Genomic DNA, 72,089 nt, shown 5'->3' on the forward strand with positions numbered 1-72,089 from the left:
AGAGGAGAGGCCATTAGCTTTGGATATTCAGTCCTTGGCTAACAGACTTGTGCGGCTGGATATTTCAGAGCCCAGCCGAGTTCTTGCATGTGTTGTGGCCCAGTCTTTACTATTTGAGTAGATCAAGGCTCACCAGTATGATGATCCACACTTAATGGTTCTTCGAGAAACGGTACTACGGGATAGTGCCAAGGAAGTTGCTATTGGCGCGGATGGTGTTCTGTGACTCCAGGATCGTCTATGTATTCCTAATATGGATGGACTGAGGAAAAATATCCTAGAGGAAGCACACAGTTCTCGGTATTCTATTCATCCAGGTGCTACGAAGATGTATCGTGACCTGAGGCAGCATTATTGGTGGCGACAAATGAAAAAGGACATAGTTGAGTATGTAGCTAGGTGTCTAAATTGCCAGCAAGTTAAATATGAGCACCAGAAGCCAGGTGGCCTACTTCAGCAGATGATTATACTAGAGTAGAAATGGGAACGCATTACTATGGACTTTGTAGTTGGGTTACCGCGGACCTTGCGGAAGTTTGATGCAGTTTGGGTGATTGTTGACAGGTTGACCAAGTCGGCACACTTTATTCCGGTTGTGACTACATATACTTCAGAGAGGTTGGCCCGGATTTATATTCGGGAGATAGTTCGATTGCATGGTGTGCCAATTTCTATCATATCAGATAGAGGCCCTCAGTTTACTTCACATTTCTGGAGAGAAGTACAGAGTGAATTGGGGACCCATGTAGAGCTCAGTACAGCCTTTCATCCGCAGACCGACGGGCAGTCAGAGCGGACAATTCAGATTTTTGAGGATATGCTCAGGGCATGTGTGATTGACTTTGGAGGTCAGTGGGATCGTTTCCTGCCTTTGGCTGAGTTTGCTTATAACAACAGTTACCAATCCAGCATTGAGATAGCTCCGTTTGAGGCTTTATATGGTCGGTGATGTCATTCGCCCATTGGATGATTTGAGCCCGGTGAGGCTAAGTTATATGGTACAGATTTGGTGAAAGAAGCCTTGGAAAAGGTAAAGTTGATTCAGGAGCAACTTCGTACGGCACAATCCAGACAAAAGAGTTACGCAGATCAGAAAGCGCGTGATTTATCGTTTATAGTGGGTGAAAAAGTTCTCTTGAAAGTTTCGTCGATGAAGGGAATCATGAGATTTGGGAAAAACGGAAGTTGAGCCCAAGGTTTATAGACACATTTGAGGTGTTGAGACGAGTTGGGAAGGTTGCTTACGAGCTTGCTTTGCCTCCCAGTCTATCAGGGGTTCCTCCGATTTTCTATGTATCTATGCTTCAGAAGTATCATGCCGAACTATCACATGTGTTAGACTTCAACACAGTTCAACTAGATAATAGTTTGGGCTATGAAGAAGAACTAGTTGCCATTGTTGATAAACAGGTTCGCCAGTTAAGGTCCAAGAGGATTTCTGCAGTAAAAGTTCAGTGGAGGGGCCAACCAGTCGAGGAAGCAACTTGGGAGGCCGAGGAAAACATGCGGACCAGATATCCACACTTATTCAGCACTCCGGGTACAATTCTAAACCCGTTCGAGGACGAATGTTTGTTTAAGAGGTGGAGAATGTAATGACCCAACCGGTCATTTTGACTTTTAGAATCTCGTTCCCCTAAATAAAACTCCTTGTATTTGGTTTTATTAATTTATGACTTGCGGGGATGATGGGTTCGAGATTTGGAAGTGTTCGGGTTGATATCAGAACACTTGGTTCCTTAAGTTGGCCTTAAAATGCTAAGTTTGACTTCGGTCAATATTTTTAAAAAAGACCCCGAAAAAATAATTTTGATGATTCCAACAGCACCGTATGGTGATATTGGACTTAGGAGCGTGTTCGAAATTTTATTTGAAAGTCCGTAGTTAAATTAGGCTTGAAATGTAAAATAGGAATTTAAGTTTGGAAGTTTAACCGGGGAGTTGACTTTTCGATATCGGAGTCGGAATCCAGTTCTAAAAATTTTCATAGCTCTGTTATGTCATTTATGACTTGTGTGCAAAATTTGAGGTCAATCATACTTAATTTGATAGGTTTCGATATCGAATATAAAAGTTGGAAAATTTAAGTTTCATTAAGCTTGAATTGTAGCATGATTCGTGATTTTAGCGTCGTTTTATGTGATTTATGGTTTCAAATAAGTTCGTATGATGTTTTAGGACTTGCTGGTATATTTGGTTGAGGTCGTGAGGGCCTCGGGTGAGTTTCGGATGGTTAACAGATCAAAAGTTGGACTTAAAACAGCTGCTGCAATTTTTCTTTTCTGCTGGAAATTTTGGGCTGAAATCGAAGTCATGGTCGAGTCCAGGATCGAGACCCAAGATCGAGGCCATGATCGAGGGTCATGACCGAAGACCCATGATCGAGGGTCATGATCGAAGGTAGGGCTCGAGGGTCATGATCGAAGGTCCAGGCTTGAGGGCCGTGATCAAAGGCCCAGGCTCGAGGGCCATAATCGAAGCCACGATCGAGGCCGAGGATCGAGGCCATGACCGAGGCAGGACCGAGGGCTGCCTGGGCAGAACTATAAAGGAGGGGACTTCGTCCCATTCTCCATTTTTGATAAATTGGAGCTTGAGCAGAGGCGATTTTTGATAGATTTTCAAGGAAAGACATTGGGGTAAGTGATTCTAACTCGGATTAGGTTAATGTACACGAATATATCATTATTTATACCATTTAATTAGTCTTTTGAGTTTGAAATTTTGGAAAATTTTAGAAATCTCATAGAAACGAATGTTTGAGATTTCGGTATCGATTCGGAGTCGGATTTGAGTGAAACTGGTATGGTTGGACTCCTAATTGAATGGGTTGTCGGATTTCGTAACTTTTCTGGATTTCGAGACGTGGGCCCCACGGACGAATTTTTAATTATTTTTGGATTTTTATTGAAAATGTAGTATTTTCTTATGAAATTGATTCTATAATTTTTTGGTGAATGTATCGAATTATTTTTGGTTAGATTCGAGCCATTCAAAGTTGGATAATCGAGGAAAGGGTCTACTAGTAGATTAAATTAGAACAAGACGAGGTAAGTCTCTTGTCTAATCTTGTGAGGGGAAAATTACCCCATAAGTGATTAAATTAATAATTGTTGCTAATTGTGGCGGCTACGTACACACGAGGTGATGAGAGTTCGTACGTAGCTACTATCTATGCTAAGTCCAGGTAGTTTAGGACTCAAAGCATGAATTATGTGTGTAAATTATATTCTTTATTTAATTAAATTATTTGAAATATATTTTTGAATTGTTAGGAAAATATAGTAAAAGATGGGAATCTCATATACTTAATTTTCTGTTTAAATTAATTAATTGTTAAAAAAATTATTCATCCTCTCGAATTAATCTTATAATAAATACACTCTCATTCCGGAGGTACATAAGAAAAAGTCCTCCTTTCTTGTGGAGCGGGCCGAATGCCTCGGCAGTATAGATGCATCTATGGATCGCGCCGCACGTCCCTCGGCAGTGTACACGACACTCTGGAACGGGCCGTACGGCCTCGACAGAAATCGTGCCTAATAATAATAATAATTACACGATACCTTGATGTTTTAATGGCAGCTTGTGAATTTAATTAATAGATTGGAATTTTTTGCATTTGAAGGAATTTAATTATTTCTGTTGGTTAAATGAGAATTATCGTAAATTATATGAATCATGTTGATTTAAATATTCTATTTTATTTCAATTATTATTATTGACCCCTTAGTAAGTGTCAAAGTCTACCTCTCGTCTCTGCCTCTTCGAAATTAGGCTTGATACTTACTGGGTACACGTTGCTTACGTACTCATGCTACACTTGCTGCACTTTTTGTGCAGGATCTGAGACATGCACTTGTGGAGGACCTATTATCGCACACCTACGTTATCCGGAGGCATAGTGGTGAGCTGTCTTTCTGAGCCGTTCTGCAGCTACCAATGACTCTTCTTGTATTTGCACTCTGTCTATTTTATTTTAGACAGTATTTGGAGTTTTGTATAACTTACTATATGCTCATACACTTGTGACACCAGGTCTTGGCACAAACACTGGTAGAATTTGGATTTGTATTATTTTCCTTGGATTTAAATTAATCAGTACATTTTCTACTTTCATTAATATTGCTAGGAAAAAGAATAAAATTATCTAGAAAATTATTAACGAATGATTCATATATGTTTAATTTATTAGTTTGGCTTGCCTGGCTATAGTGTTGGGCGTCATCACGACCTTTAAGTGAAATTGGGTCGTGACATCATCCTATATTATCACTTTTGCTTTCCTTATAAATTTAGTACTATTTATCTGATTTGATATATTTGTGATGGTTGTTTCAGTTATTTGAAGAGGTATATCAAATCTAAAGTGAGTTGTACGACCTCATAATAAATCGTTGCTGGCACACTACTTGTTCTTATTGCTAACAATATCATGCCTCTTGATCTCATATTTGCAAGTAATGCATGGCATAGGAATATTATTTCGATTTCGCAGGAGGCATCTACAAAGGATAATCTCGCTATACCAGGATCGATTTTTTATAATATAGTCTTGAAAGCTCATTCTTGTTCAAAATTTAGTTTTGATTGTGCTTTCTCATACACTTGTATGGACTTCTTAATATTATATTTTTTTCAACTTAAAAAATAATTTTACTCATATGATAAATTTAAAAATTAATTTAATTAGATTCTCTTGCTAAATAATTAATTGAAAGATTTAATTATTTGGTTTTAACATAAAATATAATTTACTTTCTATTGATTTAGATTCTTAATATTAGTTCATCTCATGTTTGAATATTTAACCGTGATTATAATTTTATTCACCATAAATTTTATTTTCAAAGAGTAAAAAGATCGATGACATTCGACTTTTAGATATTTATGTTTGCAAAATCATTAATGGTGTTGGCCCTTACCAGTATTTTTCTTTCTTTTCTCACACATTTATATTCTTAAAACTTTTCTTAGTTGTTCTTTAATAATTGGGTATAATTTTCTATATTACACAAAAAATTAATTAAAAAATATTATTTGAATAGGAAAGCAATTCAAATATAATATAATAATATATTATCGTGGGAATTTTTTTCTCAATTTCAACACTTTATGCAGTCTGTTTTACATTACTTCTATTTTTTTGGTATTGAATATTATAAAGTGGTAATGTATTACCAATATGGAAGACTATTATAAATTTAATTTTATTAAACCTTCCTACATATTTTTAATAAAAATTCAATAGACAAGATTGTATTAATTTTAAAAATCTTAAACATTAAAAAAATTGACATAGAAGTTATTCTAGTCCAAAAAAATAAGTTATTACATCTATGTCCTTTTTCTATGAGTTCTTCTGTTTAATATTTTAGGGCTATTTTGGTCTATCAATATTATATTCGCGCTTTTATAATAATATGGGCTCTCCTGTTTCTAAATGGATTTGGACAATATAATATGTTTTTAAATTAAATTAGTAATATAAATTTTTTAAGAAGCATATCCTACAAGTAATAGGATTACAAGGCTAATATCTATGCCCGAAAAAAATATACTATTAGGATTAATCATGTAGGATTCATAACGTGTAGTATTATGTCCTAAAACTAATGGGATTACAAGTCTAATGTCTAGAATTCCGATTATGTCCTTTTATTGTGAGTTATTATGTTTAATATTAAAATGTTATTTTTGTAATCCAACATTTTACTCATACTTATATATATATATATATATATATATATATATATATATATATATATATATATATATATATATGAGAGAGAGAGAGAGAGAGAGAGAGAGATTGCGATTTATAAATGCATTTCACAATTGACACTAATACGGATTGGCGACTTATAAATCTATGGCGAAATACATAAAGCGCCCCTTTAAGTTGTCCCCAACAATCATTTGAACACCTCAACTAAGGCCTTTTTCATTTAAACGTTTCACATGACTAAAAGGTGAACTTAATAAATACCTGGCCTCACCAGCCCTCGTCGCGTGTGTTACACCTCTGGATTCGCGCGTGTGTAAGTAATCCCAACGGTAATGTAGCGGTTTTTTTGTGAAATTTAAAAAAAAACCCTTAATGAAGTCCCTAATTTAAATTCCCAAACCCAACCCTAAAAATTTATTTCACTTCTATCACCTCTCCAGCCGTGTATATCTTCTCCCTCCCTAGCAAAGCAGCAAAAATTCTTTTCTTCTCTCTCTATCTCTCTCTCTCTCTCTCTCTCTCTCTCTCTCTCTCTCTCTCTCTCTCTCTCTACTTCTTCTATTTCAATGGAACCTGTTGTTAATTGCAAATGTGGCCAAATTACTCCTTTAAAACTTTCGTGGTCACCATTTAATCCGGGTAGAAGATTCTATGGCTGTAGATTTGGGAAAGTTGTCGATGGTGGATGCGATTTTTTCCGTTGGTATGATGTTGAATTGTCTGAACACTATACCAAGGTCATGTATGGATTATTAAAGAGGGTAAAAAATCATGAAGAAGAAAAGTCGAAGTTGATGAAGAAACAGAGGATTTTGGTGTGGTTGCTTGTAATTGTAACTCTGACTTAGTTTTTGAGGGAATCTTCTATTATTTAGGTGTATGGTATATGTATATTGGTATGTAACCCCATTTATTTTACTGCAATGTTATTGATTTATGGCCAATGTTGCCTATTCAATGTAGTTGAAATTTACAATGTGTATGATAAAGTTTTCAATGATCAAATGTGTTTTAGTTTCTGCAAAAAAATTAGACTGCTGAAGCAAAGGTGGAATAATCCGATCTCATAATAGCAAAAAACTATACTGCCAATATCATAATAGCAAAGGTTGATTAATCTGAAAAACTGAACTAACAAAAGCAGGTTCATATACATCCCATACGAAAGTAAGGTTCATACATATGACCAAATGACCAACATAAGTAGGTTCAAAATACTTCACAAAATATGGTTCATACACATGACCCAAAATACAAGAAACTTCTTCAACATTTATATCCTCGTCTGAAAATGTAGCCATAGTTTGTTATGCATTTATAGCACTACCCTCAGCAGTATTTACTTTTATATCCTCAACCACACTTATACCAATACCCTCATCAATATTTACTCCAATACCCTCATCAACAGTTACATTAATACCCCCATCAGTATTTACTTGAGTACTCTCATGACCATTTATACCTATGCCCTCATCGACATTTACACCAATGCCCTCACAAACATGTACACTAATCCCTCGACCACCCCTAATTTCTGTATTAGTTGTAGCTTGGTCACTATCACCAACCTGTGAGGAAGGTAAATATCACACAGGTACATCCTACTCCACAACCTCTAAATTATCTATTACATGACTCACATAGACATCAAAGAGATTCCCATCCTTCAGGTCTTTAATTAAATTTAGTAGTTGATAGTCATTTTCAATTGGAAAGAACTTCTGAATTTTAGGACATTGAATAAAGAACCCACCAACTGAGTTGTAGCACATTTCAGGGGTTTCTTTTGTGTACGATAGAAGCTCGAGCAAATAGAAATGGTCTTTGTCCACCACATGCCCTATTTTTTCACCCTCCCCCACATACGTTCCATCAATAAAGTGACCCCCATGATGAAAAATAACACCAATATATTCGTCCATGTGACTCGGTACTGAAAATGACAAAAGAAAACCAGCCAATATTCCCTGACCTTTTTAATTTTCTAGAAGAAAAAAAACCCTAATCTAATAGCACCATAACAGACATATAGCAATAAAATACAAAAAATATATAATCTAAATATACCTTTATGCAATAATCGAAGCCACTTTACAGTTGACTCCCATTTTCACAAAAACTTCACTGTCAAAACCCTAGGACGACCTTCCTTCAAGTGATAAATCTTGAACCAATAATCAATTCGAACAAACCACAACTAATCCTACTTAGTAAGTGAAAGAAATATTGAATTTTGCAACAAAAATCCCAATTGAACCAAGCTTAATCGAAGACATGAAGATGGGTGAAATTCGGTGTGAGAGAGAGAGTTAGACGGAAGAAACGATGAAATTAACCTTTATGATTTATGTTTTTAATTAGATGCCTTTTTCTTATTGTTTATCCCCGTGTCAGCTTCTTATTCGTTCTTATAATAGATATTGGAGGTGTAACACACACGATGGGATTGGTGAGGTCGGATGTTTATTGAGTTTACTTTTTAGTCACGTGAAACGTTTAAATGAAAAAGGCCGTAGAGGAGGTGATCAAATGATCATTGGGACAACTTAAACGAGTTATTTATTTATTTCGCCTAAATCTATTCACCGTCCGAAACTTATAACATTCGTCCAGTTGACAACTTGAAGGAGCCCACTTTTGCTTTTTTTTCTGGTTGTTGATTACAGAAGTCGTAAAAGAAGGTTCATCTTCAGTTCTTGTTCAAATCACGATCATCCGTCGTCTTTCTTTCTCCATCGCTACAAGGTGTGGTTTCTATCGTTCTAGTTAAACCCTCCGGTGGACTTTCTCTTCTATAATGCTAACTCTTTATGATTATTGATTCGTGGCTCGTTTGTCGTTTTCTTAATTCCTGTACTTAGGGTTTATTGGAAAGACGATCTCCTTAACAAATTTACCGATTACTTCTCCTAATTATTGCTTGAATTATGGTTCGATTTATTTATTGATCGACGGAATTGTTCTCCTGTGCAATAAAAGGTTCAATTTTGGGATTTCAGGGTTTGCTATTGGACAATCTTTGAGGAGGAGCTAGATTAAGAGGCTTTTGTGAAGATGTGGGCAGCTTCTTGCCTTGCGTCATGCTGCGCGGCGTGCGCTTGTGACGCTTGCCGTACGGTAGTGTCAGGGATCAGCCGTCGTTCCGCCAGGATTGCCTATTGTGGTCTTTTTGCTTTGTCACTCATTGTCTCGTGGATTCTTAGAGAGGTTGCTGCTCCTTTACTGGAGAAAATACCATGTAAGGTTTTTTTCCCTACAATCATGATGCATGAGCTTTTAACTTGTCAGAGCTTTCTCCTGTTGTCCGGTATTATTAACTTCAATTCTAACGTTGGCACCCTGATGTACAGATGGCTAATTGCTATATCTATGGTCCGCCTCTTGTGTTATTGGCTTTAAGCATCTTCATCCAACTCAGTCTCTCTAAATTTTCGATACTATGCTATCACATTTATTTGGAAAAGCTTGGTGCTTTACCAAAATATAAGTCATTCTCAGCTAAAACTACGAAATACCAAATCAAATTTGTATCCTTGACAAGGATTTGTTAGTAATTTGATGCTTCTCATGGGCCAATTAAGGACTTATGTTTTAAACTGATATTTAAGGAATTTGTAACCCCTTCTACTGATCAAAATTTTATTAATCTCGAGAAAGATTACATCTTGAATTTGTAGAACACGTCTGCCCGTGATTTGATTCTCAGCCATGTCAATTCGACCTGGAAAACTTGCCTATGCAATAATGATGAGTGCAACGCGAATTGCCAATTGCATCTTTGGTTATTAGGAATGTTTTAAGATGGTGAAGGATGGAAGACCCACATAGTTATGTGCATCTGCGAGCTTAGGTAGCATTTGAAGCAGAAGAGCTGTTGTATTGAATAATTAATTTACTATCTCTCAGTGTTGTCTTCCTTGAGGTTTAACGAAAGCAAGGTGATATAAACTAGAGAACTTTTTGAGGAAAATTTTCCTCAAAAGGTTATAATGGTCAGGTAGTGCTCCATACTGCTAAAAAATTTAGAAGTGAAGAGTTAAGAACAAAAACGCAAACCAGTTGCTGTCCTTTGTTACTTGTGGTGAAACTCTTTTTGATAATAAATGAAGGTCAAATATACTTAATGGACGAAAATGGCCAGAAACACTTTTGGCTTGCTGGCTTTGCTTCTCTGAATTTCTGGTATCAAGCTTCCGAGTCTTTAATTATGTGATTAGCAATAGTGAAGCTTTGGCAAGCCGTCTTTGTGTGCAAATGTCTGATCATTGAGTCATAGGATGAAATACTTATGTGTGTGTGTGCGTGTGTCTTTCTCACTCTCTACTGTCCCTTTCAGCCCAGTTAATGCTTTGAGGTTATATTGTGAGCTTATCAGTAGCGCCTTAAATCTACAACCTTTATTTTGATATAGTTTGACTGACATTATCGTTTTTACTCCTAGGGCTTTTCTGATATTCCAAGACATCTTTAATGTTTATTACATTGCAGGGATTAATAGCTTTCATTCGACACCGAACAGAGAGTGGTTTGAGACAGATGCTGTGCTTCGGGTTAGTCTGGGGAACTTCCTATTTTTCACTATCTTAGCAATCTTAATGATTGGTGTGAAGAACCAGAAAGACCCGCGTGACAGTATGCACCATGGAGGTTGGATGATGAAAATCATTTGCTGGTGCCTCATGGTAATATTTATGTTTTTCCTTCCAAATGGAATCATCAGCTTCTATGGTAAGCAATATCATCCCTAAGGAATACACCTTAGTTTTTAATCTTATTGTTCAACCCCCCCACCCCACACACACACAAAAAAAAAGAGAGAGAGAGAGAGAGAGGTAGAGAGAGAAAGACACAAGTTTGCTTAAATAATAAAGTAAATCATTATTATATGGATTTTTCATATCTGTTTAACTTGGGATTCAGGGTAGCTCACTGGGTGGGCTATCCATACCTCCGCCTTGTTAGTGAGGGTTTGATTCCCGTATGTACTCTGCTCCCTCATTACCCACTCTCCTTCCCCTCTATGTATAATTATAAAAAGTTTAAAAATCCGTTTAACTACCTTATACCCTTTTCTGGAGCATAATGTGCTTGTAATATTATTTTGTTGTGCCCCCCCCCCCCCCCCCCACTCCTTTTTCTGCTCAGTGATGTCATTGCTACAGCACCTAGTTGTATCTTTTGTCAAGTTAAATTACCTCAATGAGTTTCATGTGGAGGCATAGGCCAATCTCTCCATCAGTGTAGTGATGAATGATGATTCCTCCAGGGAATCGGATTCCATTGGCGGCTTAACTTTTTCGGAAGTAGCAGCCTCCCTTGACTTAGTTGACTTTTGTCATAGCACGACTGGTGTGAATTCTGATATCACTTCTATTTTGCTTCGCATGAAAATTGCAAGAAGTGAACTCGAATTTGTCAAGACGTGCTAATTTATTTTGTGTAATCATTAGTCGTTTCCAGTGGTTCACCTGGGTTAGTAAATTGTGTCATTGAGGTATGGGTCTTGAGCATGCACATTTTAGTCTTTCGAGCTGTCTTGGGCAGTTCTAGGTAATGAACATTGTGTCTTTTAGTATAAGGAATTATGATTCAGGATTCTGCTCATTGGATTCTCCGAATAATTTAAGTATCACGTTAAGGCAAGAAAATACATTGCCGTAGGACCATACTAAAAGAAATACTTTTCAAAATACTGGAGATCCTAATGTTTCACTGCTGCTGTAGTGAGAAAGACAACTATAATATATTGTCTTTCTCTGTCAGAGTGATTAAGACTTCCACATTGTTGCGCCAATTTTATTCAAGGCGTTAAGGCGAGTATCTAGAGTATCATCTAAGACAAAATAATTAGAAGAATGAGGTATTCTCTTTTTTTCTTGGTTAGCTAATTTGCTGCACTACATATAGTGAGTGGTAAGGTGTAGATAAGATGAGCTGTCCTTTTGAAATTCCTGCGAATTATTGTGCAAAATTTCAAACTCTATTTCCCATACACGTGGATTTGCACCTGAGTGTTTTTTCTTTTCTTGAGAAGCACATGAGTTATTTATTTGATTATACACAGATCCTTATTAAAAAAAAAAATTGTATATACAGAGACAATTTCCAAGTTTGGTTCTGGACTATTTCTCCTTGTGCAAGTTGTGCTCTTGTTGGATTTTGTGCATAGTTGGAATGACAAATGGGTTGGATACGATGAGCAATTCTGGTTAGTTGCATCATGTACTGCATATCAATGTTAGCTGTTCTCGCCATTCTCTTCATTCTAATCTCTCTCCCTGTTCTTGCTTGGACTTTGTTATTGTGTGTTTTCAGGTATGTGGCGTTGCTTGTTGTTTCACTTGTATGTTACGTGGCTGCCTTTGCCTTCAATGGACTGCTCTTCCACTTTTTCACTCCATCTGGACATGACTGTGGGCTTAACACTTTCTTTATAGTGATGACCCTTATAGTCATCTTCGTCTTTGCTGTTGTTACACTGCATCCATCGGTAAGTTTTATATCTTTAATTCCTTTATTGCTGCAGAATACTTCCTTTACTTGTGAACTTTTCCACGAGTTCTAAATTTTGCAGGCTAACAAGCTCTTTTATAGATGTTCATCTGTTTTTCTCATCTGATACCACTAGTTGTACCATAGTTTAAATGTGGCCTTACTGGAAAAGGCAGATCTCTTTTTGCAGTTGAGTTTACTGCAAATCATGGAAGCTAAAAAGCTTGGGTTTTATGTTAGCATATGCTGCATTATCTCTCTCCATGTTAGCATTTTCTTCGTTGCATCTTCAAGGAGTCTGTGAGAAAGCACGAGAAAAAATATATTATTGATGTATTAAATTATAATACAATGAGCCCTATTTATAACTATACATAATACATATCCTACTTCTATTCAATGTGGGACTCCGACTAATTATATATTAACTATATAATTATCTAACACTCCCCCTCAAGCTGGTGCATACAAATCACATGTACCGACCTTGTCACATATGTAACTAATACGAGGACCAGTGAGGGACTTGGTGAAAATGTCTGCAAGCTGATCATTCACAAACTTTGTAGCATTATCTCCTTAGAGTATCTTTTCTCTGACAAGATGACAATCAATCTCAATGTGTTTAGTTCTCTCATGGAACACTGGATTTGATGCAATATAAAGAGCATCTTGATTATCACACACAAGTTCCATTTGGCTGATCTCACCAAATAACAACTCCTTGAGAAACTGTTTAATCCAAATTAGCTCACACGTTGCCATAGTCATTACTTGATATTCTGCTTCTGCACTAGACCGAGCAACTACATTTTATTTCTTGCTCTTCCAAGACACCAAATTACCTCATACTAAGACACAATATCCAGACGTAGAACGTCTATTAGAAGGTGATCATGCCCAATCAACATCTGAGTATCCAACGATCTGCTCATGGCCTCGATCCTCAAATAATAATCATTTGGCTGGAGCTGATTTTATATACCGAATAATGCGGATAACTGCATCCCAATGACTATCACAGGGAGAATTCATAAACTGACTCACAACACTCACATGAAAGGAAATGTCAGGTCTAGTCACTGTGGGGTAATTTAATTTACCAACCAGCCGCCTATATCTTGCGGGATCGCTAAGCGGCTCCCCCTGTCCCAGCAGTTTAGAATTCGGATTCATAGAGTGTTAACAAGCCTACAACCCGTCATTCCTATTTCCGCAAGAATGTCTAAGGCATACTTCCGTTTGACTGATTTCTCTTCTCGGAGCTGGAATTTGTGCACAGCGATAAATCTCTCACGATTGCTCTGATACCATGTGAGAAAGTTCGGGAAAAAATATATTATTAATGTATTAAATTATAATATAATGAGGTACATAATACATGTCCTACTTCTATTCAATGTGGGACTCGGACTAATTACATATTAACTATATAACTTTATAACAGAGTCTTGTCATAAAAAAAATTTACACTCTTTAAATCTGCTAAATTTTTTAGTAGGGTAAGTTCTACAGAGTGGTGGTCAGACCAACGATGTTGTATGGGGTTGAGTGTTGGCCAGTCAAGATTGCTCATGTCCAGAAGATGAAGGTAGCAGAGATGAGGATGTTGAGATGGATGTGCGGGCACACCAAGTTAGATAGGATCAGAAATGAGGTTATTCGCGATTAGGTGGGTGTGGCCTCTATTGAGGACAAGATGCGGGAAGAGCGGCTTAGGTGGTTTGGTCATGTGAGGAGGAGGAGTACAGACGCCCCGGTGAGGAGTGAGAGGTTGACATTGTAGGGCCTACGGAGAGGTAGAGGTAGGCTAAAGAAGAGGTGGGAGAGGTGATTAGGCAAGACATGGCGCAGCTTCAGCTGACCGAGGACATGACCCTCGATAAGAAGGTTTGGAGGTCGAGAATTAGGGTAGTAGAGTAGGTAGTGTAGAGTGTTCATAACATTGGTCCTCCGTAATCTTTACAACAACTCTTCTATATTGCAAGCTCTAAGAAAAGATCACTAATGAAAATATAACTTATTTCACTAGTCAAGATCTAAGTAGCAACAGGAGCAAGTAAAAAGATGAAACACACTTCTTTTGGAGAGCGGGGAGGAAGAGGAGCAGAGTGGAGAGCTAACTCTTGCTAATACTTCTCTCTTGAATGACTCATAGCTGGATTATATTTCTATATATCTCTGTTGAGATGATGCAGCCTTTCCAGGCAGCCCCGTCAGAAATCATCTGTCATTAAGTCTTCTTCTTCCCCGCAACTCCCCAACCCCAATTAAGAAAATAAAACCCTCCTAAGGTCAATAAGTGGATAAGATGTTAAAAGGTTCCTTCATGAGGTGCAAGCTTTTGACAATATCTATGCATGGAAAAAAATTAATTGATGTTCGCCTCTTAATTCATCCAAACACACTATGTCAGTGTTTCCACTGAAAGAGAGACTAGGTTTTGCTGGTCTGTGATCATGATCTCTTTATCTTTAGGTATTTAAGCTTGCTGCTGAATGACCAACTGTGGACGGCGAAATAATTTTTCTATTACTGCTGTTATTGTTGTCAGAATATGAGTTCCATATTGTGGAATTTTCTCCTTTTCTCTGAGATCAAATTTTCTAAATGTAGGTAGGAGGAAGCATTTTACCTGCATCAGTTTTATCTTTGTACTGTACATACCTTTGTTACAGTGCACTTGCAAGTGAACCTAGGGATTATGAGTGCAATGGTCTACATAAGCACTCTAAGGCTGTTTCCAGTGGTAGTCTTGCATTAGGGCTGCTAACAACTGTCCTATCTGTCGTTTACTCTGCTGTTCGTGCTGGCTCTTCAACAACTCTGCTTTCTCCTCCAAGCTCACCACGCGCAGGTTAGTTTCCACCATTTCACAGAGCTATTTTGTTGAGATGTTTTCATTCTCACTGGTTGCACTGTATCAGTTTACTGTTATGTTTTGGCTTATTTTACTTGTTCTAAGGCTTGGTTGTGTTAGTAAATTTCTTATATTATTTTTTGGAAGTGCTCTAACCTATTCTGCTAGTTTAGTAGTTAATTGACCCGATAGATGTAGTTTACATGTGGAGTCTCTTTGCAAATCACTTGAACATTGTACTTGAATTGGCGGAGCAGTTTTATATTCCAACTCAAGTTGCTGGTGTATTTTTATTACTTTTTGCATATTGGCTGCATTCGTATTTCCTGCACTAAGTTTAGCTGATGGAAGCAGTTGGTGTCATTTCCATAAATATGGGCGGAGTATGATCTCCTAATATTTGGATCATTTCCTAAAGAACTAGTTTTTCTGTTGAAGGTGCAGGGAAGCCTTTGCTGCCGTTGGACAAGGTTGATGAGGAGGAAGAAAAGGAGAGGGCCAAGCCAGTCACATACTCCTATTCTTTCTTCCACCTTATCTTTTCTCTTGCTAGTATGTACTCGGCCATGCTTCTTACAGGTTGGTCAACCTCCGTGGGGGAGAGTGGAAAATTGGTGGACGTCGGGTGGCCATCTGTCTGGGTCAGGATCGTGACCGGGTGGGCAACTGCTGCTTTGTTTATCTGGTCTCAAGTTGCTCCAATTCTGTTTCCAGAGAGAGAGTTCTGAGCAACCCAAGTAATGAATATTATAATTTCTAAAATGTAAGCAAGTTTGAACTATGCTTTTGGAGGACCGGCACTTCCATAATGCAAGGATTTCAATGCTCCGTTCTGTCGTGTGGACAATGTTTATGATGTCACTGTGTCGATAAATCCCGAGTACCTTTTCATTTACGAATAACGCACTTGGTGCAAGTTGTCTGATTTCATGTAACTGTACAATTCAGACGAAAATTGTGTGGATATAACTGTGGGCTTGCTTTTATTTAAATGGAGTATGTTTCAGGTGCTAATATTGTGGGGATCTAACTATAAATTGTACATTTCAGATTTAAAAATCAGTTGCTAATCAGTAGCTGACAATAACATGTATATTGTTGTACTTGGCATTTTAAGAACTTAATCGAAAGTGCATGGCAGAACATTATTTCTATCATCGAACCCGGTGTAAGATTTAAAAAAAAAACACCTAGCGTGAGTTCAATGAATTTCTTTTTAAAATAACATTTTTGAGACAAAATAAAAATTCAAAAAATATATAACATGACAATTTATAGCAATACATAACATTTATATGATTCAAAAACACAAGTCTACAAGATTGATTTAGTTATATAACATGATAATGTATGTGTTTAATAGAATGATAAAACACTAGAATATATATTTTCAGCATGCATAAAAATGCGACCACTGCATTTATGCAGTACTAGAAATGATTTATTATCTATTGCTAACATGATAATACATGCAGCGAATTTGTCTCTGGCTGGTTTTTACATCTTGGAACGAAATCCAAAAGTAACTTTCTTTTCGGTTTCTTTTGGGAAAACAATGAGGATCTCCTTCTTGCGGACAAAGTGTGAATAAAAAGAAAAGCTAACAAGTTAAGCTTCCCCAATTGGGGAGAATTTTTGGATCCAACGATTAATCATTAAAGTAAAACCTCCTTTACAATCCATCTCGAGTACTATAAAACTACCCAAAACCTGTTGGTGAATGCAAAAAAATACTGCTAAAATACGTTGCCACTTAATCTTCGTAATCTCCTGCATGCTCCAACAGATAATTTGCGGCTAGTTCCTCATTGCGATCACAAGCCAAAAAAGCCTCAATGACAAGAGCTCTATCAAAACCCATTGCCTCCAGCTGCAAGTGAGAAATAAATTAGTTAAGAGATATTACAAAACCGATGCACAACTGAATGTCCAAGAGCAGCTAGGGTTAAAATGATGTCACATACTCGCTCAATCACCGCCTGCTCTTCTGGTGTGACACTAACTGTGTGGGGTATCTCTTGTTCAGCCTGATCAAAGATGTCCCTGAAAAATAGCCATCCAAAAGTATTAAAATCTCACAGCCAAGAACAAAGCTTTGACCTCTTCCTTTTTCCCAAAATTTTAAGTACTGCCATGTATTAGGATTGCAAAATAATAACATCTTTTTATACTTGACCACAACAGATTTGACAAAGCTAAAATCTTTTGAACTGGAAAGGAGAAATGCTAGGACATCATGGCAATAAATATGTAGAATGCTTCTTCTCTAGCTTGGTTAAGAGCACACTGAAAGCCACTAACCCGTCGGAACCATCTACAGGTTCATTAATTAATTGAAGAAACTCTTGATGATGCTCCTGTATAGATCTTAAAAGTTGAGGATTTTGCTTTCCTAGTTCCTGAAGCATAGGCTGCAAAACAGCATCCAACGTGTACACTCAGATGACAACAACAATAAACTGAATAACGAAAATATTAGAGAACACTACTTACTTGTAAAATTTGTGGGTTAGCTTGAACCATAGAACGTAAAGCTTGGAACTGAAAAAAAAAAATATAAGTTGCAAGAGGATTAAGGAGGTTAGAGCAACTTAGACACACCATATATCCAGAGTGGGATTTATGAATTGGAAGAATGCAAGAAGCGAGAGGTGATCTCGCGACCAAAAGGGAGGACCACATGGAAAAGTGAAAATGAATTCATAATGAATAGAACCATACCTGTTGGTTGTTCCTGAGAAAATCAAGGGATCCAAGACCAGCACCGTTAGCACCAGCAACATTCTCCTGTAACAGCTCCAGTTTAGATCACATAGTGAATACAGGGACAAGACTTGAATATTAATGGAATGCTCTGAAAGACCTGAGGAAACAAATTTAAAGGAGCAGAATTAGGTCCGCCAGAGGAAGGTGCAGTAGGCGCTGCAGTAGTCCCAGCTGCAGAATTAACTCCACCATGAGCAACCGGTGCAGCGACTTCGGCTGTTTCAGGAATTCCCTACAGACCAAAGAAACCTTTATCAAAAACAAAAGACAAACAAACTTGTGCATTCTTTCTACCTTCTTAAAGTGACAGAGGACCAGGAACATACTGAATATAAGTAATCAACAGCTCTTTCAGGATTGTTATAAGCTGCTCGAAGTGCACGTGTAACTGTCTCTTTGTCCCAGCTGCCGCCACCCATATCCATAATTTGTTGTATTGTCTGCTCAAGATTATTGCCAGCAACTAGATTTGACGCAGCTTGACTATAATCATCAGTTGGAAGACTGCAGCAACGTAAAAGACGTTAATTCCCTCTATAGGGTATCGAAACACACTCTCCATGAGTGGTCTGAGAAAAGGAACAGAAGGGATCCAAAAGAACATAGCTTGTATTTTGTAATATACTAGCATAATTTTTTTTACCTAGCTGCTGCAGCATCAGAAGCTGATGCAACATTCTTTGGGGCCCTACACATCATTTGCATCATGAGAAGGAGCGGATCCAACATAAGCAATAGTGATTAGTGAAAGTTGTAACTCACTGTGATGGCGGAGTCACTTCAGGTGCTGGAGTAGGATTAGCTGCAGTAACTGATGGCTGCTGAAAGAAAAGAAATAAGAAAGATTCTATCTCTCTTTTTTTTTTTTTGATGAAGTAATGTGTTCCATGAAAAGAGGCGTCAAGGAGATGCAAAGTTACAAGGAAAAATAAGAAGGTTGCTATCAGAAGATAGATACACTAAAACTACCTAATGAATGAAATCCTGAATGGTTACACAGTACCTGAGCAGATGTTGTCCCACTTGAGCTAGCAGTTTTGCTCTACAGAGAACACATAAATAGATATAAAATCAGTAAATTCTTCGAGTCAAAGTCTCGGGTTAGCATTGGAGATATCAAAACCCAATTACTTAAGAGCAATAAATGTGCACAGGTAAAGATAACCTGAAGATCTACAGGTATACCTTGCTAAGCATGACAACGAGGAAACCATCCTCAGAGACTTTGTTTTCCACTAACGTACTTTCATCCTTCAGCACTTTACCATTGTGAATCAGCAACTGCTGCCCACATGGGTAATTATCTTTTCCTTGCACATCTTCAATGTGTTTTTTGACAGCCATAATCTACAATTCCAAGAAATCACATCTCGCATTACACAAAAAATATAAATTTTAATGACTAATCAATTAAGTGTAGCCCCATCATTTTAAAACTCAAAGCAATCAAATAATTATACCATCCGAGACTCCAGAAATTAGACTGGTAATGTTTTTATTAGTAAAATGCACTTAAACGTTATAAGATTGATAAGGAATTTTAGGTTGAGAGCATTGCGCACCCGATGCTTCTAAACATTGGCTTTATCATGTAGAACAGGCACGCGAGCACAAGTTATAACAACCATTTAGCTTATGTTAACCTAGGGATATAAAAAAGGTGTGAAGCATAAACATCTAAAAACCAGGATTTTATAGCAAATAAATAAATAACTTCAAGCAAATAACCAAATGTATTAACTGGTAAATAGGACAAAATTGCCAAAAAATGCAAATGAGAGTTAAAGTTGTCTTTTTTGCTCATTCAACACTATCAACTTAGCATTTATGAATATAAACACACAAAAAAATAAAAAACGAGAAATGAGAAAGGAAAGGTGAAATTTTGAAACTGGAATTGCATCACAAATGCAGGTATAAATATAAAAGAAAAGGACGCCAAAAAAAAAGGAGAGAGAGAAGGAAAAGGACTAACGGTATCGGAGGGCTGAACCCTAATTTCGAAGTGACTGCCTTTGAGAGTCTTTACAGTGAGCTTCATTTCTGCCAATTAGGAGTGAGAAAAGAACAGGGCTTCACAAAAAAGAACGAAACCCTAGAAACTCCAAATGCTGCTATGGATCGGCTGCCACTCCCCTCCAACACGACACTGCTTTCCAAGTTTTTGGAATATAAAGAATTTGAGAATTCAGCGCTTGGGTGGGGCTTTCAATTTTCAACTGTATAGTTTGCACTTCCTCAACAAATATATGCTGCGCGTGTCTTCCACGTGCCTGAAGCAAAAGTTGCTCTGTAGCAGTGTGTGCCAAACCACGGACCGGCCCAATAACGAGCCCATTATAACAGGCGAAATTGGGCCAAATCGATTCATAGAGCCCGTTTGGACATAAGATTTTTTTTTTTTTTTTCGAAATCAGTGTTCGACCATAAAATTTTCAATTTTCACTTGAAAATGAATTTTGGAATTTTGTCGAAAATTTGAAAAACTCCAAAAAGCTGTTTTTCAAAATTTTCACTCACATCACTCACAAAAATTCAAAAACAACCCAAAATTATATTCATGTCCAAACACAACTCTAATTTTCAAATACTATTTTCACTTTTAAAAAAAAATTTACCTTTTTTTGGAATTTTATAATTCTTATATCCAAACGCCCACATAGACTATTAGCAATGGTGTTAATCGAGCAGATGAATAAGGTAAAGGTTCGATATGTTCGAGAATGGGTAATCTGTCATTTGGGCCTCATACAAGAAGATGTATATCTTCTCCTTCAGCCCAGCTAAATAAGACACGTGGAAGCTTGGAGAACATTAGATCAAATTATGTTGGGCTTAATCTGACCGTCCAACTAAGAAATTAGATAGACATAAAATATTGGATCATATTCTTGATCCTTCTATTGTCACGTGAGATTGTTACCACAACCTATTGTATAGGATTCCATAGTTAGTTATTTTGTTATTCTTTTGGCCAATACTTGTTAGACACTTGTATATGATTCTTTCTTTATTATTTTATTCTCGTAGTTGATAAAGTGTATAGATATGTACACAGTGAATGAAGAAAGTCAGTCGAAAATTATTCGATTATGTCTTCTTTAATTCAGCCTTCCTACATGGTATCAGAGTACCACTAAGCTCTTTCTTCTAAATTTTCTTTCCCTCAAATCCAATTGGTGACTACTGCTGCAACTGGGACTGGATCTGGGACCTCGATAGTCGTGGATCCTAGATCCATATTTCCTTCATGCCTCTGATTCTCCGGGCATGACTCTTGTTGCTTCCTCCTTTGATGGCCAAGGTTATGGTGGGTGGAGGAGATCAATTCCCATTGCTTTCTCAGCAAAAAATAAGTTGGAATTCATTGATGGCAGTTGTCCTTCTCCAGCTTCTAATGCAGCAGACTTCGAGTTGTGGAATCACTACAATGACATGGTGACCTCCTAGTTGTTGAATTCTCCGTCCAAGGAGATTGCTGGGAGTGTCATCTACTCCAAGTAGATTTGTGGACTGATCTTGAGGATAGATTTGGATAGGGGTGGGCGTCGGTCGGTTCGATTCGATTTTCATAAAATTCGGTTCGGTTTTATTGGTTTTCGATTTTTTATTTGATACACCAATAACCGAACTGAAATTAGTTCGGTTTGTATGGTTTTTGCTAGTTCGGTTCGGTCGATTTTCGATTCAATTCGGACGTTTTAAACTTGCGATATTAGACTTTTTCTTTGGGTTTTTAAAACTAAAAGTAAGTTTTAAAATTTAAGTGTTTCTACAATTGACTTATTTAATTAAAATAGTAGCAGCAATTTAATAAAATTCCATAACTGGGTGACTACGATCTTATACCAAGTAATGAACAAAAGTATAATATATAGAATCAACAATAGAATATCAATTGATATGATGCTTCTGCCTTTTATGCCAAATCACTTACAAACAATGGTTAAGAAAAAACCTAAAATAATACTTTAACACCTATTGATTCAACCAAAATAGAGGAATATCAAAAGAAGACTAAGCAAGGAAAGATTAGCTTATACAACTAGAAATGAATAGAGTGTTTAATTTGCACAACTAACCTTAGTTTAAACTACTTGCAAATGAACAAAATGCTTTCATTTTCATATTCTTCTCCCTTCTCAATTATTTTTTCTCCAATACGCCTATTTTCTCTTCAAGAATGCTTTAAATTAGTTTGTTACACAAATAAGTTTTCTTAGTTATATTTTCATAAAGAACATCAAGATTCAATAAGATACAAACAAGAGAAAAGAATAAAAAATCAAAAGGTGGACTGAATTGACTATGATTTGTAATGGGAAAATAAAATTTGATTTTCAAAAATAGTGTTTTGGGTTGCAACATTTAGAGTGTGGGTAAGTAAATTTGGCTAGAGACAAACAGGTGAAGGGGAGGCTATCAGAATTTATAGTATAAAACTTCATTTTTCGATTAACCGAAAAACCGAAGCACCAAAACCGAACACCGAACCGAACACCAAACTTTTAAAAAATAGGAACCGCAAACCGACTGAATAAACCGAATAAATCAAACCATAAAAACTAAAATTATCGGTTCAGACGATTTTTTCGGTTTGGTCGGAATTTTGCCCACCGCTAGATTTAGATAATCAAATGGTGCCAAACTTTTTCATCTGCAAAAAGAACTTATTGATTTAGTCCAAGGATCAAATGATGTTGCAGGTTACTTCACTAAACTGAAAATGATACGGGATGAACTTGGCACTCTCTACACTAAAGTAACATGTTCTTGCTCATGCACTTCTGGAGGAAATGTGAAGATGGTAAAATCTCTCCAAGATGAGAGGCTAGTCCAATTCCTCATGGGGTTGAATGACATCTATAGTGCTGCTAGGAACACTATTCTGATGATGTCTCCACTCCCCAATGTCAATAATGCATATGCTTTATTGATTCAGGATGAGAAACAAAAAAGAAGCATATATCAATCCTAATTTTCCTGGGGATTTTTCTTCATTTCTAGCTTCACAACAGTATTCTTCAACACAAAGGTTTCAACAAGTTGATTTTAAAGGAAAAAGGAATAACCTTGTGTGTTCTCATTGTAAGAAACTAGGTCACTCAGTTGACAAGTGCTACTGAATCACAGGCTTCCCTTCAGATTTCAAATTCACTAAAACAGGAAAGACACAAGGTGGAGTGAGAAGCAATACAGTCATCACTGCAGCTCCAACAATTGTACAAACTCCTCATGCAAATCAAATGAGGGAGGGAGCTCTCACAGGATCAGTTTTCTCAACTGATTCAGTTGCTTCGGAATATTCAGGTTAATGATCCAGGATCTTCAATTTCAGATGTGCAGGCAAATATTGTTCAGTGTGCTGGTAACATTTTCCACAATCATGTAGCATATTTAACTTATGCTAACACTAAATGTTGGATCATAGATTCAGTGGCTTCTGAACACATGTTCAGAATTTTTTTACCTTTCTTGTCCCTTTGCCATCGCCTTTGATCATTAACTTGCCCAATTCCTTCAGGGTTAAGGTCACTCGTGGGGGAACTGTCACTCTTTGCCCTGATCTTGTCCTACATAATGTGCTCTTTGTTCCCTCATTTAGGGTTAATCTCATATCAATATAAATTTTCTGTAAATAACTGATATGCAATCTCATATTTTCTTCTACCTGTTGTCTTATGCAAGGCCTTTAGTGAAGACCCTTATGGTTCTTGGTGAAGCAAGGAATGGTATTTACTTGATCAACTCTTCTCCTAGTCAGCTTCAGAAAATTTTCAGCACTACAGTAGCTTCTAAGTCTAGTGTTTTACCTACCAGTTGTACTTTAAATTATAGTTTAATTTTTATTCCTGTAAGCAGCAAATCTGATGTAAAATTATAGCACACTAGATTGGTCCACATTTTTTTTTCTGCAATGAAGAATATCAGTTTCATTTCCTCAACTTCTAATTCTGATTGCACTTGTGACATTTGCCCATTAGCAAGGCAGTCCAGATTGCCTTCCCCCTTAGCTCTAACAAGACTACTGCTAATTTTGAACTGATACACATTGATACCTGGGGCCCCTACAAGTCACATACCTACAATGGCTACAAGTACTTTCTTACCATAGTTGATGATTATAGTGGGGGGACTCTGACCTATTTTTTGAGTGCCAAGAGCAATGTTTTTTCAATGTTAAAGTATTTTTTAGTTATGGTAGAAAAGCAATTTAATTCTAAGGTCAAAGCCATCAGGTCTGACAATGCCTTAGAGTTGGGAGGGGGTTCTACCATCTCTGATTTCTTTGCTTCACAGGGAATTATCCACCAGACTTCTTGCACTGCTACCCCTCAACAAAACGACATTGTTGAGAGGAAGTATAGATATCTTTTGGAGACCTCTAGGGCTTTATTATATCAATCCCAACTTCCTATTATTTACTGGGGAGAATGCTTATCTACTGCTACCTTTCTCATTAACGGACTCCCATCTTTTATCCTAAATGGAAAAACTCCCTATGAACTCATTTTTTGCAGGCCTCCTAACTATAGTTTCCTTAGATGATTTGGGTGTCTTTGCTATGCTTCTACTTTGTCACACAATAGAATTAAGTTTGAACCTAGAGCTATGTCTTGTGTTTTTCTAGGGTATCCACTAGGAAAGAAAGGGTATAAGCTTTTAAACTTACAATCTAAAAAGGTGTTTTTTTCCAGAGATGTTCTTTTTCATGAAACTAATTGCCCATTTTCTTCTCTCCCTTCTTCAACCCCTATGTTCACTAAAGTTTCTTCCATTCCTACTGTCCATGATCCCTATATTTCTTCTACTCCTGACCCAACTTCCCTTGTTTCCTCTCATTCTCCTATTTTCACACCTACTATCTTCACTCTTACATCTCCCTCTCCTATCCCTGCTCTTAAAAGTTCGCATAGGGAACACAACATGCATGCATATTTGAATAATTATGTTTGTAATTCTATTTATCTAACTAACCTAACTGTAGACTGCTTAACTCATCCCATTAGCCCATTTTATCTCCCTTTGCAGCTCTCTTTATTTTTAATTAACAGCTTCTCAATTCTATCTCCAATATCACTGAACCACTCAGTTTTTCTCAAGCTATTATGCACCCTGAATAGCAGAAAGCTATGGCTTCTGAGCTTGAAGCTTTGGAGCAAAACCAGACTTGGGAGGTGGTTGAATTACCACATGGAAAGAAGGCTTTACCTTGTAAATGGGTATACAAGGTGAAGCACAAATCAAATGGTACTCTTGAGAGGTTAAAAGCACGTTTGGTCATTCGAGGGGACATCCAACGAGATGGCATATATTTCAATTAAATTTACTCACCAATGGTCAAAATGACCACTATTAGATGAATACTTGATGTGACAGTAGAGAAGGGGTGGCCTATCTCACAACTAGACGTCAACAATGATTTTTTATATGGTGAGTTACAAGAAGAAGTCTACATGAAGTTTCCTACTGGGATGCCTTCTACCAATCCTAACCTTGTTTGTAAACTCAAAAAATCCTTATATGGTTTGCGGTAGGCCTCAAGAGAGTGGTATGCTAGACTTGGTGCTGCTTTGAATTTTAAGGGTTATTCTTCATCACTCAATGACTATTCCCTATTCTTTAAGAGGTCGGGTGATTCTATTTCTATTGTGGCTGTAGATGTCGATGACATCTTACTTACATGGAATAATCCCTCAGAGACTGCTCAGTTAAAGGATTTTTTGAATGATGAATTTAAGGTCAAAGATTTGCACCCGTTTTGAGTTATCATCAGTCAACGCAAATTCACCCTTGACCTCCTTTTTGAGTTCAGTTGTGATCATCTTGCACCCGTTTCTTCTCCTCTAGACCATCATTGCAAGTTTTTCGCTGACAATGGTGATTTACCGTCTGATCCTACTTGTTATCTCCGTTTGATTGGGAACTCAATTATTTGACACATACTAGGCCAATTCTTTTCATTTGTTGTTCAACATCTATCCCAGTTTATGCAAACTCCTCATGTTCCTTATTTTTCAACTGCGCTTAGGATCGTTCGTTTTCTCCGCACAGAAGGGCCAGGGTCTTTTTATGAGCAGCGATCCTTCCTTTTCCATTCTTGCTTTTTGCAATGCTGAATGGGCCTCATGTGTTGACTCCAGAAAATCCATCAGTGCCTACTTCATAAGCCTTAGAGGTTCCCCCATTTCATGAAAATCCAAAAAGTAATTTTTCGTCTTCTTGTCTTCAGCGGAGGCAGAGTATCGTTCAATGCAGCGCCTTGTAGCTGAATTGACCTGGTTGAATCGTCTTCTTCAAGATCTATCTGCACCTTCGGCTTTCCCAATTCATGTTCACTCTGATAATTAGGCGGCTTTTATACATAGCTCGCAATCCTGTCTTCCACGAACGCACCAGACATGTGGAGCTCGATTGTCACTTTGTGCGCCAACAATTTCTCTCTATGTTGATTTCTCTGAATTTTGTTCCATCTACTTCACAGCTCACCGATATTTTCACCAAAACCTTGTCAGGCCTTCTCATTTTTCCATTCTTGGCAAGCTAAGGGTCTCTTCTCTCCACTCCAACCCGAGGGGTGGTGGTGGTGTTAACGATGGTGTTAATCGAGCATATGAAGAAGGTAAATGTTCGATGTGTTTGAGAATGGGCAATCTGTCATTTGGGTCTCATACAAGAAGATGTATATCTTATCCTTCAGCCCAGCTAAATAAGATACGTGGAAACTTGGAGAACATTAGATCAAATTATGTTGGGCTTAATTAGAACCGTCCAACTAAGGAATTAGATAGACATAAATTATTGGATCCTATTCTGAATCCTTTTACTGTCACGTGAGATTGTTATCACAACCCATTGTATAAGATTCCATAGTTAGTTATTTTGTTATGCTTTTGGCCAATACTATTTAGACACTTGTATAGGATTCTTTCTTTATTATTTTATTCTCTCAACTGGTAAATTGTATAAATAGGTACACAGTGAACGAAGAAAGTTAGTTGAAAATTATTCAATTGTGTCTTCTTTAATTAAGTCTTTCTACATAGACCATGAACGAATGAAGACTTGAATAACGGTGTTTGCGGGAAAATCTTGAAGAATAAGAAAGAAAAGTTTTTGGGCAAAGATCATTTTGAGCCACGGCCGAAACTATTTATATTTTGTAGCCGCAAAAGTATACAAAATTTATATAAATTTTGTATATAAAATACATAAATGTATATGTATATAAAAAAATTATATTTTTCGACTATTATTTTGAAAGCGACTATACAATATCATTTTTTCATATTTTTTCGCTTTTGCAAAAATTATTTCTTTCTCAAATAAAATAGTTAGTAACACATTGTCCCACGTGGAGTAAATATGATTTGTTCATGTGCATCATTTGACTGATCAAAATTGTTCACTTTTGCTTTATAGTTGTTCCTTTTTTTTTTTTTTAGCACCATTTTTAAACACTTTGAATAAGATAGTCAAAAAATCTCTAAGGATCCCAATCAAACAACTACAAGAATAATGAAGTTGACACCCTGGTATCTTCTAGTAGTACTATTTATTCCTCCCTAGTAATCTTTCCTCGTACAAATTATTTTTCTAAAATAGTTTCATTTACGTATCATAAGAAAATAAAGTATCGTTAGACAAAGAAAAACAAAGATCGCAGAGAACTATAGATTGAATCCAACAAATACAATCTAGTCGTAAGTCTTGGTATCTTGACGTGAATAATTACTTGAAATTTATCTAACAGAACGATAAAATAATCGAAGTGCATATAAATTAATGCGATTATGATGTATTCCTGTCGAATGAATATGGTAGTATTACAGCTCAATCTCCTGTGTAATCGAAATGTAATCTGAAGACTTTGTGGGCAATTATTATTATTATGTTAAAAGACAATCCGAGCTATATATTTAATCCTCGTAATGGCCATCACTGAGCTGTATATTGAAAACAGAAGGCACGCGCTTCTCACGTGACATCCATTCGAAATAAATCTAAAAAAATCCCGTATCAATCGCTTGAGGTAGTTGTACCATTAGAAGGCCAAATCGTACCCTCAGGGTACATGAATACGGGAAAAATATCCAACATGCGGGAAAAGGTCGAGTGTTAACACAACAAGTGGCGGGATTTGTGCAATACAAAAAAGCTTCTCCTTCCTGTTGGAGCGGCGATCCGATAGGCGCGCTTTCTCTCACTCACGAGAAAACGGAGAAGACAATCCTTCTCTTCCCCTTCCCCTTTCCTTTCTTCTCACTCTTTTCTTTTTCTCTTTTCTCGTTGCTTTATCATTATCATTATACAGATATATGATACTTAAAGGTTTCCTTTTTTAAATTTTCCCTTTTTTTCTTTATATATCATAATTTCGGTTGCTTTGGTTACCATATTTTGCCTTTTTCCGTATGTTTATTTAATTCTAGTCCATGGATCTGAACTTGATACCCGTGAGTTTTCTTTCTCATTTTTTTCTTCTAAAGGCTCTGTTTGTTGATAAAAGTTGAAATTCGCCTGATTTTGATTTTTTGTGATTGTGATAGAGGAGTTTGTGTAGAATTAGGATCTGTAGATCGCCGGCGAGCTGCATTTGTGTGTTATTTGACGTTCAGTAGTCAGAAGGATTTTGTTCTCTGGGATATTTTTTCTTCTGATTTTGGACAATGGATAAGAAGAAATATCCGATTGGGCCGGAGCATTACACGCTTTACGAGGAGGTAGGGCAGGGAGTGAGTGCCTCGGTTCATCGTGCTTTATGTATTCCTCTCAATGAGGTCGTTGCCATCAAAATCCTCGACTTCGAACGCGATAATTCCGATTTGGTACGCTTCTTCTATTTAACTATTTACATTGAAATCACGCTTTCTGAGATCCTATTCAAAAAACTTATCATGTGCTATGTTGTTTATTGATTGGTTATCAACTTCCCGTATATATGTGCCTTTGATTTAACTATTTATTTCATACAACATGCTAGCATTCTGTGAAAAGAGCTGAGACATAACAATTAGCTTATACCTGCTTTATAAACCAATTCAATAGATTGTTTCGCGGTAAATTATCCATGAATGAAAGTAGTTTCAAGCAGTGAATTAATATTTTACTTCAATGCTTGCTAGTTTTAGCTGATAGAAGCTTAGGTTATTAGTAGCAAGGATAAAACTAGATATCTATGAGAAAGGAGTAATTAAGTGTGCATTTTGTTTGATTTGGTTGATGATAATCTTATTATTGGATCAAGCAAATTGCTGATTCTTCTTCTTATTTATATCCAGAATAACATCTCGCGTGAAGCACAAACAATGGTCCTAGTTGATCATCCCAATGTTCTTAAATCACACTGCTCCTTTGTTAGTGATCATAACCTGTGGGTTGTCATGCCTTACATGGCTGGAGGTTCCTGTCTACACATTCTGAAGGCTGCTCATCAGGATGGGTTTGAAGAGACTGTTATTGCAACAGTATTGCGGGAAGTTCTAAAGGGTTTGGAATATCTTCATCATCATGGCTTCATCCATCGTGATGTTAAAGTAAGTTCAATTGTTACTTAAACCCATTACTGATTTCCGTGCATTGGCTGATCTTCTTACGTTGGATGACAGTACATACACATTCATGAGGTTTCAGCTTTACAAGTCTTGATTTAATGATATTAATAGGATGTTTGTCTTGGCACTCTCATTGAAACTTGCTTCACTAGACATGATCTATACGTACATGTGTTTGAATGTTGTAGTAAATGTCATTTGTTGTTCTTTCGAGTTTGAACCAGTGTTGTGAAGAGCGTGAAGCGAGGAAAAGCGACATGCCCCTTTTCGCTTAAAGCGAGAAGCGAGAAGCGAAGCGCTCGCTTTTTTGAAGTGAAGCGGAATTTTAAAAAAATATATATTAAAATAAGAAAGAACTGAAACGAAAAACTAAGAACACCTAAGAAGAAGGCCATTAAAAGAACAACTACATAACACATAAAAAAGGCAATAAGAACTAAGAATAAAGGATATGAAAATAAGAAGAAGGGCAGTATAAGTATAACTGACACGAAAAAATTGGGCAGCATTTCAAATGAAAAAACAGTGCAAGAAAATGAAGAAGAAGAGGAGGAGAAGAATGAGAAAGAAAAACTGAAGGGAAAAAAAATTCGCCAGCATTTCGCTGCTATTTGGACGCTGAAACAGTGAAAGAAAAAGAAGAAGAAGAAGAAGAAGAAGAAGAAGAAGAAGAAGAAGAAGGAGGAGGAGGAAGAAGAAATCACATACTTGGACCAAACTTGATGATCTTGAAGTTGAAAAGTGTAGAGAACTTGAACCCTAGGTCGCCTCTTTCTTTCTCTGTTGCTGCTCGTTGATGATGTTTTAAAAAAAGAACAGTTTTTTTAATTAAATAGGTTGGCAGCCCTGTAATACAGAGAAACGATCGCTTCTTACGCATCGCTTCGCATCTGCGCTTCTCGCTTTTTAATGGGAAGCGAGCGCTTTTTTAAACCTGCTACGCTTCAGCTAACAGAAGCGTTCGATGGCTCGCGTCGCTTCGCTTCTCGCTTTAAGCGAGGAAGCGCTCGCTTTTCACAACACTGGTTTGAACATGGATTCCTTTCAAGAAACTATAGCATTCCTGTTCCACTTAAGATCCCATGTAAGTATAACAAAGGACAAATCTTATTCACATTAGGCATCAGCTGCATGAACACCCAAATGTTGCTAAGTAACATTAACTTTTCCATTACCATGCCTAGGTTTATGACGTACTTCTGTGGTTATTGCAGGCTGGAAATATTCTCATTGATTCACGAGGTGGAATAAAGTTGGGAGATTTTGGTGTCTCTGCTTATTTATTTGATTCAGGTGATAGGCAACGTATGCGGAACACATTTGTCGGAACTCCTTGTTGGTATGCTCTAACCAAAGAGAATGCTTGTAGAGTTTTATCTACTTAGCTTTCATGATTTATTTGATGGTTGATAAGCTTTGAACTTTTGATCTATTGTGGTCCTAACTACTGTGGACATGTGACAATAAGTGCATGCATACAGTGTGCATCTAGAAACTAAGATGTTAAAAATACTGATGAAGATTCGCTCATATTGCATGTAATGTTTTTCCATAATTTAGATTTCTTTTACAGGATGGCACCTGAGGTCATGGAGCAATTGCATGGTTATGATTTCAAGTAATGTTTCTGTGCAGAATGTGTACTTTTATCTGATGGAAGTGCCCTTTTTCATTTTTTCTTCTTCTTATCCATTCTCATTTCTCACCCACAGAGCTGATATTTGGTCCTTTGGCATAACCGCTTTGGAGCTTGCTCACGGACATGCTCCTTTCTCAAAATATCCTCCGATGAAGGTGAATATTGTTAGTGACATGATATATTTCTTCTCTTGAAGTCCTTATTATGAAATATTAATGCATTACATATTTTGTGCTTATTAGGTCTTGCTAATGACATTGCAAAATGCACCCCCTGGCCTTGACTATGAGAGGGATAAGAAGTTCTCGAAGGTAATTAGATAACATTGATTATTAACTGATAATGTTATTGGCACGCTGTTTACACTTCTGTTGCCTTTGTAGTCTTTTAAGCAAATGATTGCTAGTTGCTTGGTGAAAGATCCTTCAAAACGACCTTCTGCCAAAAAATTGCTGAAGCATCCTTTCTTTAAGCAAGCAAGGTCCAATGATTATATAGCAAGAACATTGTTGGAGGGTTTGCCAGCACTTGGAGATCGCATGAAGGCATTGAAGGTGATTTGTCGTGCCACAATCTGACGCTTTCCTTCTTTGGAACCACATGATAATCTAGATGATAATATTGCTTCAGCATTTCTATGCTAAAAAGACTTTTTTTCTAACCTAATTGTAGAGGAAAGAAGAAGACATGCTAGCACAGAAGAAGATACCAGATGGGCAGAAAGAAGAAATATCACAGGTTTGCTGTGTCATAACCAATTTCATGAGAAAACTGAGATTTGATATCTGTATAACATATTATTTTTAATTTATTGCTTTATATAACATAATGAATACCTTGCATGTTTACGTTAAGCGTGCATTAAGCAATATAATGGTTTTTCTATTGAAATTGCTTAGTTATGGAAAATAAATATGACAAACAAGAAGGAGACAGGATTTAACAGAGGCAAGTAATTCATACGACTAGGCTCACCAGTTCATGCCAATTGATATGTCATATATCCACTGTTTATTTTTAAGTTTGATATACAAGATGGACACAGGAAAGTCATTTCAAGAGCTTAGGCACAAACAGGTTACTAGCAGGTTCCAGAGAAAGCAGTACTTTTGGAGGGAATTTATTTAGTTAACCAGAAAATATCTTGTGCTTTTTTATTAAGGTAGTGCCTTTTCAACAGTCACAAAATATTGACTTTTTAGATCCTAACAAATCTTCCATTTGTGCGATTGCGAAAGTAAACTTCCTTTATTTATTAGGATTGTCAACTTACAGGAAATTTCTGAACTCCGAGGTAATTGTTTGATAACTTCGATCAGGAAACCCCGAGGCAAATTTCGTTTTATTTTTTATTTTTTTGGAATACCTATTCCAAGTTTAAAAGAGAAAATAAATAATTTATTTTGTTGGAAAGGAACTCCAAATATTTTGAAGACTCAGCAAATCCTGAATAGAAGATTAAAATGAATTGGATATCTTTATTTCACTTTTGGTGTAAAGAAGCTTTAGTACAAGATGCAGATTCCCTAGTTGATCTCATCGGGTCCTTGTAAATGCCACAAGACTTGTTTTTCACCACTTGTTTTTGTTCATCAATCTCTTAGTTTTTGGAAGTCTTGTAACTAGGGACCTTTTCTCTCAGCACTATCTTGGAGCTGAGATTTATCTATATATCAATGAAACCTGTTATCATTTAAAAAATAAAAATAAAAATAAATTATTCTTCATCTCGCAGGAAAGCAACATACAAGAGAATTATGCTTAAAGCAGTGATACAAGTTTTAGAACTTGTTCCATGCCATGTTTCTCTTACTTTTTTCCTCTCATTTTTTTTTTTGCTTCATTTTCTATTTTCAGACCTTCATTTTGGTGCATCATTTTAAAAACCCTTTTCATCTTTGCAAATTGGATCTTACTGTGACTCAATACTATGTGCAGAATGAATACAAACGGGGAATTAGCAGCTGGAACTTTAACCTTGAAGATTTGAAGGCACAGGCTTCTTTGGTACGTAGATCAATTTTCTGATGCACACATACCCCAGTATTTTCATTCATGTACTAGTTTCTCAATGTATACAAATAGAGGTTCTTGGTTAATGGGTAGTTTCTCAAGCTCGATTTTTTTGACCTCTTCAAATGATAAAAATTTCCGCCTTGTGAAACTTGTTAGAGGATGAAGTCAGTCTAGATTGTCCAGATTGGAAATTTCTTAATAAGTGAAACAAAATCAACTCCCAAGCATTGTGTTTTTATCTTTTCAAAATCTTTTTGCTTTTAGATTCCAGATGAGGAAATTATTGGTGACAAGGACCAAAGTGGGAGTTCGAATGCACTGTCTGGGCTTGACATTCCAGGGAAACAGCTACACAAGTTTCAGCATCAGTTCTCCTTCTCAAGTCAATATTCAGATGCTACCGATTTTGTATGTCGTGATTTACTTTATTCTATATGACATGTTGCAATTTGGGGTTTCTCCTAATATAATACATCTCTCAACAGGACAGTAACAATCCATCTGCCCCTCCTTCACCTGCCAACCAGAATGTGGCTTATAGCATGTATGTCCTCCATGCTATGTTAGAGTTTCACCGTTACTCTTGTATCATGTTTTCGCTATGCTAAATAAGAGCACATTGGTATGTTTGCTAGGATCAGTAGCTAAACATTCCTTTTATTTTTATTTTTAACTTTTCAGAACTAAGTGCGAGAAATCTGATGATGATTTAAGCATTGCTAGTTCAGTTCATGAACCTCACATTTCACAGAATTCTTCGCCATGTTATGAGAATCGCATGGAAATGAATTTGGTGGGAAAAGGTGAACAAGTGGCTGATGCCAAATTGTTTGAGGGCATGCCCATAAATTTTCGCCAGAGGTATGACATAACTTGCTCAATCTTTTAGACATTTTTTGAGGTATTTCTATATACTTATAGGGCTGCTGTTTGAATTACATTTGACTTTTACCCTCATGAAACATTAGTGCACAATATGTTTTAGCATTTTCTTTGACTAGCCTTTCTTGCTCCAAGCAAATACTTTGACGATTTATGCTGTTAGCTAATCAATTAGTTTTGTTACGGAGATAGTACTCTGCTTGATTTTATTCTGGTGGATGGAAGTGATAATTAACTTCATCCTTTGATTAAAAGGAAATGAAATGTGAGTTTTCAAAATGCTTCCTCCCTCATTTGGAAGCTGTCTACATTTTGGAACATTTGATATTCCATTTGGACCCTTATTAATCCCAACTCTTTTGCTGTTACTTTTGGGCGTCCATGGACCATTGACATCATCAAGCTTGTATTAGGAAGATTTTAGTATGTGGAATTATTTGTTGAGGAGTGAAACAACTATGAATAATATTAGTTGAATAACGAAGCAGAAGATTCTGCCAAGAATTTCTAAAAAGCAAAAGGTGAGCCCAGCTAGGTAAACTGCACGAGGAAAGAGGAACCTAATCAAAGATTTTTTTACATTGAAATTTGCTCTTTCTTGTTAAACTGGAGCATGGTCTGCCTTCTGGTTTGATTCATTGGATTAAAGCTTGTTCTTTATTAATTCATAGAATTTTAGGGAATCAACTATATACAACACCAACAACCCAGTAAAATCCTACAAGTGGGGTCCGGGGAGGGTAGTGTGTACGCAAAACTTACCCCTACCCGAGGGGTAGAGAGGCTGTTTCTGAAAGACCCTCGGCTCAAGACGACAAAAAGAAACACTATATCAGTACCATCAACAGAAAACCAAGAAATAATGACCGCATCATAAGAACCAGAAAATAGATGAAAAACAATAACAATAACCAAGAAATAAGGCCCGACACAATGAAAACAGGAGAATAGTGTGAACACAACATTAACCACTAGTAGTCGAAGACAAAACCCTATCAGACTAGCCTCACACCGATACGAAGTAGAAAAAATGCTCAACTACCTTCTAACCTACAACCCTAATGCGCGACCTCCATACCTTCCTATCAAGGGCCATGTCCTCGGAAATATGAAGCCACGTCATGTCCTGTCTGATCAACTCTCCCCAATACTTCTTAGGCCGCCATCTACCTCTTCTCGTACCTGTCAAAACCAACCGCTCACACCTACTTACTAGGGCATCCAGACTTCTCCTCCGTACGTGCCCGAACCTTCTGAGCCTCGCTTCCCGCATTTTGGCATCCATAAGAGCCATGCCCACCTTCTCCCGAATATCCTCATTCCGAATCTTATCCATCCTAGTGTGCCAGCACATCCACCTCAACATCCTCATTTATGTTACTTTCATCTTCTGGATATGTGAGTTCTTAACTGGCCAACACTCAGCCCCATACGATATGGCCGATCTAACCACCGCTCTATAAAACTTACCTTTGAGTATCGGTGGCACTTTCCTGTCACACAAGACTCCAGATGCTAATCTCTATTTCATCCACCCTACCCCTATACGGTGTGTGAAATCCTCGTTGATCTCCCCTTCCCCTGGATAACCGACCCAAGGTACTTGAAACTACCTCTCTTGGGGATGACCTGTGATTCAAGCCTCACTTCCATGCCTGCTTCCTTCAACTCCGCGCTAAACTTGCGCTCCAAGTATTCCGTCTTAGTCCTGCTCAACTTGAAACCCTTAGACTCAAGGGCCTGTCTCCAAACCTCCAGCCTCTCGTTAAGGGAATCAACTATATAAAAGAATGGAATTCTAGTGAAACCCTCACCATTTACTTTAAGTTTTCAATTTTTGTTTCTTAATCTTGTTTTGCTTGTGCATTGTGAAATGTGTATACAACATACCCAGTATAATTCTACATAGTGGGGTCTGGGGAGGGTATCGATATCTAAATGTGTATCGGTATCTAAGTTGCTTAAATTGACTTTTGATTTCCTTTTACTTTTAATTAGTCAACATGCTTAGCTAGCTTGTAGAATCCACTATTTACGTAGTGCCATGTTTTTTTTCCAAGTCCCTAAAATTGCTTTCTCTTTGTGATTAGTGATAGAAGTCAACTCCAAAATGCATCCAGTTGCAATGGGGCTTCTGTTCTTCAAACAGCAGATGATGTGCCAGCTGAAGTAATCAGTAAACATTCTAGAACTCCAGGCAAGTTATTGTGATATTACATGGCCTTTTGATCTTAACAAATAATTTTCAGTAGATTTGTTTTCTTCAAGAAATAGTTTTTTTTAGCATATTCTGTTTTCTTTTGGTTTAATATTTTCTTGCTAAATCAAGACTGTATTTAGCAGCTAGCAGTGAAGATTTTGATGAGAAGACTAAGGGTCATGTTGTTCAGCAGAGAGGACGTTTCAAAGTTACCTCAGAGAATATCGACTTGGAAAAGGTGAATGTATACCGTTTAGTTTTCATCTTGCAATATCATTAAGATACTCCACCTATGGTAGCTTTGCAAAGCACAGCCATTCCTAGGCCCAGATAAAGGAGGTCAGTTATGGTAAGTTGATGGCCAACATAAAAGTAGTCTAATAGATTCAGAGGATTCATATAACCAACCACAACTAGCTTTTTGAATTGCAATATATATATATATATATATATATATATATATATATATATATATATATATATATATATATCATACACACATATTGATATACCTGCCTCACAAGAATTAATTTCTTCCTACAGGTAGGTGCATCTCCAATGCTACAAAAGAGTCAGAGCATGCTGGTTAGTTTCCCTCATTTTTTTAAAATACCTTTTCTAATGGCTGAACATATTCTTTTGCTCATTAAATGCTTAGCTTGTAAGCTAATTCTTTATTTTCTTCAGATAATATGTAGCTTATATTTATACCTAACATCGACTAAATAGATATTGCTGTGGCTATGTAACAGTTGTATCTCTTCATCTTTGTCTCCTTTTTAATAATAATTTCTATTACAACTTCTTAAACAAAATGCGATGGATCATGTAGGTGATTCCACAAAATCTGGCTGCTACTCTACCATTACCACCTGATGCTACTCCATCAAATCTACTTACCCCAGCCCATTTTCCAACGTTGCAGAGTATTTTAGAGGCAAATATTATTCAAAGGGTAAGAACGGATCTACAAATATGACGCATTATATTTCAGTTTTGTTTATCCAATGGTTCTTTTCGTTTTTTCTTCCTCAATAGGAGAGTATTCTTAGACTGATGAGGCAAGTGGCCCTTGGAGACTCTACAGGTATGAACAATCAATTCATATTGAATTTTATACATCGCATCCCTTTGTGTTGGTTTCACTTTATCTTTTCTGCCAACCTTGCAGTGGATGCTGGATGCATGCTATCAAATTCGTCTGGAGTGGAGAAATCGCTGGTATGAGTTCGCATTCGTCTTTCCAACATTTTGCAATCGGAACCATTTAAGCGACTTATGCATCTTTTTTCTGTATCACTATAAAGTATATGCCCTTCCTCTGTTTCTTGTAGCTGGAGGTTGCTCATGACAAAGAAAAGGAATTGATTAGTGAAATCACTGACTTGCAGGGGAGGTATCATCATTACCCAATAATGCCATGTGTCTTATATTGAAGATTATATCTGCTGGCATTGAAACTTGTATTTCCTTGATATGTAGGCTGATCCGTGCTCAGGAAGAGCTTCAAAAATACAAAGCAGAAAACGCTCAAAATAACTCTTGAAATAGGGATTGCATAGGGGACATTGTAATCTTTATAGTGGCGTACATTAAAGTTAAAAAAGGAATATTTAGACATGGAGTAGCTGAAACTGTAACGGAGAAATGATTAGTAGCAGGTTTTTAGTTTTGATTTGTACAGTTTGTTTCCAGTCAGCGGTGATATGCTGGTTTTATTATTGTCTCTGCTTATGCCTGCATTTACTAGACTGATTCTTGTATATTAGCCTAAATTTTTTGAAAACGTAGTCCTTGATATTATCAACTTTCCTATTTGATTGAATACATGCAGAAATTGGTCCTTCATATTATTTAGGGGAACTTTAGAAATGACTATTTTTAAGGAGCTTTTAACAATTCGTAGCTATATTTTATGTATTTACGTTTTTTAGCTAGTTTTGGACAATTCTCTGTATCTGAATATACTCTTCAGCTGTGTTTTTTTATTTTTTATTTTTTATTTTTTATTTTTTTTCCGCGTGTATTTGAATATACTGTTCAGTTGTATCCGACCTTATTTAATGTGGCAAGGGTGAACATATTCGACTGTATTTGAATGTATTTATACTAAAAAATGACGAAATGAAGAATACAGTCAAATCTGATCAAATCTCCGGCAAAAATACCAAATACACTATATTTATAAAGGGATAATGCAATCAAACCCAGTCGGATCTCTGGCGAAATACAAAATACCACTGTATTTACACTAAAAAAATGAAGAATACATTCAAATCCTTTTAAAAATAAACAGTATTTAACTAAAAAATAACGTATATAGTCAAATCTCTGACGAGAATACAAAATACATTGTATTTAAAAATGGAGAATACAATCAAACCTTGTCGGATCTCCGACGAAAATCCAAAATACACTTTAGATCTCTGACGAAAATACAAAATACAATGTATTTATACAATGATTTTCCGACGTGAAAGGCAGTGGAGAAGAAAAAGCGACTTCTTTTTCCGGCGTGAAAAGTAGTGGTGGAGGAATAAGTCTTAGGTCAGATGAATACACTCATATGTGAGATACAAAGAAGGAGAAGAAGCCATGGATTCCGGTATCTCCGTTAAATCTAGATCCGGTGACACCTCCGAACTTCCTACTCCATAGTTTTCGCCGCGGGTAATGGATTGATCGCAACTTCGTGATTTCAGATCTGGATATGATGGTGGGTGGCGACGGTATTTAAGGGTGATTCAGGGTGAATGGGGTATACAACTGAGAGTGGTGATGCGTGGAAAGAGAGAAAGAGGCGGCTGTTTAGATGGGCTTCGTAGAACTCCGCCGGAGAAGACGGCCGACGGTGACTTCTCTGCTGCCGAGGGAGAAGAGAGAGGGAAGAGGGTTAAGGGAGAAGAGAGAAAGAGGGTTGAGAGAAAAGATTATACAGTGAAATAATTTCGTGTATTTAGTATAACTATGATGGGTAAATTGAAAATTCATTGTAACTATGAAAAATAATTTAATTAAAAGATAGTTATTATTCATTAATAACTATAGATTTAGCTGAGACAGGTAAAATTTTCTATTATTTACTTGCAGCCTGGTTATGCTTGTAAAGTTTGATGTCACTTTGGACACTTTTTCTGGCCCATTAAGCAGTTTAATAGATAATAGGTTAAAATAGCACGGGCTAGTCAGTTTTCGGACTGGTTATTAAAAAATAGACTATTTTGCTGCAACAGAGATCGGTCCAGCATAATATACTGGAGTTCGGTGCACATGTGTATAAACTTCTAGCATATTATGCTGGACCGTTAAACTTTGCTGGCTCCAGTATAATATACTAGAGTTCCAGTAAAGTATACTGGAATTCTAGTATATTACGCTGGAGTATTTTTCGGATTTTGAACAGTATTTTAGTTCAGATTTATCTTTACATGAAAAGTGGCTAAATTTCGATGACTTTTGAAACTGTGGCTATTTTTGAATGACCACTTGTAAACCTGGCTATTTTTGAATTTCTCCCGATAATAGTAAAAATAGCATGACCTAGCCAATTTTTGGACTGATAATTAAAAAATAGTCAGCGTTTGTATAGTCGCTGAAAAATAGCCACTATTTTGTTGCAGCACGGAAAGTTCCAGCATAATATACTGAAGATTGGTGCACCTGTGTATGAACTTGTATAAACTTCCAGCATATTATGCTGGAATTCCAACACACAGAAAGTTCCAGCATAATATAATGGAGATTGGAGCACTTGTGTATGAACTTTCAACATATTATGCTGGACCATTATATTATGCTGGAACTCCAGTATATTATGCTGGAAGTCCAGTATATTATACTGAAACTCCAGTATATTATGCTGGAATATTTTTCGGATTTTGAACACTGTTTTTGTTCAGATTTATCTTTACAAAAACAGTGGCTAAATTTCGATTACTTTTAAAATTATGACTATTTTTAAATTATCACTTATAAATCTGGCTATTTTTGAATTTCACCCAATTACTTGTTATTGAATGAATGCCGGTGCCACATATTTTAAACGCTTAAAATAAGAAAAATTGTCAAATGATTTAGAACATAAAGAATATTTGGCAGTATTGCCTAACCAAACTTGGCTTCTATCTTCCTAACCGTAGGTACAACAAGATAGCTTTGCTTTTCCAATCTTGAGTTTATGACACATTAAAAAGCAGCCTAGTAACTAGTAAAGATAAAAGTTAGTACTTGGTAGCAAAACGTTTGCGTGATATAGAAGATAGTCATAATTGATAGAATAAACGTCAAAGGTCCAAATATATCTTTTACTTTCAAAAATGGCCTAAAAATACCCCCTTATACTATTGGGTTATCTATACCCCTGCAGTCATACTTTGAGTTTAAATATACCCCTCATTTAAATGGAGGGACACGTGTCATCGTCACGTTGGCCAATTCTAAATATCTCCTAATTAATTAAAAAGACCCATTACCCATACCCAAAAAATAATTTTTTAAAGTAATTTTTTTGTAGAAACTGGAAAAAAATTGATTTTTTTTTTTTTACTAAAAACTGAAAAAAAACGAAAATATTTTTTTTCCAGTTTTTACAAAAATACTGCTTTAAAAAAAACTAAAAAATATTTTCTAAAACAATGTTTTTGTAAAAACTGAAAAAAAACTGAAAAGTAATTTTCTAAAACAATATTTTTGTATAAACTGGAAAAAACTTAATGTTTTTTTTTATTAAAAACTAAAAAAATCGAAAATAGTTTTTTTCAGTTTTTAGAAAAATATTGCTTTTTTAAAAAAAACTGAAAAATAATTCTAAAGCAATTTTTTTGTAAAAGCTAAAAACAAAAGTGAAAAGAAATTTTCTAAAGTAATATTTTTGTAAAAACTGAAAAAAATAAATATTTTCTTTTTTTTTCTCTCCCCCCCCTCCAGTTTTTAGTTAAAAATATTTCAGTTTTTTTTCCTAGTTTTTACACGCTTTAGAAAATTACTTTTCAGTTTTTTTTTAGTTTTTACAAAAATATTATTTTAGAAAATATTTTTTATTTTTTTTAAAGCAGTTTTTTTGTAAAAATTGGAAAAAAATTATTTTCGTTTATTTCAATTTTTAGTAAAAGAAATTCAGCTTTTTTTTTCTTTCAGTTTTTACAAAAAAAAAATGTTTTAGAAAATTGCTTTTCGGGTATGGGTAATGAGTCTTTTTAATTAATTAGGAGATATTTAGAATTGACCAACAGGATGATGACACGCGTCCCTCCGTTTAAATGAGAGGTATATTTGAAGTTTTGAACCCAAAGTATGACTTCAGGGGTATAGATAACCCAATAGTATAACGAGGGGTATTCTTAGACCATTTTCGAAAGTACATGGGTATATTTGGACCTTTGCCGTAGAATATATTCTCTTGTACACGACCTTAAGAAAAAATTAATTAGAATGAGATTGTTACTACTTTACCCTTATTCATATCTTAATATTTAATCTTTTTTCATTGGTATTTAAACAAAGATAGTCATAATTGATGTGTTTGTAGTCTTCAAGGATAATTATTACTAAGGGTAAACAAGAAAAAAGATAATTAATTTTGTATTGAACTTCTAAAATGATAAATAATTTGAGACAACTATTTTTAGTAACCACGACTGATAATATTAGACGGAGGAAGTAGTAAAATCCTCTAACTATTTTTCAACTTCGAGATGTATCTAATTTTAAACTAGAATCATGATTGTATTGGAAGTTAATCCTTGTTCTGGTTGGTTCGTGCTTGACCAAAAAAAAAAAAAATCTCCGGTTAAACTATTAAATTCACATAGTACGGGGTTAAATTTAACTAAGGGTAATAACTCTAGATATTAAGTACAAAAACGTATAGTAGATAGTACAAATTCCGTGTATGATTGGTGACAACAAATGTAAAATACTCTTAAAGCAAGAATATTAAGGATGATATAACTAACAATAAATGTCAATAAATGGCATTTGATTAAATAAGGAGGATGATTCATCCAATAATGGATGTATGAGACGAATATTTTGCCTAACAATGATGAATGACAGACAGATCCAAGATTCGCATGAACAATCCTCAGATCTGATGAAAAGATGGGGAATAATATATGAATAAGAATCTTTGTAAAAAGGTAATCTTTGTGTTTTTTGCCCGAGAGAGAGTCATCTTCTCAAAAGTGTTCTTATCACAATCAATATTACATGCATCTATCATTGTCTCTTCTTTCTATATATCTGGGGCCTTTTTCCTAGGAAACCCTAATAGTACAAATACAGGAAATATTCACTAGAATATTTTCTTTCAGTACCCTATCCTGACAAATTAGCCGTTACAAGCCTTATCATCGATAGCCAATCTTGACCTCGACCATTGTTGACTTCTTGACTGCGATCTCTGTCGATATCTTGACCACGGCTCATGTCGGTACCTCGGCCATTGACTTCGTTGCGTTTTGAGAGAGCTCGACCGATAACTTTTTTTTAATGCCATATTATGCTAAATATTATGAAGACATATTTTGGCCCATACAGTTAGTCCCTCCGCTTATTAAGGCCGAGCTCGGATGACCTTGATGAGCGGACTCTGTTTGTCGTAGTTAACGAAATTGGGCGAGCAAGTTGGGTAATAACGCTTTAGACGAGGTGGCAACATGACTTTTCGTGAGTTGCAAACTTTGGGGATGCACTGTTTCAGAATGACATCATGACATCATGCGTCATTATGACGCATTTTTCCAACGCTTTGCGTTGTTTCTTGCGCCTCTGCCGTTTCGATACCTGCGCTAGATAATGATGGCCTGAGTTCTCGGTCTTGGTGCTTGAACTCTTATAAATAGGGATCTGAGGACATTTGTATTTGTTTTGCATTCTCCTAATATCGAATCCCCTGTGTTTCTTTCCTTCATTATCCATATTGAACCCTAGTTTTCTTTTTGCTTCGTCGTTGTGTGTCCACTCTCCTGATTCCAGCGATCTTCGTTGCTTCCAACTCCTATTCTTAAAACATCCTCCTTCAAGAATATGGTTAACGCACCCTCTGGCTCCGGTATGGAGACTAACCTTATCCCCTTGGCGGTACGTATGCCCCCCTCACAGCGAGGGTGTTTCTGTTGCCCTTGAGGATGATAGATTTCCTACGGTGGAGGAAATAATTCCTCGTAGTGAAAAGACTAGATTTTACTTTTCAAAGTTACCTGAAGACGACTTTGAGGCCTTGGAATCGGTGATGAATGAGGTCGATCTCGCTGAATTTAGGGCAAAGTTCAAATTATGACTCACATCGATTTGGTTTCGGTGGGATGCTACGTGGTACAGATACACCGCCCAGGGTATTGCACGTTCTATGCGTATCCATTCTATGTAGGCTATTTTTTTCCTCTTCTCCCATTGGCGGAGGAATTGTGTCTCTACTACGGCGTCTGCTCGGCCCAACTCTCCCCTTACATCTACAAACTTATCCGCATGTTGACGAAATATGCGTAGTTGGCTGGCCGTGGGATCTCTCTTCACCACCTGATGCACCTCTTCGCCCCTAGTTTCTATAGGGGGATGATGCTGCATCTTCGTTACCGAGGAAGTAAAAGTTTGGTAGTGAAGATGGACGACAAAATAAATCATCAGTTCTGGCTCAGCTACTTCTTCGTCAAGACCAAGGACGTGGTGGCCAACGCGAGCGGATTCCCTGAGGCTTGGAATTATGCCCGTAAGTATCTCTTGCCAAGCGTTTGTTTTGCCCGTTTTAATCGTAGTCTAACATTCCATCTTTTCCTTGCAGTCGAGACTTTGTCCCCTCCTTTGGTTGCGTACATTTACGACTGGGTCAGCCAGGTCTTTCCTCTCACAATGGGGATTCATGAATGGGCAACGTTTATCAAAACATTTGGGCCATCACCTTCAGCGACCGGTGAGTTTGTCTATCTGTATTTATCTATACATTTGTTATCTTTTGTCTATGCCGTTTTGACCTCATGGTCGCCTGCTCGTTATGATTTTGTGCAGGAAGTGACAGTCTTCTAACTTTTCTTTTGCAGCCCGAGGCTTCAAAAAGGTCGAAGGCTCCTACTCTAGCGTTCCGCAAAAGGAAAACGACTTCTGTTCCTTCTGCCACTGTGAGGTCTACTCGGTCATCGACTAAGCCTGCCACAGAACTCTCAACTTCTCCTCTGCATCATCTAATAGACGATGACGATGAAGAGGAATCGTCGCCAAATGGTGATAATTTGCTTCCCTATAAGAGGCGATCTGTAGATGTCGGCGAAAGAGTTGTCCGTGCGGGGAGCTCGGTGATGGAGGATTTTGTCATCCGAGAAACGGCGACCATAGATCTTGGAGACGACGCCGAGTCACCGCCCATGATTCCGCCATCATTGGGGGCCGATGAGGGTACGTCTCTCCCTGAGGTCGTGATGGATTTTGAGGGGCCGTAGGCGAGAGTCCCTAACACCTTGCGGTAGGATGAGCCATCGGCCTCACTACTAGTCGAGGATCCTTCTTCCTGGGTTGACACAAAGGGGAAAAGAATAGCCGAAGAAGGTTACAAGACGGGCTCCGATATGGATGCTGAGGAGGTGAGGATGATGAGGGAAGGGCTTACCCGGCTTGAGGTGAGATTGGAGGGGACCACGCGGACCATTACGATCCCCTTGGACCGGGATTTGCTGGTGAATACCGAGGACGTGGTCCCTTCTCTTGGTCCCATCTGTTCCGATGTGGAGGGTAAAACCCTTGAGAAACTGAAGGATGCTACTTTGTCGAGGAGTATAGCCGACCTCGCTCTTAGGGTAAGCCTTTTGATTTTTTTTGTTCTTTTTTCTTGTTGAGCTCAGTTTCGTTCTTATTCCTCGTTTTCTGTATTTCTTTTAGACCGTGATTTTGGAGACCGTGAGTGCCCGGCGGGAGGAGAGGCATAAGGCCATTTTTCAAAAGATGGAGCGGAAGTATCGCGAGTACCGTGATAAACACTGTGAGCTTTGTAGACGTCTTGGTGGGAGCAGCAATTTCCAGGCTCTCCACGACGAACTGAAGGAGAAGGATGACGAGTTGGTGAGGGTCATCAGAAAATGCATCAAACTCGAGGGGGCGTTAAGGGACAAAGAAGAATAACTCGAGGTGAGCAAGGGGGCTGAGGCTCAATGCGCCGATCTTCAAGCCCAGGTGGTTTCATTGCGCGCCGAGCTCGAGGAGTGTCAACTCAAAGTGGACGCTCTGAGTGGCGAGGTTGCTGATAAGGAGGCGGGCTTAGAGAAGGCAAAGTTGGATTAGTTGTCGGCTGCGAGAAAGGCGGAGGCTTTCACGATCGCGATCCACGTTCTTCGTTTTGAGCGGGAGAATGCTTTGGAGACAGCCCGGCTCAGGGAGGAGCGACTTGATGAGCGGATAGGGGAGTTGGAGAAAGAAGCTTCGAGCCTTAGTGATTGAGTTGCAGTTCTCGAGGCCGAGAAGGCGCAATTGTTGGCTCATCCATCCTCATCCCGCACTTCTGCCTTTTCTGATATTTCGCGGGATTTGTACAAGAAATGGATTCACGCCGAGGCCCAGCTGGATATATTCAGGGATCTGATGAAGACAATGGCTGTTTCAGAAGCCGCCTTCAAGGACGCTCATGCTAAGTCATGTAAATCTCAATTTGCTTGTGGCTATGATCCCGCTACACCGGAAGCCGGCGACGACGGGGAGGATGCTAGCATGGATCAAATCAAACGGGTTTCCTGGTATGAGGATGAATATCCCGTTGGTGATGGAGAGGAGATAGGTGGAGACGGTCTAGGCGATCAAGCTGTAGGCGGTGATTAGTTGTTCTTTTTTGTTTAGCCGCAGACTTGTGTGTACTTTTTGTAGGCGTGTAGCCTTTGTAAAAAATATTCTAAGTATGAAGTGTTAGTGTTGTTATTCGTACCTGATTCTTTTTCTTTGTTCAGGTTTGTTCGGGCCGAGTAGGTCTTATTTCGAACGAGGTCGAATGTAACTTTTAATTAATTGAGGCCGTGGGCCGAGTAGGTGTTAATTCGAATGAGGTCGAATGTAACCTTTAATTAATTGAGCCCGTGGTCTGAATAGGTGCTAATTAGAACGAGGTAGAATGTAACCTTTAATTAATTAAGGTCGTGGGCCGAGTAGGTCTTAATTCGAACGAGGTCGAATGTAACTTTTAATTAATTGAGGCCGTGGGCCGAGTAGGTGTTAATTCGAACGAGGTCGAATGTAACCTTTGATTAATTGAGGACGTGGGCCTAATAGGTTCTAATTCGAACGAGGTCGAATGTAACCTTTAATTAATTGAGGCCATGTGCCGGGTAAGTGCTAATTCTAATGAGATCGAATGTAACCTTTAATTAATTGAGGCCGTAGGCCAAATAGGTGTTAATTCAAACGAGGTTGAATGTAACCTTTAATTAATTGAGTTCATGGGCTGAATAGGTGTTAATTCGAACGAGGTCGAATGTAACCTTTAATTAATTGAGGCCCTGAGCTGACTATGTGTTAATTCGAACGAGATCGAATATAACCTTTAATTAATTGAGGCCGTGGATCAAGGAATGAACTGGTCGGCCAATGTCTTTGTTTGTGCGTACTTCAATCCTGAAGTATCCCCGTCATCGCATCGTTAAAAACCTCCTCGAGAAAACCCAATCGGGACAAAACTCGAGTGAGGGAAAAAGAGTGCGACTTTGGGGACCTCGTCCTTTAAAAGTTGAAGTACTTGAGGTGTGTAATATTCCAGTTGTTTGGTAGTCGCTTTCCTTCTATTGTTTCTAGTGTGAATGACCCTTTGCTTGTTGTTGCCACAATTTTGTAGGGGCCATCCCAGTTTGTTCCTATTTTGCCTTCCCGTGGGTCTTTTCTTGCTTGTGTTTTAGCTTTAAGCACGTAGTCCCTGACTTTAAGTGGCATGATCTTTGCCTTCTTGTTATAGTGACTTTTTGCTTGTTGCTTTTGGACGACCATTCTTATGTAGGCCATATCTCTTCGTTCTTCGACTTCGTCAAGTTTCTGCCTTCTACTATCATCGTTCTGGGGTCCGCTTTCGCGGAAGTATCTTAGACTGGGATCCCCAACCTCGACTGGTATTACTGCATCAACCCTATAGATTACCGAGTATGACATTTCCCCTGTGCTCGTTTTTGGCGTTGTTCGGTAGGCCCAGAGTACTTCTGGTAATATCTCCGGCCACAATCCCTTGGAGTCTTCGAGTTTCTTCTTTATGATGTTTAATATTGACTTGTTGGAGGCCTCCACTTGCCCGTTGCCCACGGGGTGGTAGAGCGTTGACAATATTATTTTGATGTGCCATTTTTCAAGAAAGTCGGTGACTTTCTTTCCTGCAAATTGAGGTTTGTTGTCGCAATTGATTTCTTTGGGGAGACCGAAACGACATATGATGTTCTTCCATATGAAGGCAATTACTTTCAGTTTGCGCATTTGAGTGAATGATCCTACTTCCATCCATTTAGACAAATAATCAGTTAGAACCAAGATAAAGTATACGTTACCTCATCCGGCCAGGAGGGGGCCCATGATATCCATTCCCCTTTTGATGAACGGCCAAGGGAAAGTTATTGAGTGTAGGTGTTCGCCTGCTTGGTGGATCATTGGGGCGTACTTCTGGCATTGCTCACATTTTTTCACGAGATCTACAACCTCCTTTTTCATTGTGCGCCAGTAGTATCCTGCTCGTATGAGGCACCTGACCAAAGCTCGATTGCCGGAGTGAGCTCTACAGTGGCCTTCATGCACTTCTTCAAGGACGCGCCGCGTCTAATTTGGGCCCAAGCATTTCGCCAGGGGCCGCCATATGTCCTTTTGTACAGGTCGTTGTGAATGATGTTGTACCTAGCCGCTTGCATTAGCAGCTTCTTGGCCTCTTTTTTTATTATTGGGGAGTATGCCGTCCTGCAAATATGTAATAATAAGGTTGCGCCAGTCCCAAGTTAGGTTTATGATTCTTACCTCAATTTGGTCTATCGACGAGTTGAGGAGGTGAACCACATTTTGGTCTCTGGTTGTGATGTTTTTGGTGGCTGCTGTTAATTTGGCGAGGCCATCTGCCTCGGTATTCTGTGCTCGAGGAATCTGGTCGAGCTGACATTCGTCGAACTCGGGTAGTAGTTTGCAGATTTCGGTCTGGTATTTTTGTAACCTTTGCTCCTTGATTTGGAAAGTCCCTCTGACCTGGTTGACCACGGGCTGAGAATTGCAGCACAACCTTAGCCGTTTTGCCCAGTATTTGAGTGCTAGTCTTAGTCTTGTAGTTACGGCCTCATACTCGGCCTCGTTGTTAGTCATGTCTGGGCACTTTATGGACTGGCGAATCACTTCGCCTATTAGAACTTCGAGTACGAGTCCCAGCCCAGACCCCGATACGTTAGATGCACCGTTGGTGTATAGGACCCAGAGGTCATGTATTTGGGAAGAAGCATGAACGACTTCCTTTTCGACTTCGGGCAGTATGTACGCACTAAAGTCGGTGAGGATCTGAGACTTTATCGTCGTTAGCGGTCGATATGTAATATCGTGCTCGCTTAGTTCGATGACCCATTTGGCCAATCTGCCCGAAAGTTTGAGTTTGTGTAAAATGCTTCTTAAGGGGAAAGTCATGAGACCAAAATGGGGTGGCATTGGAAATACGGTTTAAGCTTCTGTGAAGCTACGACTAAGGCCAGAGCCAGCTTTTCAAGATAGGGGTAACTCGTCTCGGCGTCGACTAGTGTCTTGATAATGTAATAGATGGGAGATTGTGTACCATTATTTTCTTGGACTAAGACTGCGCTCACAGCTACTTCGGACACGGCGAGATAGACGAGGAGAGGCTGTCCTGGTTCCGGTTTTGAGAGAAACGATGGTGAGGACAAGTACATATTTAACTCCTTCAGTGCTTGGACACACTCAGGAGTCCATTGGAGGTCGTTCTCCTTTTTGAGGACGCCGAAGAACTTGTGGCACTTATCGGATGATCACGAGATGAACCTTGACAGAGCGGCGATACGGTCGGTTAGTTTCTGGACTTGCTTTTTAGTGGTCAAGTGCTCTGGTATACCCTCGATGGCCTTGATTTGGTCGGGATTGACCTCGATACCCCACTGCGACACTAGGAAACCCAAGAATTTCCCTGAGGCCATGCCGAATGCACATTTCTCGGGGTTTAGTTTCATGCCGTATCGCCTGAGTATGCTGAAGGCTTCTCTTAAATGGTCGATGTGATCTTCTTTCTTTTTGGAGTTGACCAGCATGTCATCGATATATACCTCTATCATTTTTCCGAGTTGTTCTTTGAACATCTTCGTTACCAGCCTTTGGTAAGTTGCCCTCGCATTTTTCAATCCGAAAGGCATGACCCTGTAGCAGTACATCTCCTGGTGGGTGATGAAGGTGGTATTTTCATGGTCCTCTTCCTCCATAAGGATCTGGTTGTAGCCCGAGTAGGCATCCAAGAAACTCAGCAATGCATGCCCGGCTGTCGCATCGATGAGCTGGTCGATATAAGGCGGTGGAAATGAATCTTTGGGGCAAAATTTGTTCAGGTCGGTGAAATCTACGCACACCCGCCACTTGCCATTATTATTTTTCACCATGACCGCGATGGCGACCCATTAGGGGTACTTCGACTCTCTGACGGAGCCATTTTCAAATAATTTTTCCACTTCTTCGCGCACTGCGTCATTGATTGCAGAATTGAACTTACGTCGGACGTGCCTTACCGGGGGGTAGAGTGGATCGACGTTCAATCTGTGTGTGGCGATCTCCTTTGGGATACCTGGCATATCTGCATGGCTAAAAGCAAATAAGTTCGCGTTAGTAATTAGAAATTTGTGAAACTTACCCAGTTCTTGGAGTTTGCAGCCGATGTAAGCTTTCTTGTTGTGGTCGTTGACGTCTAGCTGAACGAGGTCGAGGTCCTCTATGGTCGATCCTGCGGCCTCGGCCACATCGGGATCTCTAATGACATCCTCGATGTCGTCGCCTACCGACCCCGACCCTGTTGATTGCTATGCTTCCTTCTCTTTATCTCTCATTTGTTGGGTGGCCGTGCAGTCTAGGGCGATGCGGTAGCACTCTTGGGATGTGCATTGTTCCCCGCGTATGCTGAATATGCCCCATGGAGTTGGGAACTTGATGACTTGGTACAAGCTGGAGGGTATGGCTCTCATGGAGTGTATCCATAGTCGCCCTATTATGGCGTTATATGCCGTGTCCTGATCCATGATATGGAATATAGTCTCCAGAGCTATGCCACCTGCCAGGAAGGAGAGTGTGATCTCGCCAGATGTTCGTTGAACTGCATTGTTAAAGCCGGTTAGTGTGATGCAGCGTGGTACTATCTTGTCCTCGAGTTTCATTTGTACGAGTACTCGGGGATAGATAATACACGCGCCGCTCCCATCATCTACCATAATTCGTCTTACGTCGGTATCCAGAATTCATAAAGTAATAACAAGAGCATCATAGTGAGGGAGTGCCAAACCATTAGTATCTGACTTATCGAAGATGATACTTTCTTCGAGTTCGTCATACCGTGCATGGGTGATCAACCGTTTGAGCTTGTGGGTCGTGGTGAACTTCACGCTGTTGATGGAAGCATCATCTCCACCATCAATGATCATGTGGATGGTGCGAGCTGGCAAGGGCGGCTTTGGCGGCCCTTGATGATGTTCGCGTCCCCTGGCAAAGTTGGTCCTTCCCCGATCACTCAGCAACTCTTTGAGGTGTCCCTGTCACAGCATGTTTGTGACCTCCTATCTTAGGGCGAAGCAATCTTCGGTTTTGTGTCCTCGCTCTTGATGGAACTCGCAGAGGGCGTCTGATTTTCTGGTATTCGGGTCCGACCTCATCTTTTGTGGCCACTTAACCTTTGGTCCGAGCTTCTCCAAGGCGTAGACGATCTCTGTAGGTGACATGCAAAAATTGTGAGCGGATAGTAAATGGGGCATACCTATTTCATTCCGGTGAGTCCCTGTTCTTGATCGGGGTGTGCCTTCTTCATGGCGAGGTGAGCATACATCGGTAGTTCTGACATATGGAAGATGTCATTCCCGGTTTGGCCGTGAGGCCGCTGGATCTCTTCTGACATCACTTATCCAATCTTTTTTGGATTCTGCTTGTACCGAGGTCAGTTAATGAGTCAGCCCATTGAGGTTATCTTTGTCTGCTCGAACTTCGGCACAATATGCATTATGTATTTCGTCCCAAGTTGTTGGGGGGTATTTCATAAGACGACTTAATAATTTTCTTGCCGCTCTTGAACCATTTCTTTTCAGACCGTTTTGAAAAGCGACTACCGCCATTCCTTCTGATACATTGGGCAAAGTCATCCTCACTCGGTTGAAACTGGTGAGGAAGTCCCTCAGTCCTTCTCTCGAGGATTGTTTGATAGCAAAAATATCATTCACTCTTGCCTCGGCCTTCTTGGCCCCGACATGGGCTGTCACGAACTTATCGTCCATTTCCTTGAAGGTTTCGATAGAACGAGCTGGCAGTTGCGAGTACCAGGTTAATGCCCCTCCCGTGAGGGTTTCGCCGAATTTCTTCAGCAGAATGGAGGATACTTATTCTTTGGCGAGGTCATTGCCTTTCACAGCGGTGACGTAGTGGGTCACATGATCCTCTGGATCAGTCGTGCCATCATATATTTTTAGGTAAGGTGGCATTTTGAAAGTCTTCGGCATGGTATGTGGGGCATCACTATCACAGTACGGCTGCTCGACGAACCGACCGGCATCTCTCTTCGAGTCTTCGGCAATAACTTAGGAACGCCCGGTATTTTATCGACCCTTTCTTGGTGCTCTCTCATTTGATCCCGAAGTGCCTTGTTCTCATTTTCCATTTTCTCCATCCTTTTCAGAATGGTTGTGAGAGCGTCATCGTGTGCATTGTTAACAACATTGTGAGTGACACATGTCGTCGCGGGGGGAGGGGAGAGGGGGAGGTTGATCATGTTGCTCGTTCACTGGTGGTACAACACAGGTTCTCGCATTTGATATGGCCGCAGTCAGGCCTCAAGGAGTTTCTTTATCGCTGGTGGTGTCTCCTCTCCCATGGTGTGGAGGCTGTCTTGCCAAGGAATTTTGTGATACTGCAGTGGGGAAGGGGTGATCCACCTCGCCTAGGGGAGGCATTGGGCGTTGTGTCCTTGTCCATTGCTTCAGAGCTTTCGTGGATGATATCCATGAGGTTGGTTGGGAGGTCACTCATTATTCTCGTTCTTTATTCTCTGTTACCTGCCATGTTAGATACGTGCATGCAAAGAGAAAAAAAAAGTTCTTCTTTCCATTTTTTACGTCAGCAACCAGTGCCGGTAGTAGATCTAGAAGAAACTAAAAGACTTAGTTAGAAAATCCCCACAGACGGCGCCAAATTGTTTGACAAAAAAAATAATATAATTTTCGGTTAAACTGTTAAATTCATGTAGTACAAGGTTAAATCTAACTAAGGGTAATAACTCTAGATATTAAGCACAAAAACGTATAGTAGATGGTACAGATTAAGTGTATGGTTGTTGACAATAAATATAAAATACTCTTAAAGCAAGTACATTAAGGGTAATATAACTAACAATAAATATCAATAAATGAAATTTGAGTAAATAAGGAGGATGATTCATCCAATAATGGATGTATAGGACGAATATTTTGCCTGACAATAATGAATGGCAGACAGATCCAAGATTCGTATGAACAATCATCGGATCTGATGGAAAGGTGGGGAATAATATATGAACAAGAATCTTTGTAAAAAGGTAATCTTTGTATTTTTTGCCCGAGAGAGAGTCATCTTCTCAAAAGTGTTCTTATCACAATCAATATTACATGCATCTATCATTGTCTCTTCTTTCTATATATCTGGGGCCTTTTTCCTAGGAAACCCTAATAGTACAAATACAGGAAATATTCACTAGAATATTTCCTTTCAGTACCCTATCCTGACAAATTAGCCGTTACAAGCCTTATCATCGATAGCCAATCTTGACCTCGACCATTGTTGATTTCTTGACTGCGATCTCTGTCGATATCTTGACCACGGCTCATGTCGGCACCTCGGCCATTGACTTCGTTGCGTCTTGAGAGAGCTCGACCGATGACTTTTTTTAATGCCATATTATGCTAAATATTATGAAGACAGATTTTGGCCCATACATTTCGACTTCACCAAGATTTTATTTTTAGAACCGGAGTTATTCGATCTCATTTTCGGTGTATTCGTGATTCTCTTGGAATCTTAAGTATTGTGGTTGGTTTCGAGTTTGCGAAGATGTTTTCATTACATTCTTTTGAGCAGATATTTTGTTAAATGGAGGAACAAGTAGTTCAAACATGAAATGGCCATGGCTACTTCTTCGCCCACCCCTAGGCTACTACTTAACCCCTCCTACTCCTTTTTTCTCCTTGTGTTTTCGGCGGCGGATCTACGATTTGAATTTCAAGATTTTTAGTATTAAACTCATTGTGTTTTATAATTATAGATTCATACCTATTATTTATTGCAATTTTAGTATATTTTTACACATGAAATTATCTCCACATAAAAAATACTATTGGTTCATATGAAAACAATTCTCCATCTGCCCCTGCGTCCTTCTCTATGCACTTTAACTTCATTGTAAATTGTAGTTATGGGGGAAATGTCTTTTTTATAATGGTGGTGTGCATGCATATTGACTACTATTCTACTGGGTATCTGTTATCTTCCATATATAGAAGAACTCTACCTACCAAATCTTAGGTAGAGAGAAGAAATCACATTTTCTCTATCTCGTTGGAGTTGAACTCCAGACCTCTTGTTAAGTTGTTTGGAAAATATTTTCATTCTAATTTGAAAATTTCAACCAATCCCTATATCTGATGTTTTATCCTTACTTTCTGGCAATCTTTAAGCCCTTTCAGTACTAGAACACAATTTTTTGATATTTAATGAAATGAATGACCCTCACATATGTTGAAAGAGCAAGTTTGGTATGGCTATAAAGCTCGAAACTTTGGCCAAGCATATAGGCAATTAATATTCGATGGCTATCGTATAATCATGTTTGTCAATGGTATTATGGCTGATAAAGGCTAAAAAGGCTTATATTATGGCTGTGACCTGAAACTCTGCTCAGCTGGATTCTTGAAATAACTCTGGTCAGAAGTTTCTTAGTTGAAGTTAAATGATTAGTTAGAACGTATATCATACTCTCTTTGTTTCAATTATGTGTCACTTTTCGCTTGAGCTTCATACTTCTTAATTTAACCATGCATTTGGATAAAAAAAAATCAGACTTTTGAAATAAAATTTATTTATTTGAAAACTATGTAAAAATACTATAATTCACAATAATTAATAATTCAAAATAATTAAAAGCCATATGAAGAAATTACGTTTGACTATTGGAGGGAGTATGTGATTTGGGAAGATAGAAAATCTAGAGATGATAAATGGTCAACATCCGGGTCACTGAGTATGTGAACTACGAAAAAAGAAGGGATTTTGGCATGGTGTGACAACGTATCCACATAATTAGCAAAAAATAGCCCTAATTATAGATGTTGACATCAAATAGCCAATAAATGTATATCACAACAATAATATGTATATCACAACTTTTTTTTCTTCTTTGTGTATATCAACATGTATATTAAAATTTTATTTTCCTTCTTTGTAACTGCATCCTTATATAAAAGCACTTCACTATAAAAGTCAATTTTTTTCGGAACCAAATTTCATGTTCTGTTATAATATATGTTTTCTATAACAGCAATTCGCTATAACATCCAAAAATATCTGGAACAAACGAGACTGTTATGGAGAGGTTTGACTGTATATATAAAATATGAAATATAGTTATTTAACATTTATTGTTGCTTTTTTATCAATATATATCACAACAAAATTAATTATATTATTCATATATCGCGGTGTATAACACATCGAATGTATATAAAAAATTTATATTAATTTTTATTCTTTCTTTGTACATCAAAATTTTATTTACTCCTATAATTATATTTATTATTTTTATATTTTAAAACCTGCTCTAAACTTATTATATCAAAACATTATTTTCCTTCTTTGATCAATAAAAAAAGTTGAAGTAAGTTTATTCAAAATTAATTTCAGCCTCTGAAAATTAGTTAGGACGATTTGATTCCGATTTAACCTTTTATTGCCTTATCTAACAATGTATATCACGATATACAACATGACATACACGTGGGTACATATGATGATATACATACACCATCTCAAACACACATATTTTTTTTTTAACAATTTAAAAAGAATAGGGAAGAAGAAGAAGAAAATTAGAGTCTGACAAAGAGATACAAATCAAATCGAACAAAGCAACAATTGGATGAAGACGAGACGAAAACTAGATAAAAAATAAATTTTTTTACAGAATTGCCATCGTGATGAGAAGATCTAAACTTGTGAGAAAAATGCATTCAACCATTACAACTTCCCAAACATTATCAAAGAACACATGCCCTTCCAAATCCAGATTGAAGAAGAAAATTTGCTAGATTGAAAAAGAAGATAAAAAGAAAAGATTGAAGAAGAAAATTGGAGAAGAAATATGGGGAGAGTACGACCCAAAATCCATAAGGGTCGTGATGGCGCCGGACACCACTGTCAGGCAAGCCAACAATAATTACTTAATTGAGATTCTCATTTTATTATTTTTGAAATCATATTTTCCTTCAATTTAAATAGTGAAGAATGGGGATTTACAGAGTAAATAATAATACTTTTAACAAATTCAATACAGAACAACCCATAATCATCCCAAAACCCGGTGTCACAAGTGCATGAGTATTAACTAGGAGTATAAAATAAAATACAACAGCTATCCGAAATACAAATTGGACAGGAAAAATATAAACACTCTAAAGGAGACTCTGCTGGCTGCGGGTCGACAAATGAATATGCAGTTCACCTAGGTCCCCGTATGTACACACGCCAATGCTCTCACATGGCCTCTAGACATATATGTACCTGCACAAAAATGTACAGCAAGTGTAGTATGAGTACGTAAGCAACGTGTACCCAGTAAGTATCTAGCCTAACCTCAAAGAAGTAGTGACGAGGGGTCAACATCGACACTCACTAATGGTTCAACAACATAAGGTACATTAAAGAGGTAGCAAATATGAGTCAAAATATGTAAGTGAAATAGACAAATATAGATCACGTGATACAAATCTCCTCTCTTTACGAGGAACTCAAGCTCTTCATTAGAAATTCCCTCCTTAATCGGAGTATATATATAGGTATAGTGAAACTCATCAAGTGGCTACCATAATTCAAATTCAGAATTTACAGATACACTGGCTTCTTGCCAAGTTTTTACGCACGATTTCATGGGAATGTGATATAGGAAATGCCGAGGCGTACGATCCGATCCAACATAATAATAAAACTGTGCACTGCTGAGGGTCGAACGGCCCGAACTATATGATAAATCAATTAACCTGCCGAGGCGAACGACCCACTCCCATGAGAGTGTGGTACATAAATCCTGCCAAGGCGAATGGCCCGATCCCATAAGAGTGTGGTACATAAATCCTACCGAGGCGAACGACCGATCCCATAAGAGTGAAATACAAATTTCCGTCGAGGCGAATGACTCGATCCCATGAGAGTGAAATACAAATTCTTGCCGAGGCGAACGACCCGATCCCATTAGAATAAGAAGCTTTGACGGGTCCTTGACCCCCCCACACGAATAAACGTGTGAGTTATAATTTCTTTAACAAAAATCTTTCAATGAAGTATATATATATATATATATATATATATATATATATATATATATATATATATATATATCGCAGAAATATGCCGTAAGAGGAGTAGAATTATTCGGTGACTAATCATGAACTCGTGAAGTCTCTACAATAACGAGTCTAGCCTCAAGTAGTAATATAAAATAAAGGAATTTAATAGGCGAGAGACTGCTCAAATAATACAGCTATAACAAGATGTGAACCTAAGCCTACCCGTACAATAACATGAATGTAGTTACGTATGGGCTCTCGTCACCTTGCGCCTACGTAGCCCCCACAACAAGTAGTACACATCAATATATTACACCTAGGGGTAATTTCTCCCTCACAGAGTTAGACAGGAGACTTACCTCACTCCGACGTTCCAAAACCGGCTCCAACATCGCCCTAACATCTCAAACCGGTGACCGCCGATCCAAAACTAGTCAAATAAGATGCAACCCAATCAAAATATACTCTAATACTCATAATTAATTAGTTTATAACAATTTCCAACTCTGGTCAAAAAATCGATAAAGCAACCCTCGGGCCCACGTGCCCGAATTCCAAAAATTTTCGAAGACAAACACTACCCATAGCACTACGAGCTCAAATATATAATTTATTCTCAATTTCATGCCCAAATTTGTGATCAAAATTCAAAAATACCAATTTCTAGGTTTTTCTTCAAAATTCTAAATTTCTACTAATTTTCATACTTGAATCCATGTAAAAACCATGTATTTAACTCACAATGTGAAGAAATCACTTACTCCATTATAGTTGATGAAGATGGCACTCCAAAAGTGCTCCAACATCGACTCCCATGGACGAAATGAAGTGAAAATGAGCCAAAATTCCGTTTTATAAAACCTCACTGCCCAGCGATCCTCGCACCTACGGTGCAATAGCCGCTTCTTCGGCTCCGCACCTACGAAAATTCCATCGCAGGTGCGGTTCAAGCTCAGCCCAACATATTCCGCATCTGCGGCACTGCAACGCTTCTGCGACTCTTTGTGCGCAGGTGCGGTCCCGCTTTTGCGGAACTTGACCGCAGCTGTAGTCCCTGCCTTCCCTAGCCAGAATTGCTTTTGTGACCCTCTTGGACGCTTCTACGGCTCCACACCTGTGACCAAAACCTCGCAGGTGCGGTTATACCAGGTACCAACTGCCTTAGCATTTTTGTTAGTCCAAAAATCGATCCATTAAGCATTCGAAACTCACCCGGCCCCCCGTCCAATCACACCAACCAGTCCAATAACTTAACACGGACCTGCTAGAGGCCTCAAATCACATCAAACAATATCGAATACATGAATCGCACCCCAGTTCAAGCTTAATGAACTTTGAAACTTTAAACTTCTACAATCGATGCCGAAACCTATCAAATCACGTCCGATTGACCTCAAATTTTGCACACAAGTCATGATCGACATTACAGACCTACTCTAACTTTCAGAATCGGAGCCCGACCCCGATATCAAAAAGTCTGCTCCCGGCCAAACTTCTCAAAAACCTTCAAATTTCCAACTTTCGCCAAATGACTCGAAATGACCTACGGACTTCCAAATCCACATTCGGACGCGCTCCCAATACCAGAATCACCATACGGAGCTAATTCCCAGACTCAGAATCCCAAACGGACATCGATAGCATTGAAATGCACTCCAACCCAAATTTATGAAATCCTTCCAAAATGCCAACTTCCACAATAGGAGCCGAAATATTCCCGGGTCATCCAAAACTCGATCCGGACATACGCCCAAGTCCAAAATTATCATACGAATCTGTTGGAACTTTCAAATCTCGATTCCGAGGCCGTTTAATAAAAAATAACCCTTTAGTCAATTCCTCCAACTTGAAGCTTCCGAAATTAGAATTTTCTTTCCAAATCAACTCCGAACTTCCCGAAATTAAATTTCGACCACGCGTACAAGTCATAATACCTGAAGTGAAACTGCTCAAGGTCTCAAACCGCTGAATGACGCGCTAGAGCTCAAAACTACCGGTCAGGTCGTTACATTCTCTCCCACTTAAACATATGTTCGTCCTCGAACGTGCTAAGAACTACTCTGGAGTTTGTCCGAAATCATTGTTTAACACCTCGTGCACATACCCGTGCTACCACAACCCAGTTAAGCACATTTGCTCGAGCAAACCTGAAAATCCTTCCTTTTATCTAGTCAAATAAGACTTAGAGCCAAATTCCATCATCTGAAATCCTCTACCAGGTCTGTTTCCAACATACGAATGCCATATTAATCACTACACAATGCACCAAAATATATTCGCATACCTTCGCGGAATCCACACCATGCACCGCATAATTCACATGACCATAATAATACCTCATGATAAAAACAGCCGAAATCCCACGAATTCGGTGCTCACAACACACCTCATGACCCATATAAGTCCTGTTCCAACTCTTGCAATACTGCCACGACAGAGAAGATGTGTAGAACTCATAACCACCCGCCGAATCACAATTTATAGAGTCTTTCCTCCCGACAAGAACCATTACCTCATTCTGGACTGAATAATAATATTTACTCTTTAATATGCTTCATATAAATCTGATCGCACTGATCCCAGATCCAATAATCTCGTCTCACCCAGTACAAGCTGCTCAGGCAATAAGCCACCTCAGATACTGCCAAAAATCTCGTATGATGCCACAATGTGCCAACAAGCTACATACTCGAAGGCGATACATAAGGAAAAACGAACTCTGGAAAGAACTACTCAACCCATGTAACTAATTAAACAACCGAAAGGATGTTATGAACCTTCCTCAGGAAATGAGAAGTAAAACACGCAATAATAGATATGGTAAACGGTACTCAATAACACATTGTTGCGGCATACAACCCGATCCACACATGATACCGTTACGGTGTGCAATCCGATCCAACCATGATACCCATAGCGGCGTGCCGCCCGATCCAAACAACATATCCATGGAGGCGTGCCACCCGATCCAGCCATATACCCATGGTGGCTTGCCACCCGATCCAACCATGTTACTCGTAGCGGCGTGCCACCCGATCCAAACAATATATCCGTGGCAGCGTGCCACCCGATCCAGCCATATACCCGTGGCGGCATACCACCCGATCCACACATAATAATCTAAAAAAAACACACATCGAGTCGTAATGCCTATACTCACGAAATACCCGAATATCAACCATAAGCACGCCAAGTGCATAATACAAATCCTGGGGAGACGGGTAGCGTCACGCGCTACGTCCATACGCTACAAAGCTCAAGCATAACTAAGGTGCGATATATGATCCGCATCTCGAGAGCCATCTTGCTCACATAATACCACAAACCATACGGGACCTCAATACGAATGCGAATAATCAAACCACCTCATAACCCACCTGGTATAATATAGATTACACGAAATAGCTGACGACAGAAATAACATCCAAGGCCCGAAGACCCTTTCGAAAACAACGCTATGCTGAGATAAGCACATCCGGCCTGATATAGAGTGCACATTCATATTTAGATCCATCCACGGACCTCAAACCGATTCCGATCATACCATGCTTGGCTAAATATCCCCTCAAGGATCCACAATGACCTATTCACGACACATAAGAATAACCGTCAAATCCGGAACAAACTTCCACATCCCTCAACCAAATGAACCGAGCGCCCTTCAGGTATAAGTTCTCACATTAGCGATAGTACCATAATCTCCATACTTGATTTTAAATATTTAACCAATCTAGTGACTACATGTCACACTTATACAATCTTCCCGTGGGATATACTCCCACGACCCTCCGCATCAGGTAACAAGTCTGCACATCCATACAACCGGTCACACTAATGCTGTAAAGAAAATCAAGAAGCTGCAAATCAGTACACAAAGCCTCTTACACAGGACACCGATCTCAGGTGACGCTAAGGACAATAGCATCTTACTCTAAACATCTGAATTCTTCCTTGCTCATCCGAGCTCGTGACATTCTTGTCAACATCAATTGCAACCTTGATCCTCAACTTCAAATTCCCGTGCCGCTCACTGCACCTAACATACCAATACGCAGGAATATAAGAATTTCATCATAACACCCGAACCACCAATAGGGTACACACTTCATCATGTAGAAACTTTTCACTTAACTCATTTCCGAAGAATCATTGCCACACGTGACTGAATTCCCATAACCACAGAAAAATACAAACCTCGAGTGGTGGTCTAAACCACCCTAATTATTCCGGGATCCACTACATATAACAGGCCATAATACTCGAATGCCTCCAAATAAAATCAATAACGGCGACCGTCAAACCTCGCACGTACCGCCACAAATCACACGTATACTTAACACGCTGAAGGAACTGATCATTGCCACCATCATGCCAATTCAACCATAGCTAACCGAGTCTGACTTCTTCTACTTTACTCTGGACTTGCCTTAGGAATAATTATACCGCCATTCAAAACATCATGAACCCAAATCCGCACTCATCCTGAGTGACCTTATTTCACGAGACCACGTTGTCTCCAAAACCCACAAACCATCTCATACCCTCCTTATGCGCGTATTCATATCTTCAACTGGTACACCCATTCTGAAAACCCCTCTATAAATCCAAAGTTATTTTCTCCCAATCCTCTAATGTCATACCACAGACCGACGATAATGTAGAACACTCCAAGCCACCTTTCATAATCCATTGCAAAAGCTCAAATACTTAACCATACTACTGGCTCGAAATACTTAGGCACCGCACTTTAATTTTTTTGAACCCACTAGAACTATTGTTGAGAGTCACCCACTCTGACTTGTTCCCGAATATAATCAAACTCCAAGGCCCTGCTGGCACATGAACACCCTCTCAAAGAAGCAACTAGCTGAATTCCTTTCCTTGTACATCACATCCACACGAAGCAAAGACTCTAAGTCTTCCCAAAACCTGAACATGAACCGATAAAGTCAAAGATAACACACATTCCTCAAATCCTTTGCTCAAATTACCACTGATATTTTCTTTCCTTAGTCGTAATAACCCATCAATACACCTATAACCAGAAATCGCACAAGTTGACAACTATGCAATCTAATCATAGACGGTGGGGCTCTCCCACTTAGATTGAAGCTACAATTACATAACCCTGGGACCCGCCAAGGTTCCTCCTTCCCCATTGACATCAGCTAAAAGTCCAACAACGCATTCCAAACTCGAAGTCATGTTGCATCCAAATAAAATCCATGGTCTTAGTCACTGCCCATCACGGCTCTCAAATTGCTCTAAGCTTCCCTCAAGGCGTGTGGCTATCCTACCACGGAACCCATATGCTACCCTGCCACTCTCCCACTTTGGTCAAACCCTCTCCTTTAAGCAACTCCTCGACTTCTACTTTTCACACTTGACCTCCTAACAATTCAACCACTGCAAGACACCTCCCACATGTCCTTCCTCGTCCTTCGCTACCTAATTGTTGCTCCAAACCCGAATCCATTTATGTAATATCCGATCACATGAGTCGTCCCCAAATCTAAACCTCTTAGAAGATCATCTTTCTCTAGCCATCAATACTAGAAGTACCAATTCGATTCCGAAATCGCTACACTCCGTTATCTCTGACAACCACATCTCAGGCACTATTTCAAAACACCCTACCCCGAAGGCAAATTGAAGAAGACCATAACATCGGTGAACTTTAACGCGTTCAACAAGGATGATGACACCACATCACAATTGAGAACTCTACCGCGCTCGAAAATACCAAGTCCCGTTATTCCATCAACCCAAATCTAAACATTCCTAGTACGATTGCCTTTCCTCCGCCGAAAATAAAATGCTGAACTTCTGAATCATACACTGAGTAAAACCTCATTTCAAGTCACTCACTGCCTCGACGCATAGACAAGCATCCTACCATTACACAAACGCGGTGCGATAACAACGCACGAATCATCATAACAATTAATGCCAAATCTCAAAACCATAGGAAATACTGATGCTGAGCTGAAATAACAGAACGACCTTCCGCAAGGCGACAATAATAACCCAATCAAACATGCAAGAAGAGACATCCTGCACCACCTCCATAGTACCATGACAATTCCTTGATTCCCAATCTATAACAAGCGCTTCACGTCACATAAGATTGAATAGGAAAGAAATAAAGGTACAAGACTCAAAAGAATCAATTCGCACGATGAGGAATCAAGAAGGGAAGTTCTCCTAACAACCTTGTAGCCTCTCGAAGATAATTACAGACGTCTCCATACCGATCCGCAAGACTCTACTAGACTCGCTCATGACTCGTGAGACCTAAGTGAACCTAGTGCTCCGATACCATATTGTCATGACCCAAAATCCATAAGGGTCGTTATGGCGCCGGACACCACTATCAGGCAAGCCAACAATAATTACTTAATTGGAATTCTCATTTTATTATTTTTGAAATCATATTTTTCTTCAATTTAAATAGTAAAGAATGGGGATTTACAGAGTAAATAATAATACTTTTAACAAATTCAATACAGAACAACCCATAATCATCCCAAAACCAGGTGTCACAAGTGCATGAGCATTCACTAGGAGTATAAAATAAAATACAGCAGCTGTCCGGAATACAAATTGGACCGGAAAAATATAAACATTCCGAAGGAGACTCTGCTGGCTGCGGGTCGACAAATGAAAATGCAGCTCACCTAGGTCCCCGCATGTATACACGCCAATGCTCTCACATGGCCTCTAGACATATATGTACCTGCACAAAAATGTACAGCAAGTGTAGTATGAGTACGTAAGCAACGTGTACCCAGTAAGTATCTAGCCTAACCTCAGAGAAGTAGTGACGAGGGGTCGACATCGACTCTCACTAGTGGTCCAACAACATAAGGTACAGTAAAGAGGTAGCAAATATGAGGTAGAGTATGTAAGTGAAATAGACAAATATAGATCACGTGGTACAAATTCCCTCTTTTTACGAGGAACTCAAGCTCTTCATTAGAAATTTCCTCCTTAACCGGATCATATATATAGGTATAGTGAAATTCATCAAGTGGCTACCATAATTCAAATCCGGAATTTACAGATACACTGGCTTCTTGCCAAGTTTTTAAGCACGATTTCATGGGAATCTGATAAAGGAAATGCCGAGGCATATGGCCCGATCCAACATAATAATAAAACTGTGCACTGCTAAGGGTCGAACGATCCGAACCATATGATAAATCAATTAACCTGCCGAGGCGAACGACCCGCTCCCATGAGAGTGTGGTATATAAATCTTGCCGAGGCAAACGACCCGATCCCATAAGAGTGTAGTACATAAATTCTGCCGAGGCGGGCCGCCGAGGCGAACGGCCCGATCCCATAAGAGTGAAATACAAATTCCTACCGAGGCGAACGACCCGATCCCATTAGAATAAGAAGCTTTGACGGGTCCTTGACCCCACTCACGAATAAACGTGTGAGTTGTAATTTCTTTAACAAAAACCTTTCAATGAAGTATATATATATCATAGAAACATGTATATATATATATATATATATATCGCGGAAATATGCCGTAAGATGAGTAGAATTATTCGGTGACTAATCATGAACTCGTGAAGTCTCTACAATAACGAGTCTAGCCTCAAGTAGTAATGTAAAACAGAGGAATTTAATAGCTGAGAGACTGCTCAAATAATACAGCTATAGCATGATGTGAACCTAAGCCTACCCGGATAATAACATGAATGTAGCTACGTACGACCTTTCGTCACCTCGTGCGTACGTAGCCCCCACAACAAATAGTACACATCAATATACGATACCTAGGGGTAATTTCCCCCTCAAGGAGTTAGACATGAGACTTACCTCACTCCGACGTTCCAAAACCAGCTCCAACACCGCCCTAACATCTCAAACCGGTGACCGCCGATCCAAAACTAGTCAAATAAGATGAAACCCAATCAAAATATACTCTAATACTCATAATTAATCAGTTTATAACAATTTTCAACTCCGCTTGAAAAATCGATAAAGCAACTCTCGGGCCCACGTGCTCAGATTCCAAATTTTTTTGAAGACAAACACTACCCATAGCTCTACGAACTCAAATATATAATACATTCTCAATTTCATGCCCAAATTCGTGATCAAAATCCAATAATACCAATTTCTAGGTTTTTCTGCGGAACTTGACTGCATATGCGGTCCCAGTCTTCCCAGTCAAAACCGCTTCTGCGACCCTCTCGGACGCTTCTGCGGCTCCGCACCTGCGGCCAAAATCTCGCAGGTGCAGTTACACTAGTTACTAGCTGCCTTAGCATTTTCCTTAGTCCAAAAATTGATCCGTTAAGCATTCGAAACCCACCCGGGGCCCCCGGGACCTCGTCCAATCACACCAACCAGTCCAATAGCATAACGAGGACCTGCTCGAGGCCTCAAATAACATCAAACAACATCAAAATCATGAATCGCACCCCAATTCAAGCTTAATGATCTTTGAAACTTCAAACTTCTACAATCGATGCCGAAACCTATCAAATCACGTTCGATTGACCTCAAATTTTATACATAAGTCATGATCGACATTACGGACCTACTCTAACTTCCGAAATTGGAGCCCGACCCCGATATCAAAAAGTCCGCTCCCGGCCAAACTTCTCAAAAACCTTCAAATTTCCAACTATCGCCAAATGACCCCGAAATGACCTACGGACCTCCAAATCCACATCGGGACGCGCTCCCAATACCAGAATCACCATACAGAGCTATTCCCAGACTTAGAATCCCAAACGGACATCGATAGCATTGAAATGCACTCCAACCCAAATTTATGAAATCCTTCCAAAATGCCAACTTCCACAATAGGAGCCGAAACGTTCTCGGGTCATCCAAAACTCGATCCGGACATACGCCCAAGTCCAAAATTATCATACGAATATTTTGGAACCTTCAAATCTCGATTCCGAGGTCGTTTACTCAAAAATCACCCTTTAGTCAATTCCTCCAACTTGAAGCTTCCGAAATTAGAATTTTCTTTCCAAATCAACTCCGAACTTCCCGAAATTAAATTCCGACCACGCGTACAAGTCATAATACTTGAAGTGAAGCTGCTCAGGGTCTCATAACATGCTAGAGCTCAAAATGATCGGTCGGATCATTACAAGAGAAGAAAAATTGCGGGGAGAGAGAATAAATAAGAAACTAGGGTTATTTAGGATTTGGCTATATAATGCCAATTTTTTGAAGTTATCTTTGCCAAACCTAATATAAGGCTAAAATATTGTCAATTTTCTTTATTTGATGTCATACCATGCCATTTTCTCTTTTCGAAGAATTAAAGCAGATTTTAACTTAAACTTGATGAGTTGTAAAATTGATTACGTTACTTCTGAAGTAATGAATTCAATATATATATATATATATATATATATATATATATATATATATATATATATATATATATATATATATATATATATATATAGTGGGAAGCCCCTAAGCCTAATGTTAAATTACAAAAATGCCCATAAACATGATGAAATCTTTTACCCATTTTAAATATTAGTTAATAATTATATTCAAATAAAAAGAATAAAACTAATTTGAAGTGTTCTTTCTTAGAATAGTTGTGTCCTTTCAATTGTATTATAACTAACCGTTCCATTCAATAATATTCTTTAATCGTTGGCAACCTTTAGAGTTAATGCTCTAATAGAGTAGCCAACGGATGGGCATCATCGACCAACAGAGAAATCAAAGAAATATTCTTTTTGCCAAATTCTCATCGAAATGATTATTCTGGTATAAATTTAACTAATTTATCCCACGCCATGAAAGTTAAAGTCCTTGCCTTTGTGGTATTTTTCTTCTACTATATCCCCAATTTAGTCTAACTTATGTTAAATTGAGTTGATTTCATAGAAAATCTATTAAACACCACTCTATATTATTTTTATTTTTGCGGACTTGCTTTTCTCAAATCTCATAACAATTACATGTGAGTATCATTTTAGTTTATTCCGAGATTCTATCATTTTCAGATATTTCATGATTCTTTGCAAGTTTTACTAAGTTTATTTTATTTCAATGCTTTATTTTCCATAACATGTGACTCCATGAATGAAATATAACAAAAAATAATATCTTTAGTAACATACAGACTTCCATAGAAAAAGTTTACGTTGGCAATACCTAATTAGTAGTTTCTTAAAAGTTTCATTATATTAATCAAGAAAATACCTTAGCTTATATGATTAATACTAAAAAGACCATTTGTTTTAACCTATTTCTATTATAACATTATAAAATTATGGACATATACTGTCACGATCCGGAATTTTTCACCTTTCGGGGCCGTAATGGCGCCTAACATTTCACTTTCTAGGCAAGCCAACGTTAGAGGAATATTAAGCCAATCCTTATTCAATTCAATAAATAACATCAAATAAGGTAAAACGAATTAAAGCGAGTGCGGAACCTGAGCTGGTCTGGCAGGAATAGTCTGGGCTGGAACCTCCTCGTTAAATTCTACCTGAGGCTCCACTGCTGGTGCTGCTGCTCGAGCTCTGGGCTGAGCTATGCCCCTGCCTCGACCTCTGGCACGACTTCGGCCTCGACCTCTGCCCCTCATAGGAGCTGTCACTGGAGGCTCTGGTTGCTGCTCAGCTGAAGATGCGGTACGTGTCCTCTCCATCTGCGAGAGAACAAGAGTAGAAGAGTTCAATTAGCATTGAGAGAACAAAAATCGCACGACAGAGAAGAATAGAAGTGAAATTTGTTACTAAACTTCATAGCCTCTGGAAGATAAGTACAGACGTCTCCGTACCGATCCTCCAGACTCTACTAAGCCTGCTTGTGAATTGTGAGACCTAAGCATCCTAGTGCTCTGATACCAACTTGTCACGACCCGAAATTTCTCACCTTTCGGGACCGTGATGGCGCCTAACATTTTATTTGCTAGGCAAGCTAACATTAGAAGATTATTAAGCCAATCCTTATTCAATTCAAGAAATAACAGCAAATAAGGTAAAATAAATTAAAATGAGTGCGGAATAATATAACAGCCTCAATATTTACTACAACCCGGATCTGAAGTCACAATTCACGAACTTCTAGGATTTACTACAAGTAAAAGTCTGAAAGAAATACAACTGTTTGAACGAAAGAAACTGTTAAGAAAAAAACACAGAAAAGATAGACGGGGACTTCAAGGTCTGCGAACGCCAACATATCTACCTGAGTCTCTGATGAACCAGTCCGAGTTGCTACGCCTCTCGATCAGCTGGGACCAATACCAAAATCTGCACAGGAAGTACAGAGTGTAGTATCAGTACAACCGACCCCATGCACTGGTAAGTGTCGAGCCTAACCTCGACGAAATAGTGACGAGGCTATGACAAGACACCTGCATAGCAAACCTGTGCAATTTAACAGTATATGTACAAATAGCAGCTAAACATGTACTATTGGGAGGGGGAACATGTTGAGGGGAATGCGAGATAGAGAACTATAACATAATGATAACTTGAACAACTAATATACTATGAACCAATAAGAACAAGTAAATACAGTAAAGGAAAAATGCATGGCATCACCCTTCGTGCTTTTACTTCCAACCTCACCATAAAATCAATAGAAACGGCCCGACATCACCGTTCGTGCATTAACTCTCATAACATGGCACGACATCACTCTTCGTACATTAACACTCACAATATGGCACGGCATCACCCTTCGTGCATTAACACTCACAATATGGCACGACATCACCCTTCGTGCATTAATACTCTCCCTTACCATAATGTAATGAACAAATAACAACAAGGAGATAGAATAACAAGTACAAGCCTTACTTCAACATTTGGTTCCACAATATCAACCTCAACTTCAGAATCAATACTCAATTATCACCAGAAGAACCGTAAATATAATAAGAACGATCAATTTAACAATACTAGTCTAAACATGGATAATATGAACAAAGAAAGCTATAATTGCAAGAAACCAAACCCCGCTCGCATGCTTTAATCCGACTACAACGCATAAGTACTTGTCACCTCACATATACGTTGTTGCCCAACATTTAAACATGTAGCAAATAGACAAACAAGTCCTATTCCGCTAAGTCAAGGTTAACCACGACACTTACCTCGCTCCGAAGACCAAACTCAAAGCTCAACCACGGCTTTTCCTTTCAAACAAGCCTCCGAACCAATAGAATCTAGCAATTTACCAACCAAACGATTCAAATTAAGCCTTAGGAACTACCCACAATTGTAAAGAATTTAATTTAGGCCATTATTGAAAAAGTTAACAAAAGTCAACACCCGTGTCCGCTTGGTTCAAACCCGAAATTCGGACCAAAACCCGATTATCCATTCACCCCTGAGCTCGGTTATGTAATTTATTTTGGAATCCGACTCTAAATCCTTATTTTTCAAAAATCCCTAATTCTACCCAAACCCCCAAATTTTCACCATGAAAACTTTAGATTTTAGGTTGAAATCTTAGGGAAAGTAGTGAAAGATTGAAATAAACTAGTTTAGAATCACTTACCAATGATTTGGGGAAGAAATGTTCTTTAGAAAATCTCCTCTAGGGTTCTTGAGTTTGAAAATTTGAAGAATGAACCAAAAATCCCGTCTAAGTCATATTTGATCAGGTGCAGATGTCGCATTTGCGACCTGGGGTTCGCAAATGCGAGGAAACCATCGCAAATGCGAAGCTCTCCATACTTCTGCTTTCTTCGCAATTGCAAACAATGATTTCCGCAAATGGCAAAGAATGGTTCGCAATTGCGAATAATGATCTCTGCAAATGCGACCATTTGATCGCATTTACGATCACTATCTCCCCCTGTCCCTCTTTGCAAATGCGAACTCAGGCCTTCCCAGCTACTCTTCGCAAATACGATGAGTAGCTTGCAAATGCGAACTCATCAATGGTCGCAATTGCGATGATTGACCTCGCAATTGCGAGATCTGAGGCCTGCAATAAAACTGAAGTACACCAACAATGCTCTAAGTCCAATTTTCACTCCGTAGCCTATCCGAAACTCACTCGAGCCCTCGGGGCTCTAAATCAAAAGTGCACATAAGTCTAAAAACATCATACGAGCTTGCTCGCACGATCAAATCGTCAAAATAACATCTAGAACTATGAATCGGACACCAAAATCAAATAAAATGTTCAAGAAACTTTAGAATTGCTATATTAACAATCAGACGTCCGAATCACATCAAACCAACTCCATTTCTCACCAAATTTGACAGACAAGTCATAAATATAATATTGGACCTATACCGGGTTTTGAAACTAAAATACGGACCCTATACCCAAAAAGTCAAACATCGGTCAAATATTTCAAAATCATTAAGCCTTTAACTTTCAAATTTCAACAAAGTCCGATAACTCGGGCTAGGGACTTCTGAATTCAATTTCGGGCATACGCCCAATTCCCAAATCACGATACAAACCCACCAGGACTGTCAAAACACGAAACTGCATCTGTTTGCTCAAAATGTTGACCAAAATCAACTCAAATGGATTTCAAAGCAAAATTTCATATTTTCACAGTTTTTAAACATAAAAGCTTTCCGGAAACACGCTCGGACTGCACAAGCAAATCGAGGAGGATAAAAATAAGATTTTAAGACTTTAAAGCGCAAAATTAGGTTCTAAAACTTAAGATGACCTATCGGGTCTTCACATATACATTGTTTGTGTGTATAATAAGGTCCACGTATTAAAAACTTAAGACATAATTTATTTTCATATTTATCAAAAGTAGAAGAAAATAATTGAATATATGTATAAATGTGTGACTCTTTGTGAAATTTTCATTCATATATAAGAATAGATCGATCTCAACAGTTGAAATGAATCAACTCATGACCAAAAAGTAGCCCAATAGAAGATCGAGTCAACAAACATATATACATGTGTGTGTGTGTGTGTGTGTGTGTGTGAGAGAGAGAGAGAGAGAGAACTAAGAACAACGAGATTTCAATACGCGCATATGCATAATTGAATATTAATTTGTTATCTTCGTAGGTTCAGAAGATCTAATCATTTTAACCTAGACAAAGAAAGTACTGTACTATATTAACATTAATCATTCACTGTAACGACCCGACCGATCGTTTTGAGCATTTGCACTTCGCTCGGTAGTTTACCGGTATGAGTAGCTCTGTATGATGTATTTTGACTTGTGTGAATCTTTGATTTTGGTTTTCAGGTTATTCGGGACTGATTTGGAAGAATGATTCTCAACTAGGGAGCTTAAGATTTGAAAGAGTTGACCAAGTTTGACTTTTTAGCATTTGACCTCGGATTGGAATTTTGATGGTTCTATTATCTCCATTGGGTGATTTTAAACTTAGGAGCGTATCCGGATTGTGATTTGGAGGTCCGTGGTTGAATTTGGCTCAAAATGGCGAAGTTGAAATTTTGGAAAGTTTGACCGGGAGTGGACTTTTTGATATCGGGGTCGGATTCTAATTTTGAAAGTTAAAGCAGGTCTATAATGTCGAATGTGACTTGTGTGCAAAATTTGAGGTCAATCGGACGTGATTTGATAGGTTTCGGCATCGGTTGTGGAAGCTTGAATTTCAAAGTTCATTGATTTTGAATTTAGGTGTGATTCATCGTTTCGATGTTGTTATGTGTGTTTTGAGGCCTCGAGTAGGTCCGTGTTATGTTATGGGGCTTGTTGGGATGTTCGGACGTGATCCCGAGGGGCTCGGGCGTGTTGCGAATTGATTTCAAGCTATTTTCCTTCATATTTGCATTGCTAGTTCTGCAGAACGCGATCGCGTAGGGTTGTTGGATGGCTGAGTAGGATTGTTCATCGCGTTCGCGAGTCCAGAGTCGCATTCGCGTAGGTTGAGGCATTTGTTCAGTGCGTTTGCGAGCCTGGTGATGCGTTCGTGTAGTAGGAAGGAAGGCCTGAGGATGTCAGGCGTTTGTTATTCGCGATCGCGAAATGTGGTATGCAATCGCATAGTTCTAGGAGTTTGTTCATCGCGTTCGCGTCTGTGGTGCTGCATTCGCGAAAGAGAAATTTTAGCTGGTGAGCATTTGCTCTATGGAATTGTCTGCGTTCGCGAAGTGTAATAGCTCGACAGATTCTACTAAATCTCATTTCGGGGGTTTCGGCCATTTTATCATTTTTGGAGCTTTGGAGCTCGGATTTAGGCGATTCTTGAGGCAATTTTCACCATGTGAACTGGG

At 38.5% G+C, this 72,089-nt stretch overlaps 4 protein-coding genes across 7 annotated transcripts; 2 read left to right on the forward strand and 2 right to left on the reverse strand.

Annotated features, from left to right (window-relative positions):
- Positions 1-8,262: 8,262 nt before the first annotated feature.
- On the forward strand, positions 8,263-16,097 carry LOC104108369 (uncharacterized). Of its 2 annotated transcripts, none has more exons than XM_009617386.4 (7): positions 8,263-8,476; positions 8,731-8,969; positions 10,220-10,459; positions 11,828-11,939; positions 12,047-12,221; positions 14,840-15,080; positions 15,528-16,097. In XM_009617386.4, the coding sequence occupies exons 2-7, from the start codon at positions 8,786-8,788 to the stop codon at positions 15,809-15,811; spliced, it is 1,236 nt and encodes a 411-aa protein (XP_009615681.1). In that variant the 5' UTR covers positions 8,263-8,476; positions 8,731-8,785; the 3' UTR covers positions 15,812-16,097. The 2 variants fall into 2 exon arrangements, with proteins under 2 accessions (XP_009615681.1, XP_009615679.1); XM_009617384.4 differs by having other exon boundaries at positions 8,307-8,476; positions 15,522-16,097.
- Positions 16,098-16,667: 570 nt separating this feature from the next.
- Positions 16,668-20,070, reverse strand: LOC104108368 (ubiquitin receptor RAD23b). 2 transcript variants are annotated; one of them, XM_018774904.3, is made up of 12 exons: positions 19,825-20,070; positions 19,035-19,196; positions 18,853-18,891; positions 18,612-18,667; positions 18,493-18,537; positions 18,176-18,353; positions 17,947-18,081; positions 17,805-17,870; positions 17,577-17,624; positions 17,385-17,494; positions 17,048-17,126; positions 16,668-16,953 (listed from the first exon to the last, which is right to left on the reverse strand). In XM_018774904.3, the coding sequence occupies exons 1-12, from the start codon at positions 19,888-19,890 to the stop codon at positions 16,837-16,839; spliced, it is 1,101 nt and encodes a 366-aa protein (XP_018630420.1). In that variant the 5' UTR covers positions 19,891-20,070; the 3' UTR covers positions 16,668-16,836. The 2 variants fall into 2 exon arrangements, with proteins under 2 accessions (XP_018630420.1, XP_009615678.1); XM_009617383.4 differs by having other exon boundaries at positions 18,612-18,670.
- A 7,908-nt stretch (positions 20,071-27,978) lies between these two features.
- Positions 27,979-37,994, forward strand: LOC104108367 (serine/threonine-protein kinase BLUS1). Of its 2 annotated transcripts, XM_070197662.1 has the most exons (21): positions 27,979-28,306; positions 28,400-28,678; positions 29,132-29,386; positions 30,619-30,743; positions 30,978-31,022; positions 31,117-31,198; positions 31,286-31,354; positions 31,427-31,597; positions 31,716-31,781; positions 32,982-33,050; positions 33,324-33,467; positions 33,545-33,603; positions 33,741-33,920; positions 36,032-36,142; positions 36,289-36,379; positions 36,685-36,726; positions 36,974-37,096; positions 37,180-37,228; positions 37,313-37,362; positions 37,476-37,537; positions 37,624-37,994. In XM_070197662.1, the coding sequence occupies exons 2-21, from the start codon at positions 28,520-28,522 to the stop codon at positions 37,685-37,687; spliced, it is 2,016 nt and encodes a 671-aa protein (XP_070053763.1). In that variant the 5' UTR covers positions 27,979-28,306; positions 28,400-28,519; the 3' UTR covers positions 37,688-37,994. The 2 variants fall into 2 exon arrangements, with proteins under 2 accessions (XP_070053763.1, XP_070053764.1); XM_070197663.1 differs by lacking the exons at positions 27,979-28,306; positions 28,400-28,678; positions 29,132-29,386 and having other exon boundaries at positions 30,965-31,022.
- Positions 37,995-46,830: 8,836 nt separating this feature from the next.
- LOC138908532 (uncharacterized) lies at positions 46,831-47,250 on the reverse strand. Its single transcript, XM_070199209.1, has one exon. The coding sequence runs from the start codon at positions 47,248-47,250 to the stop codon at positions 46,831-46,833; it is 420 nt and encodes a 139-aa protein (XP_070055310.1).
- Positions 47,251-72,089: the final 24,839 nt, after the last annotated feature.

Source organism: Nicotiana tomentosiformis, chromosome 3 (genome assembly GCF_000390325.3).
Source record: "Nicotiana tomentosiformis chromosome 3, ASM39032v3, whole genome shotgun sequence".
Lineage (NCBI taxonomy): Eukaryota > Viridiplantae > Streptophyta > Magnoliopsida > Solanales > Solanaceae > Nicotiana > Nicotiana tomentosiformis.

Bases quoted from the DNA above. Each gene is read 5' to 3' on its own strand.
- LOC104108369 (XM_009617384.4), top strand. From the start codon at position 8,786: ATGTGGGCAGCTTCTTGCCTTGCGTCATGCTGCGCGGCGTGCGCTTGT. The intron at 8,970-10,219 runs GTAAGGTTTTTT...ATTACATTGCAG, and splicing joins TTTACTGGAGAAAATACCAT to GGATTAATAGCTTTCATTCG. The intron at 15,081-15,521 runs GTTAGTTTCCAC...TTTCTGTTGAAG, and splicing joins TCCAAGCTCACCACGCGCAG to GTGCAGGGAAGCCTTTGCTG.
- LOC104108368 (XM_009617383.4), bottom strand. From the start codon at position 19,890: ATGAAGCTCACTGTAAAGACTCTCAAAGGCAGTCACTTCGAAATTAGG. The intron at 18,538-18,611 runs GTGAGTTACAAC...AATGATGTGTAG, and splicing joins GAAGTGACTCCGCCATCACA to GGCCCCAAAGAATGTTGCAT. The intron at 17,871-17,946 runs GTCTTTCAGAGC...GAGCTGTTACAG, and splicing joins CTTTAAATTTGTTTCCTCAG to GAGAATGTTGCTGGTGCTAA.
- LOC104108367 (XM_070197662.1), top strand. From the start codon at position 28,520: ATGGATAAGAAGAAATATCCGATTGGGCCGGAGCATTACACGCTTTAC. The intron at 31,023-31,116 runs GTAATGTTTCTG...TCTCACCCACAG, and splicing joins TTGCATGGTTATGATTTCAA to AGCTGATATTTGGTCCTTTG. The intron at 33,604-33,740 runs GTATGTCCTCCA...TTAACTTTTCAG, and splicing joins CAGAATGTGGCTTATAGCAT to AACTAAGTGCGAGAAATCTG.
- LOC138908532 (XM_070199209.1), bottom strand. From the start codon at position 47,250: ATGTCATACTCGGTAATCTATAGGGTTGATGCAGTAATACCAGTCGAG.